The sequence below is a fragment of the Coffea arabica genome, chromosome 8e (assembly GCF_036785885.1).
Source record: "Coffea arabica cultivar ET-39 chromosome 8e, Coffea Arabica ET-39 HiFi, whole genome shotgun sequence".
NCBI classification, from domain to species: Eukaryota; Viridiplantae; Streptophyta; class Magnoliopsida; order Gentianales; family Rubiaceae; genus Coffea; species Coffea arabica.
In genome coordinates, this window is record NC_092324.1 from 37,810,930 (window position 1) to 37,883,018 (window position 72,089).

Sequence of the window (72,089 nt, forward strand, 5' to 3'; positions counted from 1 at the left end):
TTTGAACTTCCTGAATCATTCAATGACTGATTTGGTGGCTGTTGTTTGTTGATGTTGCTTGGTGATAGTTTATGTAATTTTTTATGTTGTAATCTGATCTGGTTTGGATATTTTAGGTTGGACAAGTTGTAATCTGATCTGGTTTGGACATTTTGGTGTGGACATGTGGTAATCTGATCTGGTTTGGATTACTGGTGGCTGTTGATGTTGTAATGTGGCTGTTTATATAATTTTTCATGTTGTAATGTGGACATTTTGGTGTGGACGTGGTAATCTGACCTGGTTTGCTGAAGTTTTAACTTCTTGTATTGTTATTTGGTGTAGTTTTGACTTCTCGCTGCAGTTTTAACTTCTTGTAATTTGATGTGGTTTGGACATTGTAATCCCGCTTTGGACATTTTGTTTCTCCATTTGATGGTTTTTGTTGTAGTTTTAACTTTAGACTCTGCCTTGTATTGTCATTTGGCATGGTTTGTTGAATTGAATCAGGGAAATACGAGTATTGTCATTTGGCATGGCTTGTATTGTCATTCTGGCTTCAGATGATAAATCAGAGAAAGTGTATCTTCTTGTGATATGGGCTCTCCCGTAAATGAGCTCGAGCTCGAAAAGCTCGGCTCGAGTTTTTCGCGAGCTCGAGTTCGAGCTTCGAGCTCGGCGGCTTGATTTCAAAACTCGAGCTCGAGCCCGAGCTCGAGTTTTCTACCAGCACATCGAATTGAGTTCGAGCGCCTTGTAGAGCTCGAATTACTAATCGAGCGAGATCGAGCTAGCTCGATTAGAGGTTCGAGTCGAGCTCGATTGTCCTATGCTCGAGCTCGACTCGGCTCGTTTAACAGCTCTATTTGGGACTACCTGGACCGGGCTAACCCAAGAGCTATTTGATATTGCAAAGATGATCCCCACATCTAGCAACTTCAAAATTTCTTTCTTCACCACTTCCATCATGAGGGGATTGAGTCTTCTTTGAGCTTGTCGTACAGGTTTGGCATCCTCTTCTAGCCTGATTCGGTGCCTACAAATGGACGGGCTTATCCCCTTGATGTCTGTGATGGTCCAACCTATCGCCTCTTTATGCTCTCTAAGGACTCGGATCAACTTCTCCTCTTGAGTTTCTGAGAGTGCAGCTGAGATAATCACTGGAAGTGCCTTGTTGTCGCCCAAATACGCATATTTTAGGTGTTTTGGCAAGGGTTTCAACTCCAACACAGGTGCCTGCACCACAGATGGTAGTACCCTTTGGTGAGGTTCGAGAATGAAAATATGTGAAACTTCGTACCTTTTTGTGGAGGTTGGCAATGAGTATAATGCCCCTATTGTGCATTTTAAATCTTCACTCCACTCTACTTCAGGAGTTGCCTCCAACTCGAGGTGCTTGGTTAAAGCAACCTCCAACTCATCCCTGCCAACAGTTTCAAACACTTCCTGCACCGCAGGGTCAATAGCACTCACAGAGAAAACAGAACTAAAGTTGGAGTTTGAGGGGTATTTCATAGTATCAAAGATATTAAAATGCACAATTTTCCCATCAAATTCCATGGACAAGGTACCCTTGTTAACATCAATTTTTGTCTGTGTTGTGCTCAAAAAGGGTCTAGCTAATAGCAAGGGTGAGGGATTGGGAGAGTGATCATCATCCATGTCAAGTACATAAAAGTCAGTTGGGAATACTAAATCATTAATTTTAACCAACACATCTTCAACCAATCCATCAGGATATGCATTAGTTCGGTCAGCTAATTGGATAATTATCCCAGTTTCTTTCAATGGACCTAGGTTTAGAGAAGCATAGATAGATTTAGGCATTACATTAATTGATGCCCCTAAATCCAACATGGCCTTCCTAATCACAGTGTTGCCTATCCTACAGGGGATAATAAACATACCTGGGTCCCTATATTTCGGTTGAAGTTTCCTCTGCAGGACCGCTGACACATTTTTCCCAACAATGACTCTTTCATCTCCCCTCAGCCTCCTTCGATTGACGCACAGGTCTCTCAGAAACTTTGCGTACTTCGGCACCTGTTTAATTGCGTCTAACAGGGGAATATTAATCTCTACCTTGCGGAACACCTCCAGAATCTTTTTCTCCTTATCTTGCTTCTTCGATTTTTCCAACGTGCTAAGAAAAGGAGGCGAGTTAGTTTTAACTGTAATGACTGGGTTTGAAAGTACCTTTGGATTTGTACCATTGCTGCCTTCCCTCTAAGCTCATTTTCGATCTTTTCCTCATCCTTGTCCTTAGGGATTACAGGCTCAGGCTCTTGAATTTTCTTCCCACTCCTTAGGGTCATCGCGCTTACGTTCTTCGGGTTCAATTCAGACTGAGACGGCAATTTACCCTGGACTTGGGACTCCAAACGGTTGATCGCGATGGCCATTTGATTTACTTGAGTTTGCAGTGATTGCACTTGTCCCAGTTGATTCCTCATGCTTTGCAAGTCTGAATCCGTCTTTTGTTAATTCACAAGTAATTGCTTCATCATCTTTTCCACGGACGGACTTGAGCTCGGTGGCGGAGGTGGTCGGGGTTGGTACTGCTGCTGGTACCCTTGTTGTCTATTCGGCACAAAGTTAGACTACCTGTTCCCTCCATAGCTGAGGTTGGGATGGTCCCTCCAACCAGGATTGTAGGTGCTTGAGTAAGGGTCGTACTGCTTTCTTGGCGAGGGCGCGTGGTTAGCCATGTTCACCTGCTCTGCAGTTTCTTCCTGAACCAGTGGACACACCTCCGTAGAATGACCCACGACAGCACATACCCCACACACTTTGGCTTGTGATGCACTTCCTACAGCTAATTGTTGCACGAAGGATGTCAATTCAGAGATTTACTGCTGGATGGAGGATGTTTCTACCTCATTCACTCTACGCGTTGGGGCATCCTCCCTCGTACCAAACTGCTGCGAATTCTCAGCCATTCCTTCAATTAGCTCCCATGCTGCTCGAGGAGTCTTGTTCATTAACGCCCCTCCACTTGCAGCATCAATTATACTCCTGTTCCTGAAGAGTAGGCCCTCATAGAAGTATTGAATGAGCAGTTGCTCACTTATTTGGTGCCGGGAGCACTTGATGTACAGCTTCTTGAATCTCTCCCAATACTCATAGAGGGACTCGCCTGGGTGTTGCTTGATACCGCAGATCTCCTTCCTTAGACTTGCAGCTCGAGACGCCAGAAAATATTTGTCCAAGAATTTTTTCTTCAGTTGGTCCCACGTGGTAATACTACCTGGTGGTAGGTAGTACAGCCAGCCTTTTACAGAGTCCTTCAAGGAGGAGGGGAATGCCCTCATTTTTATCTGCTCTTCTGTAATACCTGAGGGCTTCATGTTGTTGCAAACTATATCAAACTCTTGCAAGTGTTTATACGGCTCCTCACCTGGTAAACCATGGAATGATGGCAACAGATGAATTAGACCAGATTTTAATTCAAATGGAGTGTTATCATTTAAACTTGGGAAAGTAATGCATAGAGGTTGCTGATTTAAATTGGGAGCAGCCAACTCCCTTAGTGTTTGTGCATTCGCCATGGTGACTTCCTCCTGGTCTGAATCACTTGAGTTATCACCACGTAAATCCGTTGACTCAACCTCTGGATCAAGTCCTTGAGATGCAACACTGGACTACTCCTCTCTGAGCTGTCTGGTTTCCTTTCTTGTCCTACGCGCAGTCTTCTCTACCTCAGGGTCAAAAATTAATTCACCTGTACGAGAAAAATGAGGCATGCACTAGAAGAACACCAAAAAGTTAGAACAAAAATGAACTCAAAAAGAAACTAATAATAACGTCAGTCCCCGGCAACGGCGCCAAAAATTGACAGGTTGTCGAAACCTGTGTAATAATAAAAATAAACCTATTTGCCAATTAAAATAACCAAAACCCGATTCCAAGTACTAGAGCATAAACTCTAGGTGTGCAATGGGGTACTCAATTCACCCTGTTTCCGAAAAATTTGCTTGATTCGATATACAGGAATGGGATGGCTTTTTCACAAATAAATATTAATTTGTAAACAGGGCAAGTAGAGTCGTATCTTCAGGGACTGGAGATATTTGTCTCTTTTGAAATCCAAAAATAACACAGGGGGTGATTTTGTATAAACGACGACAAATAACAATTCACTAACTAAAATGATTAACTAACTAGAAGATAAATGACAATTCACTAAACTAAGAGTAACAATAATTAAAGGTCTAAAACAATTAAAACAAGAAAACAATTAAAAATAGAATAGGCAACTAAAATCAAATGGCAATTCACTAAAGGCAAGGTAATAATAATTAAAGGTCTAGTCAAGAAATAACTTCAGCAATGGTTCACATAATTAATCATCGATGTACAAGCAATTCTAATTATTTATTAATAAATAGGTTATAACTGCCAAACAAGCGATGACAGTCAACCCCTCCTTACTGTGTCGGTGATTAAGGTACGCCCGTTAATCACTTCTCTAATTGAGAAATAATCCTAAGTACGTCCATAAGATTTAATTCCCCAATTGTCTTACGTATTAGAGGAACCCTATTCTAACAAAATAGCAAATTATCAGGGTTATTTCAGATTAACCCGCGTATCCCCCTGACACAAATCCAATCGTGCCAGTTGTTACTAATTCAAGGCAATTAAACAATTACGGATTTAAATGCCCTAATTGACAATAAATTACCAAATTAACTAATTATCCGGATCCAAAACAATCAATTAATTAAATAACCATAAGCATAGCAATCAAGAAATATGCGAATACCAATAAATAAAAGAAAAAAGATTAAATTAAATCGATCTCACAATTTTTAAGCGACCCAAAGCATCCGTTGTTTCTTGATTAGAGTGAGGAAATTAGTTCATATTTGATGAACAAAATCTACAGGAAATTGAAGCAAGAGTCGCGGCCATTGTCACAGAAATTGGGAAAATGCAATTCGTCTGCGCAATGGAGGATAATGAAGCTACAGAGAAGAATTCAATGCTCCTAATCGCCCCTGACATGCGAGGGAAGCAACCCCACTAAAAAACGAAAAGCTAAAGTCTAAATCAAGATACTACAGAGCATGATTCAAATCCTCAATTGTTCTTGACATCCGTAAGAAGAAAAACTACTCAGAGACCACAAGAAAAGTCAAAGTCTCAAAGCTAAAAGCTGCTCGCCATCACACGTGAGAATTCGAGCTAATCAATTGAAAACAAGAAGAATCCAAAGCTATCTATCCAAAGTAGTGCTAATCCCCCTGCAATTCTAATTCCTATTCCTCTCTATTGCCGTCTTTCCCGTGCGGCAGCCCCCCAGAAGATGAGGAAGCCCTTCGTCCGTCCTTGCCTTTGCAGAAATTACCAAAATGAGAATAAGTTTTTCTCTTCCAAAACTGCCCCTGGGATGAGCTCTATTATTTGGATTCCTTTTCTGTCAAATTGGCACTTGTTATCATATTTTTGTTCTACTCCCTGAAATATATGCAAAATACTAAAAGTGAGTAAAATCCAGCAATTAATCCACATCGGGTCAGGTAATAAGGAAAATTAATAATAAAATTAATAATAAAATTATAACCTATCAGAACTAATAATTCATATGCTAACTAATCAACTAGTAAAAATTGAAAATTTTTAAACTCAAATTAGTTGAAGCACACAATTCATTGATATAGAACTCATTTTTACACTCTATCCAGACTATGCCAAGCACAAAATCGTAACATTTCAGATAGATTAACAAATTTTCTTTATTTTCCCTCTTGATTAATTAGTTACCGACATGGCATCATGTAAACGGGTCTTATTATTGAAGAGTACTCGCTATTTTGCTTCTTTTTTAAGATATTTAAAATTAATAAGCATGTAATCACATGTAACAGATTCTACTAATATTTGAAAAAATTCGTCAGTCATCCTAAATCTACTTCAAAACGATTAACATGGCGGACCAAAATTGTTCCTACCAATATTTTAGGGACTAAAAATTGCACATGTGCTAAATTTCCATGCTGTTCACAGACCACCTAAATCAATGTAGGCTCACATTTTGTTCCCAAGGTTTCTTTGATATTCCATCCGTTTTTATTACAAATACTAATTGGTCAGCAGAAATTAATTCCATATAGGAAAGAAGGTTATATATGTTACCAGAAGAAGCAAAAGACTTTGTAGCAGTTTTATTTCTTTGTCAATGAAATCAACAATGTCAAAGTCCAAGAAGGTCCTGATGACATGCACCCCACAGCTGTTTCTTGATCTTTTCTATATTTGATTTAGCAAACGATCAAGAGGTAGGCAGGTTAGAAGTGTGTTAATAATATCTACCAGAAAATTTTCATTAAAAGCTCCAACTAATAACTTATAAATTTTGGTGAGAGATAATACATAAACCCAATTTGTCCTCACTCTGCTTGTACAAACCCACATTAATAATGGCTTGTCTAGTAAATATAGCGAATATTGAACATACACCAAGTTCATTATATGACTGTTTTTACGTCATAGGTATCCCCCAATCTGTTCTTTCCTTCCCCAATTTGTCAATGTTTCAACTCACATTGCATATGGGATCATTCATCATTGTACAAACTCAATTGTTTCTTAAATGTTTTTCACTGAAAATCTTCATTGCATTCTCTTTTAGGAATTGTCACAAAACACAAAATTTGGATTTGATTCAATTCACTCAAAAGTTTTTTTTTCTTGTAGTATAGAAGGGCTCATGACTTTTTTTTACGGCATTTATTGTAAAATCAAAAGATGCGGATTATGCTGGCAATTAGGAACAAAAATGCAGATGATCTATGTATATGCATATGTTGGTAATCAAGAGCAACCACTGGCCTATTGGCTTGAGTAATGCAAGGGCTAACTAATGGAGTATTTAAGTTTCACCGAAATATTAAAAAAGAAATTGTAAATGGGTGTGATCGTTCTTTTACTAATGTAGATTCCCATCTGGGAGTCTTGAGCTCCACTTTAACACACATGTTTCTGAAGTTGCTCTAAAATTTTGCGTGTGTTTATGATAAGTAGTACTATTTTATCCAGAAAACCCAAAAGCGTAAATAAAAAAAATAGTACAAAGATCAAAACATGAAGTTACTTAACCCCTTGATAACTTGAAACAAGGATCAAAACTGTACCATTTGATATTGAGCTTGCCGCAGAACCATTAGCAATTCCAAACTGTACTATTTGATCTTCAGAGATGAAAAGGCCCCTATGCATCAATCTAGAAATGCAAAATCAACCAGTGTTTTCCTTAGCACTGGACAAAGTTATTGCCGACAATTACCTCAGGAGAAAATGTACAAAAAGTTATGTTAACGTTCCCCACCCACTCTTTGCACAAGTTAGCTCATTTTTTCAAGGCCTGCTTCTCCCCCTCTCTCACCATTCCTACAGTCCATAACAGGCCAAGACTAATTTTCGTCATCCTTAACTAGGTTCAGACTATGGAAAGCATCACTTGACAGGTGTCGAATCTATGTAATAATAATTACCTACTCGAGACAAATATAAGACTGTAGATAGTGATGAGCAGGATCGTCTCTATAGGGATTGGAAAAAATTATTTCTTTTCAAGTGAGAATTAATTGGGGGAGTTTGGAGATACTTGGAATTAACCAACTAAATTCATTAAGATCAAAATAACACAAATAAAATAAAATTGAATCAATAATAGCAAAACTCTAGCAAGAGGAACAACTATTAGACAAAGTTCATAAACCGATCATAGATGCAATGATAAATTTAATTATTTATTGATAAATTAGTTCTAGCATAAAAGCCAACTCTTTCTTATTTTGTCGATAGTCAAGGTACGACCGTTGATTATTTCTCTAATCAGGAAATAACTCTAAGTACGACCATAGAAGTTTATTTACCCGATTGCATGAATAATTAGAAGAGTTTAATTCTAACCAATCAACATGCTACGAGGTCTCTTTAAGTTAGATTATTTATTTTCCTAACACAAATCTAGTTATGCCAGTTACTATCAGGATTAAAGCAATCTAACAATTACAAATTAAATCGATTCAATTAGCAATCAACTATCAAGTCAATTCAAATACCGGGCCCTTTGATATTTGAATAACATAATAGTCATAATTATTAAAATCAAAGAACAAATAAGTACCAACAAATAAAGAAACAGTGTAATTGATTCGATCTCATAGTTTGTAGAACAAAGTTTTCAAGTTATCCTCAGGCTAGAAATAGAATTTAGCTACGCATTCTCGAGGGAAGTCCACAAGACTCCATTGATAACAATTGCTTATGGTTTTTCTCTAAAAAACTAACGAAAGTCAAGAGGGAAAGAAAAGAAACAAGTGACGGCCGTATATCCTACTTCCAAGAGTCACACTCTGAAATTGTTGCTGGCCAACTCCTCATCAAGCTGGTCCGTCCTTTGCTTTTGTTTTTTGTTTCCCATTCGGTCTCAACTACCAATAACATAACATGTTTCCTAAATAGAAAAAGTAATTACTAAAGATAATATTCCAAGTTCCCTAATCCAATACTAGAATTAATAATAAAAATTAAAGTTTTCAAAATCTTCCTTCAAAAATTAACCTGAGTTCGACTCGGACTTGGAAATCGGCCCCGAACGTACTACCATCAAATTAACTCTTGGAATGCTGGAAAATTGCTCCTTTTGATCGCGTCTATAATTAACACAGTTAACCAAATATCAGTAGAATCCAACAATTAAAACAATATTTGGCAAGAGTAAAGGGAAAAATTAATCATAAAAATTAATTACAAATTTCAACATATCGTCACCCATTATGCAATCGCATGTTCATCTAAGAACCATCTGAGTCTCGAGATTGTTCGAGAAACTTCACAAGGGAACTACAAGAATGTTGAATGTCATTATTGTCACAAGAAAGGCCACATCTAGAAGAATTGTTTCAAGTAGAAGAATGAAAATAAGAGCAATGGTATATGAAAGTTTGACGATGGTAGTGCTGATCGTGTTACCACCGCCACAGATGGAGATCTTATTATTATTTTTTATGACAGTGTTATTAATCTAGTTTCTTCTGATACTAGTTGGGTGGCTGACACTAATGCTGCAATCCATGTCACTTTTAAGAGAGATCTCTTTGCTACCTACATTGCGGGTGAGTTTGGTTCACTGAGAATAGGTAATAATGATGTATCTAAGGTAGTTGGCATGGGTGATATTTATTTGAAGACGAGCAGTGGCTCTACACTACTACTCAAAGATGTCAGACATGCTCCAGATATTCGTTTGGACCTGAGTTCCATAGAAAAACTTGATGATGATGATTTTGCAATAACTTTGGTGATGATAAACGGAAACTCAGTAAAGGGTCCCTGGTTATAGCTCGAGATATGAAATTGAAGATAAATTTGTATTTGTTGCAAACTTCAATTTTCAAAGACGCTGTGAATTTGGTGGAGAAGCAAAATTCACCTGAGTTGTGGCACAAGAGGTTGACTCACATTAGTGCAAAGGGACTTGAGATTTTGGTGAGAAAGAATGTTGTTTCGGGTGTGAAGAATGCAAGTTTGGAGAAGTGTCCTCATTGTCTTGCAGGAAAACAACATTGATTATCCTTCAAGACTAATCCTCTTCATCGAATGTGCAATTTGCTAGATTTGGTGCATTCAGATGTTTTTTGTCCTTTGAAGGTACAAACTTTTGGGGATGCATCTTACTTTGTTACTTTTATTGATGATCATTCGAGGAAACTATGGGTTTATACCTTGAAAACAAAAGATCAAGTGCTTGGTAAGTTTAAAGAGTTTCAAACTTTGGTCGAAAGGCAAACTGGAAGAAAGTTGAAATGCATCCGGACAGATAATGTGGGTGAGTATCGAGGACCATTTGAAAATTATTGTAAACAACAAGGAATTAGACAGCAGAAGACGCCTCAACTGAGTGGTTTGGCCGAGAGAATGAACATAACATTGATGAAGACAGTTAGATGCTTACTTAAAGAGTCGAAACTGTCAAAATCCTTTTGGGGTGAGACTTTGTATACTATTGCTCATGTTATTAATCTAACTCCTACTGTTGCTTTGCAGGGTGATGTTCCGGAAAATGTTTGGACTGGTAAAAACACCTCATATGATCATTTGAGAGTTTTTGATTGCAACGCTTATGTTCATATTCCAAAAGATGAGAGGTCAAAGTTAGATGCAAGAAGTAGACCATGCATTTTTGTTGGCTATGGTCAAGATGAGTTTGGTTATAGACTGTATGATCCAGTTACAAAGAAACTTGTGAGAAGCTGTGATATTGTGTTTCTTGAAAATCAAACCCTCGATGATATTGAGAAGACAGACTCTCATATCCATGATGGCTTCATAGATTTTGAGCCAGTTCCTATATCACAGTTACCTACAAGAGCTGATAGAGGAGTTGATATGTAGCATGATAATGTTGCTGATGACCAGCATGATGGTGATACACATAATCCTCTATATGTTGATGATGATCAACTCACTTATTCTATGGTAGATCCACAAGAAGCTCTACTCAGAAGATCTACAAGAGTTAGACAACAATCTACTAGATATTCTCCAAATAAATATGTACTTCTGACTGATGGGGGAGAGCCTGAATACTTTAAAAAACTATGGAGAATGCAGACAAGCAGCAGTGGTTGCATGCTATAGAGGATGAGATGAAATTCTTGTTTGATAATCAAACATTTGAGTTGGTAATATTACCAAAGGGTAAAAGGGCTTTGAAGAATAGATTGATTTACAGACTGAAACAGGAAGAGGGTTCCTCAACATCAAGATATAAAGCAAGATTGGTTGTTAAAGGTTTCAGTTAAAAGAAACGAGTTGATTTTGAAGAAATTTTTTTGCCCGTAGTTATAATGTCTTTAATTCAAAGTGTGTTAAGGATAGCAGCAAACCTTGACTTAGAGATTGAGCAAATGGATGTGAAGACGACTTTTCTTCATGGTGATTTGAATGAAGAAATTTATATGGAGCAATCAAAGGGATTTCGAGTGAAAGGAAAAGAGGATTATGTGTGGAAGTTGAAAAAGAGATTGTATGGATTGAAACAAGTTCCAAAACATTGGTACAAAAAATTTGAGTTTGTTATGCAACAGCAAGGCTACAAGAAAACCACTTTTGATCATTGTGTGTTTGTACAAAGGTTCTCACATAATGATTTTATTATTTTGCTATTCTATGTTGATGATATGCTCATCATTGGTCAAAGCGCTTCTAGAATTGCTAAATTGAAACAGAAGTTGAGCAAGTCTTTTGTTGTAAAAGACTTGGGACCAACAAAATTCTTGGACAGAATTCTTATGCCAAGAATTTTGTGAGACAGGAAAGTAAGGAAACTTTGACTATCACAGAAAAAGTACATTGAAAAGGTACTTCAAAGGTTTCGAATGGAGAAAACTAAACCTATTAGCACTCCTCTTGCAACGCATTTGAATTTGCGTATGTCACAATGTCCTTCTACTGAAAAAGATTAGGAATATATGAGGAAGGTTCCTTATTGATCTGCGGTTGGTAATCTCATGTATGCAATGGTGTGTACGAGACCTGATATAGCTCATGCAGTCAGTACCGTGAGCCGATTTCTCTCATAACCTGGGAGAGAACATTGGAATGCCGTGAAGTAGATTTTGAGATATCTCCATGGTACTTCAGATTTGAAACTTTGTTTTGGAAGTGAAAAGTTAGTCCTCACTAGTTATACTGATATTGATATAGTTGGAGATGTTGATACAAGGAAGTTTACTTTGGATTACTTGATTACTTTTATAGGGGAAGTAGTTTCTTGACAATTTAGGTTGCAAAAATGTGTTGCATTGTTAACCGCTGAAACCAAATTTATTGTAGCTACTAAAGCATGCAAGTAGGTGTTGTGGTTGAAAAAGTTTCTAAGGGAATTTGGTTGCTCTCAAGAGACGTATAGGTTACTTTGTGACAATCAAAGTGCAATTCATCTTGAAAAACATCCAACTTTTCATTCTAAATCTAAATATATTGATGTGAGATATTATTGGTTACGTGACGTGTTGAATGAGAAGTTGATTGAACTTGAAAAGATACATGCGGATGACAATGGTACTGATATGATGACTAAGTCATTCCCAAGATGAAAGTTTGAAGTATGTTGCTCACTTGCCGAAATGGCAAGTTCCTCCACATAGTCGGGAAGAGGGAGATTTGTTGGGTTTTTGGGCTCCCAACTTATGTGGGAAAGTCCAAAATTAATGGGTAATTGTCTAGACTTATTAAGGAGTTGCCCTACCTATTTATAGGTCAAATTAGGTTTATTCTAGAAGCAGAAAAGTGGGAAAAACGTAGAAAAATTTTGAAGAGAAATTTCAGCAAGTTTCTGGTTTGAGCAGTTGCGGTAAATTGCCCAATTGACATAGCAAACGACATCTGATCGGCCTGAAATTTTAACTGAAGGTAGAGGACATCGAGTTCTATGTTCAGAGATCGGATTTCAATGGTTCAATCTTTAATTATAAATTTTGAACTACTACTGTTTCTCGGTAAAGTTTTTCACAGCTTTTGTTCTTTATTTGGGATTTGGTGACTTTGTTGATTGTTTAAAGCCATATCTCAATTGTGTACTTGCTGAAAGTTGTACTCTACTTTTAATTGGTGATAGTGGAGTAATTTATGGTGGGTTCAAGAGTCTTGTGATTTTTTCTCTTTACATTGGAAAGGTTTTTCACGTGTCTTCTTGTGGTTGTTTCTTTTGTATTTGTGGGTTAATTTATCTTCTGTTAGTTGCTGATTTTTTGTTTCGCTTAACACTCCTAATTTGTTCTAACAAATTGGGGAGGTTTTTGCTGCGTATTGTGGTTTTTTGAAACTTGGTACCTCTCAACGTAATGGTATAAGAACTTCAGATTGCGAGATTGAGCTACTCATGGACAAGTAAATTTTTCCCAGAGTTGGACCGGTGAAAATTCTCTTCTTGACGATGGAATGAAGTGCTAAAGAGTTTGGTTGGTGTTGGACCAGGTGCGCCATGAAAATTCTCTTCACAAAGTACTTTTGATCGAAAAATCAATCTGATTTATTTCGTACCCCTTGTTCAATGAGAAATGGGTCAAATTCTATAGGATCAAACCTATGGGACTTAATGAATGATATAAAAAAAAGAGAGGAAAAAAAATAGTTTAAGAGTTTGGCAAGGTTTAAACACCTAATGGTTTAAGTTTTTGGGTAAGAGTTAAGTTCTTGATTTACATATTAGACTCTTTGGTGGGTTCTATCAAAATGTTTCTCCCTAACACAAGATAACCCCCACATGAGTAGAAGAAAGTCAAAAAAGCAACTGAATTCCAAACTTCCTTCTAGGGATGGCACCCGCGCTCGGGCGGGAGTTGTAACCTGTGTAGGGGATGTAGTTTGTAAGTGAAAAATACAATCAATAGTGATGTAATTGTAACAATTGCTATTGCATACTTCGCCTACTCAATTAAGTCAATCTTGTAGAAAAATACAGACCATTTATAGACTACAGGTTCACAACCATATAGGTGATTATGCAATGAAAATTGTGGACTTATTCTTTCACAGCAAATCGATCATCATATAGATGAAAAGAAAGGAAGAAAGAAAGAAAGAGAGAAAGGAAACATTTATGGACCTAACTAACAAAAGACAAACTTTAACAAATAGACAACAAAGTAAGAATCTTCATTCTCCTACATGTATAGGAATTTAGCCGTTAGAATAATATTCTAGAAATATTTGGTGTTACAATTTGAAAGTTAGCATTTGCTGCTACATTTTACCATATTTAAAGAAGTGGAACTATGAGTCAGTTTCAAGGAAAGCTACAGTCACAGGAGACTGTTTGCAATCTAATCTTGCAAGATTTGAGTAGTTTCATTGCTAGGTGGAAGAATGTTGTTGAGACTGAAAGCAATAGAGATCTTTGTTCTGAACTTGCTCTGCCAGGGACCTTTTTTTCTACATAGTAGATAAGACTAATTCCCAAGTCCAAATTGCAGTAGTTAGAGGCAATTTCCCATGGTAATTAGCACACAAAACAGAACAACACACAAATGAAATGGCAGTTAAAATAACAGCAATGCATGCACACCAAAATAATGAGTTAATTGGAACAATTATTTGACTTAGTACATCAAGGTCAGAGGTGCTGCTGGAAAGTACCTTGATGAGAAAGCTTCTGCAATATAGTTCTCTTGCTTCTAAATCTGCAAAACGTGAAAATTGCATAATAGAATGACAAATATAATTTGCCCTTCTAAATTGAACAATGAATTCACTGGTTCATTTAGAAATTTGATATACAAACAGATAGTAAGTACCTGAAAAAACACAGAGCAAAAAACCTTACATGTTCAGCAACCACCTTAGTAATATGAAGATTAAGCACCTCATGCAACCAGACTTTGTGTTAACGACCCATTATTCTAGGTTCTCGAAAAGAAATTGCTCGGCAAATGCTTCAGAAAATCAAGAGAATTTCCATTTTAGTTCAGACATGATTTCCAATAGGTCCCTCATCTTCCATCCATTACTCTTACATTAAAGAACCCATAATTGGTCATTCTAATCTCATCCAACTCTTTACAGCAACTCAATTGCTTTTGTGAATCTTCAGAAGAGAGAAAGCCTGTAGTTACATTTCCACTATCAAGCAAAGAATTAATCTTGTTGTAAATGCATTCATGTTAGGCTAATTGTGTTTCAGTTACTCAACGTAACCCCTCCAACTCTTTGCACAAGCTCAATGACTTGCACAACCTCGATCGAAGGCACTTGCTGTCTCAACTGCATCACTAACGGTTATTTTGAAGAGAAAAGCCGAAACACCAACCCACTAAGGTTAGATAGGCAACGTACGCATCAATCCGCATACCATGGTGGTACTGGACCCTTACTCAATTGTAACCTCTTAATGCATTGACTAACTTGCCCCTCAAAATGTCAGATGAAAATCACCCAACAGTCAGACACCAACTCCTTTTTATATGTATAGAGGATACATTTCACAGCTACTCACTTCTAGAATATGCCTTTCAATCTCTGCCCTGACATGCAATAGACCCTATGCTCCTACAAATAGGTTGCAATGTTAAGGTGAGTTAAGATTGCTGAACCAAGTCAAGTGTTATAATCATATAAAATACTCAAGACTTGTACCCTTATATTAATTATAATGCAACAATGGCTCAACCAAATGTTGCTTAGTAACTCAAGTAGACTCCACTATTGTAAAGCGGCTAAACACATGATAAATTAGATAGACCCTGCCATGTTTTCAAGTGAATTCTAAAGATTCATTCTCGAAAGATTTGGATGGGATGAAGATAAGAATTCAAAATCACAATAGTAATTGTTTGTGATAAGTCAATTGCAATCAAGACAATTCAAAAATCAATTTCAAGATGGTTTTGTTAACTTTTGTATCTTGAGTAACGAAACTGATGCACCATTAAGATTCTGTTACATAAACTTGTGATAAGTCTTAAGAAAATAACTACATATCTTATTGTTACTCTCTCTCTCTCTTTGGATTTTTGCGAATGAAACTAAAACGAACCATGGGCATTGAACTAAATAAAAAGGAATACAGAAATAGTAAATAAAAGGTAAAAATTAAAAGGGCAGTAGCTTTGATACTAGTTTTTTTTGGTTGCCCAAAGAAAAACAAAATGATAAGAAATTCCACCATGGACGAAGGGCCTACTATTTAAATTTGGGGGGTGCAAAATAGAATTAACCACACTTTCAGGGGGTTTAAGTTAGGGATGGCAACGAGGGCGGGAGGGGGGGGGAATTTTTTTCCCTCGTTTAGAAACGGGGCGGGGGGCGGGGGTATACTCCCCCGCCCCGCCACCCGTTTGAAAAAATATATATATATATATGTACATAATTATATATATATAATGATATTATCAATTATACTACTAATTATACATGTCTATTAATAAAAATTATTAATTATTTATACTAAATTTATTAATACATTTATGTTAAATTCCTAACTACACTTAATACAATAACACTTTTTTCTAAAAAAAATACAATAATAATTTAGTGATTGTATTTGTATCAAAAGTGAAAATTTGATTATTTTAGTTATATTTGTTTTATCATATTAGATTGTATTCAAATAACATTTGTTTAATTATTTTTATGAGTTTCAATTGTGAAGTTATAATGAATAATAATTTGGTGATGTATTAATATTTTAATACTTAATTATTTGCTCAAATTTAATTATAATAAAATTATATAATAAAATTTTTTTAATTCTACAGATGCCCCCGCGGGAGAGGTGAGGCGGGGCAGGGACGGGGCGGGGGTGGGGGAAATTAAAATGCAACGGGCTAGGGATGAGGGAGGTGTCCCCCGCCCCATTGCCACCCCTAGTTTAAGTGTTTGCAGATTAAATGGTTAAGCGTGCTTAGCGCCCGAAAAAACCCTAATAAATCACAAAAATAACAAAAAAAAAACAGAACAGAAGAAGAACATCCCTTTTATTATTCAATCTCTAATTGTCGTAAAGAAAAAAACCCTAGTTGTGCATTTCCGATATGACTATTTCGGCTTAAGGTTTGTTTTTTCTTTTGTTTTATTTTTTCAGTCAGCCGAGGGCGCAAGTCTGGAGCTCTAGGGAGGAAAACGATTGGGTTCTTAAGATTTTTTTTTTGGGGGGTTCTGAAGAGGTTGCAGAGGGCGTCGACGTCTGGGAAAGCATTTGGAACAAAGTTTTTTTTTTTTTGTTGAAGTAAACTTTTTTATGCTTAATTGGTTTCAATGCATGTCAGTTTTTGTTCATTTGCGATTTTTTTAATGTAGGTTTATGATACGGAGAATGAGAATCAGAAGAAGAAATTTGAGGCGGATTTGAAGAAGGAAATCGAAAAAATATAAAGACACAGAGATCAAATTAAGATATGGATTCAATCCATTGAAATTCAGATTAAAAAAGGTGAATTTCTTGTCACTGTTGCCACTCTTTTGCTCCTTTCTTCTATTTCTTTTACTTATAGTTTCAAAGCTGTAAATGCTCCAGGACAGAAATAAGTATGTGCTTGCAATTAGAATTGGTTCTGGAAAATCTGACCCTTATGATCTTGGGTTTTGCTGTTTAAAAATTTTAGGAAGTTGAACGAGTATTGGCTTTGTTCTTCTTTTTTTTAATAAAATAATTTTGCTTATTTTGGTCTTGGGATTGTAGGAGAGGGGCTGTGGTTTGATTAACTTTATTGCGCTGTTTTTTAAATAAGTTCAACAAGTTGGTTCTTTGAAGTACTGTGTAATTTAATGGGACTCATGAAACCAAGGACCTTTTATGGTGAAGAGTAATGGGTTGTAGCAATTTGGGGTTCTGTATAGCATTAGTTTTGTATAAGAGTAGAAATTACACCATTAATTCATGCAGGAGGTGATATCTCACCTATTTAGGACTTGAATCTCTATAAACACTTTTTATGTTGATGCTATGTTTTTTTTAGGTAACTTTGACTTATTTGGATTTTTTTCTCCAGTTATACGTATGTATGGTTTACTATGGGCAAATTTTAGGAAACATTTAACCATTTTGTTCTCTGTTTTTTGTAAGGCCTTGCCAACTCCCGTCCTTGCTGCTACTTTTTAATTGTCTGTGATTGTAATGGGGCAAAAACAAGGAGAATCCTCCTCCTCCTCAAATCTTATTACCAATGCTAATTCTAGAGCAAGTAGCCGGAGAACAAAAGCTGTTGATTGTCTTAAATGCCCTCATTGTGCTGGTCCTCTCTCTAAAGAGATGGTCTGTCCATTTCTTTAACGTACATTTCTTTTTTATTGTTATAAGTGTTGCTAATTAGTATATCTGATTTCTTTATTGATTCGTTGTTTTATGACTGAATGGCCAGGAGACTAGCCAATGGACTGTGCCACCACTCATCAGAGACAGTTTTTCTATGGTACAATTTTTCAATTGAGTGGTAATAGGTCTGTTTAAGGATTTGCTCTTTTTTTCAATTTTTTTTACCCATTTTTTGGTGATTTAGATTGGTTCTGCTGTTGGTGGCACGGCCAGTGCATTTTATGGGTTTAATTACGGTATGATTTTGACCATTTCTTTGGTTTTGTTTATTTACTCGTGTTTTTTATTTCTGGTTCACTGTTGGTATTTTTTAGTATCACTTTATATTGCTTAAATTTAAGAATATTAAAAGAATTATCACCAAGTAGGATTGTTATAAAATTTCTGATATTTGTGTTTGCTATATTATTTTGGATCATGAATGTTAGTTATAACTAATATAAATGATGACTGTGATAATTTATTTTTTCTTGTATGCTTGTGAAAGTGGAGTAATTATGTATTAGCAGGAGTAGCTTGGACAAGGTCCTTGCTGGATGATGCATTAGGATTTGCTTTTCATTGATATTGCTTTGAGTTATGGTACAATCACACCATCTCAGTGTTGTTATGTATCTGGAACTGCTTAGATAATCATATGGGGATGTGCTATACTGCTGCCTGATTCTTGGCTGATTGTTACACCATTTACCTTTCTAGTTTGTTATGTGTGGTTTTTGTAGGCCGCCAGGTTTAATAGGCCGTTTTGACTTTATAGCCATGTGAATTAGTGTCGTGAACTTGTTGCATTTCTCATATGTATGCCTCTATATTTTCTCCAAGTATTAATACCATATAGCCAACAATCTTTTTTTTTTTTTTTAAATTATTTTTTGGGTTGTATAGGATGATTGTTTCTCTCTGATATTGTGTTTTGTATTTAACATCTTAGCATTGTTGTCTCTCTCTCTCTCTCCCTCTCCCCCAGTAATGCCTATTGTTCAGAGGAGGATTAAAGGACCCATGTTGCTCCATTTTCTTGTTGGTGTAAGTCCTCTCATCATTGATTTTTTTTTTTCTCTTTCTTTCCGGCTAAGATCTTGTACTGTTATACTTCGTCCTCTGTTTGCAGAAGATTTTTTCAAATTAAGACGTGCCTTTTGGACATGTGAACATTCATGAAAAATTTCAGAATTTAGTTTGGAATACAAAATTTTATTGGTGTATGGAAGACGGGCATTAATGAGTTATTGAACAACTTAGGGGTGTAGTTTGGCATGTGTATTTTACACCTCTAGCAAGAGTCTCTCCATGTTGTGAATCCACATAAAGAAAGTTTACATATAGAATAAGCTTCAAAAATCCTGCACGAGGTTCGTTCTACATGGCCATATTTTGTAGCTTTGATCTTCTGGTTTTATAGCATAGATGGTACTAGAGTAGACTGATAGTATGAGCTCAATCTAGTTTTAAAAGGTCCAGTTATTTTAGGTTGCAATGAATTATAATTATGTCAAAGGTATTTCAAAAGATAAAAGAGTAACACTGTTATAGTTAGTTTGCACATGCTTTCATGCATCTTTGTCCCTTATAAAACAATGTTGAGGTTACTGGTTATTTGTTGGATCCTCCTTTTTTACCAATTCATAAGTTTTTCCTTGGATGCTTTCTTTTCAAGAGAGTGTTTCTCGTCCATCAAAAATTGCCTTTAATCTGTTTTGCTTTACAACGCTTTTCTCAGAAATCAGATTGCTATAGGATTTTAAAAACTTCAAATTTCTATCTCAAGGTAGCCTACTCTCAATAATCATACGTGGAACATGTCTGTGCCCAATTGTCTCTTTCAAGCCATTGTTATATTAAATGGTCTGTACTTATGTGACATCAACGAAGTAATGTGGATGATTTAATGAGAGATTGTTTAAGTATTCAAGTTACTGTTGTGAGATAATTGAATCTTGAATCATGATGTTCTCTTTTATGACAAGTAACAAGTCATGCTGTTTCGTTTCGGTTTGCAATTTGCTTGGCCTCACTTCATGTTTTCTCCCTTGTTGCCTGAGTTTCATCCTCTCGATGCTAAATTGCAAGAGTTGATGCAGATTAGGCATATCAGGTTATCCTCCTTGGATAAAATTCCTTATTTACAGATAATGCTTATCTTTCTATGTGCAAGAAAAAGAAGTATTTTGGCCTTTCTTAACTAAACTGAATGTTAAGCGTGCATATAATGAAATTTACTCTGATTTTGGTGTTGCAAATTTGATGATGATGAGAAAATTCCATGTCAAAGTGTATTGGAGCCATGCTATGAGGCACCTGCTCTATCTGATTCTTCAATGGACTTGATGACTTAAATTTGCCGCATTAAAAATAATAGATATGTACATTTTACATGCACATTTCACAGTAGGATGCAAGAATCTTCTCCATAGTGAAGTAGAAAAATGAATGTGCATGAAGCCTTATATGCAATTTGTTCTATGTTTGTGTCCGCTTTAAATGCGTTTGTATGTCTAGCTCTGTTTTCTTGATTAAAGATTATTGCTCACATTTTCTTCTTTTTTCCTCCCTTTTATCCTCCTCTTTCTGCCTAAATAAGTTCTCTAACATATAGTTCCTATCCTTTTTTCAGGCCCCACCTGTTATTGTCTTCTCATCAGCCTGTGCTGGTTTGGCAGGTTAGCATTTATCTCCTGAGAGTTGTAAAATTATTTTTGGGTTTAAAATGGTACTTCAAAATAGAAAAGATTTACTGGAGCATGTTGCTTTTTGACCTTTGTATTACGAAAGGTTATGTTAGTTTTTACAAAGTAAATACATTGCAAATTATATCTCTGATTTTAGGCTTTTGTGTGTCTGTGTGTGGAGAATCAGACAAGACGCTCGATAATGAAGTTTAATTCATTTCCTTTGTTGGGTGTTCCAGTTGATCAATGAGATAATACTTCTTCAAAATTTGTTAATATGTTTATTCAATTAAATTGGAGTCCAAATCATGTAGGGCTTAATTTCTTTTAGTGGGAATTTCCACAATTGTTGTGAATCTTTAGATTGGTTTTTGTGTATCAAGAAGTTTATTCAGATTGAAGTGGTTGTGTTTGACATCTATTCTCTAGGACTTAACAAAGAAACTCACCAACTTATAACCCTTTTCCACTCAAGTTTGCCAGTATGTCTGTATTGCATTTTTGCTTTCAGTTTCATTACATATTTTCTTAAACTGGTCTGATTCTAGAGTTGGGACTGTTATGTGTTAATGTGTGGCTTAGATGGTTGAATGGTTCTAAATTAACTTATGTAGTCCTTTAGAAGTTTTGTTGTTGCAAGGCCATAAAATACATGGGTAAGCTTATTGTCCTTGTTAGATATATGTCAGAGGCTAACACTTCAAACACGATAAGAGACATTAATTTTAACCATATAACCATAACCACAATAAGAACATGACATTCCTTGCTCTGGCGATATTTTTAACGAGGAAAACTCATGCATTCGTGACACTGGACATTATGGCAAAATAAATGGAACATGCACTTTGTCATTTGACAAGTTACAATATTGTTGGATAACTTCTTGATCAGTGAACACTATACCAGTGATTTACACAGAAAAAGGCAGTACCATACCATGTTAAATTCTTTTCATCCATTTGTCTGTACCTCTCTTTGTAGGAGACAATGTTATAAAGGGTCTGAATCAAGATGCAACTTGTCCTATTCCATTATTGAACTTGCATCTCTCCACCTAATGTCGATGTGAATTTCAAGATTATTTTGTATACTTAGCTAAAGCAGTATAGATCTGGTAGGGCATTGGTGCCTAATAATTCAGTCAAAGAAGATAAAAGGAGAGGTCAGTTGATGGCATGAAAGAACTGTTGCACCTGATATGTCAGATTTTGTTGTTAATTCCAATATTTTTGTTTTGAATTGTTTAGATTTTGCATATTTAATGGCATTGAAATTGACATAAACATCTATGTCTAATATCTAACGTGCTTTTGATCAAAGAAGAAGATCAGAAATCTGGAAGATTATAAGATCTTTTACTCATAGGGTTCAACTTATATGTTCTCATTGCAAGCAATAAATTGGTATAGCAATGAATTTAGATGATCAAAAGTATTATCTCAGCAGCTATAAGTACTTGAGATTTCTGTATTGAGAATTCAGCTTTTGTAAGGTGCACGATGAAAGTATTAGGGTTGAGCTTATGCTAGTTACATGTAATGGGAGATACACTCACTTTAGTACTTCTGCCATCCCCAGGAATAAGTCCAAAATAGATAAATCAACAACCATAGAAATTGCATGAAAGTAGTCATTCCTAACCTTAAGAACCGAGCATATTCTCAAGAATTAAACTATAGGCAAGTCATGGCTGCTTATGTATATTTTAGATATGATGTTTTTAGACTAGCTCAGCTGCACCATATGCAACTTCTTTAAAGTTTCCAGAAGCATAGTACATGCATCCTGAGATCTTTCCTTTTCTGAAGTCCTTAACAACTGTTACCAAATTTCACAATGTAAAATACCCCCTTTGGTTGGGGTGACTTTCCTTTTCTCAGAGCTGTCGGAATCACATGCACAGGTTGCTCTAGTTCTTGGAATTCATGCATGATCTGTCACTTATGGTTTGAAGGCTATGAAGAAAAGAATCCAGCTGAGTCTCTTGTTAAGTAGTCGGCACTTTGATAAATTTCTTAATGAGTGGGGTATCTTCTTTATATGTATCCATTTTATACATGTTGGAGCATAAGTTATAAACCCCACCCTCACCCCACCCACGACCCATATAAGGAAAAAGAAAATGATTTTCTGATGATCTTATTGGGTGTTTATCTCTTAAAAGCTCATTATGTACTAGTCCAGTAAAGCAATGTTTTTCATATGCAGTGCTAAGACTACCACCGAGGAGTCCTTGGTCTAGTGGCTAGGCTGAGGGCCTAAGAATTAGTTGTCTTGGGTTCAAATCCCCCTTCCCAGTTTCCCCTTCCTGCTTCTTAAATCCCACCCTTTACCCTGCTAAAAAAAAAAAAATTAATTTTAAATAGCGCTAAAGACTACCAAGGTCTACAGGAGGGAAAGATGTCTTTATGGTTTAAATGTATTTCTGTTCTGACTTTCTTGTTTTGTTGGGATAATATAATTTATATAGTTTGAAGTTGAGTATCAATCTGCAATTTACTTTTTTTTTGTGGTTTTTTTTTTTAAATTTATATTTTAACATGGATATACAGTTCAAGTCCCTCTGGTGCAATGAGAAGAGAAAAGAATATGGTTTTGTGGTACATTTGGTTCTTTAGGATCATAAAAATATTGTCCTTTTATTGCAGTGATTGATTGATTGTTGTTTTGAACCGACTGATATGTTTCGGATGGGACTTTAAATGATACAGGTGGTGCTGTGCCAGCGCTTGCTCAGCTTGCTTCTTCATCTTATCATGCAGCGTTCTCTTCATCATCCTTGAGTCCTTCATCCTCACAGGATGAGAATATGAGCAAATCCAGGACTTCATCAACTCTGTGAAACTCTTAATCGGAAGGTGATATGATGATTACTTTCACATGAAAGGATTAAGCTTCACATTGCCGGAGTCATGCCACTCAAGAATGTGCACCTGATATGCATGTGCATGAGTTGTACTTGCCACCGAGTGAAGTGTGCTGCTGACAGCAATAATATGTTCAGGCGGACAGGAATTAGGAAGGGATATCTATGTGATGCATAAAAGTTCTCATCAATTACGTTCTTCTCCCTGTAGAAAGGTAGAGAGTTGTAGTCTGTCAAGCAGTTTTAAAGGTCTTCCTCTCTAGTGAGCACCTAATCCATTACTACTGTGCGGATGTCCCTTAGAAAGAAAGCGCTTTCTTGGAAATTGCTGAGGTTATTTTGCAAGATCCTGTCATTATGTGTTATCTTGAGATTTCTTAATTGCATAAATGTTGTTAGCTTGCCTGGTGCATTCCTGTGTATTGCTTCGCATGGAATTATGATGTAAAGGCTTTCCTTTTCTGTTTGAAGTTATGCCTCCTAGGCATTTGTTGGTTCCAGAAGAAAGCAATCTATCTGTTTGGCAGAAGAAACCCATATTCAAACCTCGGACACAGAGCTTCTCCTTGTGTTATAAGTTGCAGGTAAATGCGTCCTTTCAGGGGTAGCCTAGTTTTGTGGTGATGATGCAAAAATTTTAACCTCCTCAAACGTGTACTTCACAAGTATTTTCTTGCTGTTGTTTGTGTTGGATGTCAGATCTCATTGGTGGTATTTGACATAAAAACGCAAACTTCATTCCAATGTGAAACTCAGCTTCAAGGAAAAAAGGAAAAAAAAAAAGAGAATAAATTAAACAAAACAAGACAAAAGATTTGCACGGCGAAATTGCGATGGATTATTGGCTCGTGTTTAGTTTTCTGCGTATTCCTCGTCTTAGCTTTTACTTCCTGTTCCTCTTAAGCTGTAGATTATTGTGCTTATAAGAAAATATGCAATTGTGCTGGAGTCAAGTAGTGCAATGTGCATGAGTTTTATGCAAGTTCTACCCTGTACTAATTTCTGCCGGCAACTAACAGAAGGAAACTTTATTGTCTTCCTATTGTAATTGTACTTTATAACATCTTGTATAGTGCCTAGTCTTCTCTTCATAGGCAAAAATTTTGAATGTAGTGGTTTTTATCCCACTTAATGTTACTTCAACTTCTTGAGGAAAGTGTGTAATTCGTGTGCATCTCCTTCATTGTGTATAAGATTATCTTACAAGTACAAAAAGACACCACAATCATTCTACAATAATGCGGAAACGTAATACTGCATTATAAACCACCAATGGTATTATGTACCAAATTTTTTGAGTCGTCAAATTTCATTTTAAGCCTAGTTACCTAAGTTGTGCTCCATTTTGAGTCTTCAAATAAGTTGTGCTCCCCAACCCCCCTCCCCCTCCCTCTCCCTCTCATTGTTCGTATAGTTCTTCAAGCTACCTATCTGTGAAAATTTCAAAGCCAATATCGTTCAACATAGTCTTTAGCTACAAAATAATGACACAAATGAATAATGATTAGAGTTATGAGTAGTTACTTCGTAAGAGGTTGACTTTAAAACTATTTTAAAATAATTTAAAATAATGGGCAAATGGATTAAATAGGTTGTTCACAGATTTCAACTAACGCATTCACTATAATGGATAACTGAAAATTTTAACGACATTGATAGGTTTACAATTCACATGTACATGCTAAAAATTGCCACCCTCCTTTGGGAGCAGGGGCATGTACATTTGCTGCCCAGCCCCCGCTGGATACAAAGTACAGGAATCAAAACAAATTTAGTTGAACATAATCTGCAATCGATGGTCATGAAAAAAGACGAGTTCCTAACGCCAAAGGCAATAGCGAATAGAATCAAAGTGAGACGTTTGCCAAAGCCCCAATGGCATTGTCAGATGTGCCGAAAACAATGTCAGAGATAGGCAACGCTTCAATTTTCATTGCTTGAGCGAAACACAAGTGGGCTAGCCGGAGCTCTACTAGTGGCGCAGTTGTAGTTGATATTTATGCTGTGGATGTGAAGCATAAAGAAAGAGAAATGAAAGACAAAGAAAAGTTTATCCAAACGTACTAGGATCGTGTCCCACAAGAAAGATCTCTCTCTTTTTTTTTTTAATCCAAGAGAAGATTTCAAACCTTAAAAAGAAAAAGGAAAAAAATAAAGTACTTGATAGTCAAATGAGGGACCTCACAGCCGCTTAACTAATGTTCCTACTAGTTAAGCTAGATCTTGGAGATATTAAGCATCCACGATAAGAAAAATTAACCTAGCCCATTATGGTTCTAGTAGTAAACTTACCAAAACAAATTTAGACAAAAGCCATTCACCTTGTGTACACGGTAAATTATTTAGCTAATTACTAAATCAACCTTTTCTGATGAGAGATCCTATAGAGCAATGATAACCAATCAAACCAAACTCAAAACTCAAAAGCTTAAACCCCCTCCAACAGTCCGAATCAACTGTTTTTCCCCCGTAATTGCACAGACAAAATACATGGCTCCTACAAGAAAAGAAAATAGGTAAATGTGTTGTATACGCGAACAGCCCAAAATGCCGGCTCAGTGAAGAATTTTAATTGTGCTACTCCTAATTGTACACTTTGAAACAGACAGAGAACTGCAAAAATTTTAAACTGGCGTGGGACTCCAACCTCATCTGTGAGACAAGAACTTGGTCATGCTTCATCTCCACTACTCTCTATGATAACAGGTGTCTTCGTGGATTTCATTTTCTTAGAAGCTCTACTTATTTGACTCTCTAAAATGTTGTTAGATTGGTTATTGGATTCAAAATTTTCAATTTCTTCGAGAATCCGGACACCATATTTCTGTGTCTTTAGCTTTCCAATCACCTTCTCCAACTGCAATAAGCACAAAATCATTTCATCACTAGATCCTCCATTACTCTCATAGCAAAAGAGCAGATATAAGTTAGAACCATAAAGTTTGCAAAGAAATGAGATGTTAACTATGATGAAGCAACAAAACAATAAATTCTGAATCCCATAAGAGGCTTTATGTGAGGCTTGTCGATTTTCTTGACAGTGACTGGAGTAAATATGTAATGCATCTAGGCCACACCAAAAACCATTGGATATATCCATAGTCCATGCAAGAAAACCAACACCAGAGAACCTATTAGACTGTTTTGTTCTTACCTCGCTGATTTAGCTTGACAATGTTCTAACACACACGACTCTTGTGGTATGCCTTTCACCAACAGATGGACATAATTAAGCATTAGTATAGGACCCACTCACCTGTTCAACTGATTTTGGCTGCTGGACACTCAGCATGCTAATTTGTTGGGTAGACAACACAGAGTGGGGGAATATCCCCCCATTAATGGAAGCCAGTTCTTTTCGTAGCTTGTCAAGCTTGAACTCCAAATCGCCTGATTTAGTGCGTTTTGATTGTTTCAAAATGCTTGAGCTACCTTTCTGTCCACTGGAAACTAGTCCACTGGAAACTTCAAGCTTAATAATTTTTTTCCCTGCCAGTGGCCCCAAAAGCATAATAATTAATAGCACAAAATGCAGGGAATGTTAGAACACCATGTCTTTCTTAACTGCAAATTAGATCACTACAGCAAACCCCTCTAGAAATTCAATAGGTACTAGCAATCTCCAGATTAAGCCCTGTGGGCCAGAAATAGAAGTGTTACACATCTTAATAATACTAGTCACCATAGTTATCTACCTCTACAAAAGAAAGATGCTATGAATGTGATCTGCAAGAACCACGCTGAAAAAATTCCAGGTATATGACCACTATTAACAAAATGAAAAAGGAAGACAAACTTTTGAACATGCCATAACTACCTATAAATAAAATATAGGACCCATAAGATACATGTTTAAGCCCGCTAATAAAAGGTATCAATGATTTTTTCCAAGTGCAATTTTAGCGTGAAGTTAAGAAAGCTAAACTAAGTCGCCCATTTCACTCCCATTTACTCCCCACTTTCCCTTGTGCTCGTGTACCTCTTAACAAAGCTACCACAAGAAACTACTATTATTAATCGACCCTTCCTTCCTCCCCTTAACCCCCATATCGCTTTCTAAACACTTGGTCCCCTTAGTGACATTCATGTCATATTTTTCTGCAGCAATCCTATGGTCTGCTACTAGTGACTCGGCATGAAATACTCTGAGTGACTTGCACAACCTTAAATATTCATAGGCAGAAAAGCTTCTATATTGATTCAAAGCTTTTAAATACTAGATACTTAGAGAATGCAAAGAAGAACTTTCCACACAGGATGTGAAGAAAAATTAGAAAAGACTTCCTTTTGCCCTGTCTCACTCCATAATGATTAGCCATTACAACTAGAACATTAAAGTATTAGAATTTAAAAATTTGAAGCTCTAAAAATTCCATAAATTTAAAAAATCAAGCATCTTACCATGTAACACATACTTTGATAAGGGTCCAATAGTGACATAAGCATTTGTAGCATAAGCAGTATGCTGGAATTCCTCTTTCTGAAATAAATGGGATAAGCACAAATATGGAAACAATAAACCTCAAGAAAATGATGGGCAACCAGGAAAAGGAATATAATAAGGCAATAAACTTCATTTAATTGTTTATTGCTGAAAACAAGAAGTAAAATTTTTGTGGCTGTGCTTGAGAGAGAGAGAGAGAGAGGAACTTATAAAAAACTCATAGCCAGTTTCAAACCCAATTACTTTTAGGTTTATCAGATCAAAACAACATGAAATATGCACTCTAGCATGACAGAAAAATAAAAAATAAATAACTGGCAACCAGAACTACAAAATGACAAGAGAACATAGAAAATTCACTATTCAATTTATGGAAATTGACAATGATCCAATATTGGCCATTCAGATTACTGCTAAATTGCTTTATTCTATTGTCATGGAGTATATGGAAGGATATACAAGAAAAAAATTTGCATGTTATATTAGGTCCAGATATCACTTAGGAGGCCACTCAATCAAAGGCATCTTGCTGTTTAATTTGGAAATCTGCTAATCTAAGGCATCTTAAACTACATTTTAACGATCCTTTTCCAAAATATTTTGTATCCTTAATCAAATGTTTTTAATTGTTGTAATAACCGTTTCTATAGTAAATCTTTGAATTTTTGTAACTTTGAAAGGACGTCGTGTTCTGTACTTCAGTTCTGCTTCCAATGGATTTCCTAAAAGTTAAAGTCTCAACAAATCTGGAGATATAACAGACTCTTTTATCCATATCAGTTCCATTAAATATCTGAGAGAGAGAGAGAGAGAGATTTATGTACTGCTCAGTTGCGCGTTCTTGTTACCATGAACTTATCAGAAAAGGCAATTGATTTTGCTTCATGTATTCTTACATTCCCCACAAAAATCCTATGCATCCCAAAGTGTAACTTCTAAAAGAAAATATTCTTCTCAAGAGGCTTATTGTGAGACTTCTAAAAGAGAACTAATAACAGAAAAATGAAAAAGAAAAAAAAAGAAAAGAAAAGACCTATTATTCAGCATGTTCACACATACTTCCTTTCACAGCTAAATCAAGAAGTGCCTAGCAGCAAGAATAACATTTCTCCGATTTATTCACTTCATAATTTCAAGAAACATCTTTGCAACCAGGGTTAGTGATGTAAAAAGAAATTGCTCTCAAAAGTCAAAACACATCTCAAACTTTTATATAGTTTTTGTTGAAGATATGTGATCTGATATTATGGAAAGATTTGATATTGTAAATATTAGGAAAGATTTGATTATAGTATCATATGATTATAGTATCATGTACTAATTAGGTATCATATGATTATAGTATCATATATTAATTAGGTAGTAGATTGATTTAGATTAGCATGATTTTAGAATCTTAATTAGGTTACACTTGTGTATATATATTTGTATATTGTGTAGTCCAAAGATATGAAGAAGAGTATTTTCTCTCCCTTTTTCTTAGTTTACATGGTATCAGAGTTTCAGGCTCTGTTATCAGTTTGTCTTTTGACGTGACCCTATTGAGTCACTTTTAGGTCTTTCTTGTGTGAATTATAATGGTAGATATGAAAGGTAGTAGTAGAGAAATGAAAACAATAATTTCTGATGTTATTCCTACAACATCAAAAATTACTGAACACAAATTGAGTGGAAAAATTTTTTTGGATTGGAGTAAAACTGTTCGGATATATCTACGCAGCATCGATAGAGATGATCATCTCACTGATGACCCGCCCGTTGATGGAGAAGAAAAGAAGGTTTGGCTAAGGGAAGATGCAAAACTATTTTTGCAGATCCGAAACTCTATTGATAATGAGATAGTCAGTCTCATTAATCATTGTGAATTTGTTAAAGATCTTATGGATTATTTGGCTTTCTTGTATTCTGGTAAGGGTAATTTAAATCATATATATGATGTTTGCAAGGAATTTTACCGTCCAGAAAAACAGCAGAGATCCCTTACAGAATATTTTATGGATTTTAAACGTGTGTACGAGGAATTGAATTCTCTCCTTCCTTTTAATACTGATGTAAAAACTCAACAGTCTCAACAGGAACAAATAGCTGTAATGAGTTTTCTTGCAGGATTACCAATTGAGTTTGATGCTGCTCGAACACAAATTCTCTCTAGCCCAGAGATTGTTTCCCTCCATGACACTTTCACACGAGTGTTGAAAACCGAGGGATCTTTGTCTACTTCCAATGTTACTAGTGCTCTCGTAAGTCGAAGTGGAGCTGGTCGAGGAAATAATGGTAGAAACAGTGGCAAAAATGGGACTGGTGGGATTGCTGGTCATGGACAATATAACTCAAATCAACGAGTCTGTTATCACTGTAAGAAACAAGGCCATACCATACGTACGTGTTGGGACCTTCATGGTAGACCTCAACAGCAGCCCCCGTTTGCAAATTTTGTAACCCGGGAAAATAATTATGTGCCTTCTGACAAATCCATACTCATCTTTGTTGATGAGTTTGCCCGCTTTACTGAGTTCCAAGCCTCACAAAAATCTGCTAACCCATCTTCTAGTACCAATTCTCCTTCTATTGATCACTCAGGTAAACCTACTACATGCTTTGTGTCATCTTCTAACAAATGGGTTATCGATTCCGGTGCAACAGATCATATGACCGGTAATAAAGGTATCCTCTCCTCTTTTAATCCTAACAAAGATTATCCGAATGTTACTTTGGTTGATGGGTCATGTGCTTCAGTTGTGGGTTCTGGTATAGCAATTCCTGTGTCATCTATCCCCTTATATTCAATCTTATGCTTACCTAATTTTTCGTTTAATCTACTCTCAGTCAGTAAAATTACAAAAGCTCTCAAGTGCTCTGTCTCATTTTTCCTGAATATTTTGTTTGTCAGGATCTTTTGACGGGGAAGATTATTGGTAAAGGACATGAGTCTGGCGGCCTGTATACACTTGAAACCCCTTCATCGAAAGTGCCGAAACCTGTTGCATGTTCCTCCACCTTGACTCCGCTTGAAATTCACTGTCGTTTGGGTCACCAACTCTACCCACTTTGCAAAAGTTGTCCAAATTTTCAGAATTTATCCCATTTAGATTGTGAGTCTTGCCAATTTGCCAAGCATCATCGTTTGCCTTATTTGCCTAGAGTCAATAAACGGGCTTCATCCCCCTTTGAATTAGTGCACTCTGATATATGAGACCCTTGTCCAATAGTATCTAAGTCTGGTTTTAAGTATTTTGTCACCTTTGTTGATGACTACTCTCGTGTTACTTGGTTATATTCAATGAGAAGTCGTTCAGATTTATTTAATATCTTTTGTTCCTTTTGTTCTGAAATAAAAACACAATTCAATGTGTCTGTCCGCATTTTGCGAAGTGATAATGCAAAAGAGTACTTTTCTAAACCCTTTAATTCATATATGTCAGAAAATGGAATCCTTCACCAATCTTCATGTCCTGACACACCACCACAAAATGGTGTTGCTAAAAGGAAAAATAAGCACTTATTAGAAATTGCTAGAGCCGTTCTATTTCACATGAAGGTTCCTAAGCAATTTTGGGCAGATGAGGTTTCAACAACCTGTTTCTTAATTAATCGCATGCCATCTTCTGTGCTTGCTAGTGAGATTCCTTATTCAATTTCGTTTCCAACCCAATCTTTATTCCCCATTGAGCCACGCATATTTGGGTGTACTTGTTTTGTTCGTGATACCTATCCTCAGGTGTCTAAATTAAATCCCAAATCTCTCAAGTGTGTTTTTTTGGGTTATTCACGTCTTCACAAAGGGTATAGATGTTATTTTTCAAGTTTAGATCGTTATTTAGTCTCTGCTGATGTTACATTTTTTGAGGCGCATCCATTTTTTCTTGAGTCTAATGTCTATAGTAGTCAGGGGGAGGGAGATGATATTCTAGTCTACACTGTTACAACAACTGTTCCTACAAGACCACCGATCACTCAAATGTATTCTCGTCGTCCTCAACACATAAACTCACATCCTCCACCACCTTCTCTGTCTACAGATCCGAGTCCTGATCCACCACTTCCTGAGCCTCTAGATTCTAGTCTTGATTTGCCTATTGCTTTAAGAAAAGGTAAAAGACAGTGCACTTACCCAGTTTCATCATTTGCTTCATATGACCATTTGTCTCCCTCCTTGCGTTGTTTTACTGCTTCCTTAGATTCAATATCTCTTCCTCAACGCTTATCTGAGGCTTTGGAACATCCTGGTTGGCGGGCTGCTATAGAGGAAGAAATGATGGCCCTAGATACTAATGGTACCTGGGATTTGGTTCATCTACCAACAAGTAAGAAACCTATTGGTTGTAAATGGGTGTTTGCTGTAAAAGTCAATCCTGATGGTTCTGTTGCTCGCCTCAAAGCTCGTCTTGTTGCAAAAGGGTATGCTCAGACATATGGGGTGGATTACTCAGACACGTTTTCTCCCGTAGCAAAACTCACATCTGTTCGATTATTTATTTCCCTTGCTGCTACTAATAATTGGCCTTTGTACCAGTTAGATGTTAAGAATGCATTCCTTCATGGGGATTTGCAAGAGGAAGTTTATATGGAGCAACCACCTGGATTTGTTACTCAGGGGGAGTCTGGTAAGGTTTGTAGACTCCAAAAGTCACTATATGGTTTAAAACAGAGTCCTCGTGCTTGGTTTGGAAGATTCAGTGAGGTGGTTCAAGAGTTTGGCATGAAGAAGTGTAATTCTGATCATTCTGTCTTTTATCAACAATCTGAAGTTAGTATTATCCTATTAGTGGTTTTTGTTGATGATATTGTTATTACTGATAGTAACAATGCAGGTATTGCAGCTCTTAAAAATTTTCTTCAATCACGCTTTCAGACAAAAGATTTGGGTATGTTGAAATACTTTTTAGGCATTGAGGTTACAAGATGTAAACAAGGTATCTTCTTATGCCAAAGGAAGTATGTTCTTGATCTTTTGAAAGCAACAGGAAAGCTAGGTGCTAGGCCATGCAGTGCACCAATAATCCCCAACATGCAACTTGCAGCAGATGATGGGAAGTTATTCTCAGATCCTGAAATGTACCGGAGATTAGTGGGGAAGTTGAATTATCTCACAGTGACTCGTCCAGATATTGCATATCCGATTAGTATTATGAGTCAATTTATGTCCTCACCAAGAACCACCGATTGGGCAATTTTAGAGCAAATCTTATGTTATCTTAAAGGAGCTCCAGGACGTGGTATACTATATGGTAATCATGACCATTCTCATGTTGAATGCTTCTCAGATGCGGATTGGGCAGGTTCTAAAATTGATCGAAGATCTACAACTAGATATTGTGTCTTCGTTAGAGGTAATTTGGTATCATGAAAAAGTAAGAAACAAAGAGTAGTATCTCGCTCTAGTGCAGAGTCTGAATACCGGTCTATGGCACAATCCACTTGTGAGCTTATACGGATACATCAATTATTGTGTGAGGTGGGAATCAATAATTCACTTCCAATGAAGTTATGGTGTGACAATCAAGCTGCCCTTCATATAGCATCAAATCCAGTTTTTCATGAGAGAACAAAGCATATCGAAGTTGATTGCCACTTTGTTCGTGAAAAAATTCAGCAAAACTTGATCTCAACTAATGTGAGAACTGGAGAACAGTTAGCTGATATTTTCACTAAGCCTCTAAATGGTCCGAGAATTGATTACATTTGTGGCAAGATGGGCATGATTAACATCTATGCTCCATCTTGAGGGGGAGTGTTGAAGATATGTGATCTGATATTATGGAAAGATTTGATATTGTAAATATTAAGAAAGATTTTATTATAGTATCATATGATTATAGTATCATGTACTAATTAGGTATCATATGATTATAGTATCATATATTAATTAGGTAGTAGATTGATTTAGATTAGCATGATTTTAGGATCTAAATTATGTTACACTTGTGTATATATATTTGTATATTGCGTAGTCCAAAGATATGAAGAAGAGTATTTTCTCTCCCTTTTTCTTAGTTTACAGTTTTATACTTTTTGAAGATTGAGAGAGTAGCTTTCTAAAATTTTGTTTTATCAGAAAAAATTACTAAACAGAAGACAGAACCTCCTTGAAACTGATCCCTTCTTGAAGTGGTCGAGTTCTAGTCTAGGCATAGTGTTTCAGGAAAATATCTTATAGCCATAAGGATGCCATCATGCATTTCACCCTTCCAAGATTTCTTTTTTCTTTTCGACCACAACTGATAAGAGTGCCAAACACCGACTTAAATATAGCTGGATCAAAACTAGAGTTTCATTCGAATATTAACCCACATCCTACAAGGGTAACCAAGTTAATTGTAGTACTTCTATAGAAGACTTCTGAGGGTAACCAAAGTTGGACCTAAGTTCTCTCCTGTCCTCTCCACTCTTCTCTTCCACTTCTCTTCTTCCCTATTTTTGCATTCTTATCCAACCAGTATGATACCAATACCAATACTTCTCAATTCTATTCCATGCTCACTTATTAGAGATCAAAGAGATATATTCTGCATATAAATATTCATTGACTACTGTTTTGTTGCTGAAACCTACAAGATCCTAATGATTTTCAGTTTTTTGACAGATATAATCAACAGTTAGCAACTACTATGTGACTTGTTTAGCAGGTTGAAAGAAAGGATCATAAGAAGCACAATTAAAAGAAGAAAAAAGACACGATTTCATACCAAAACGCGTTCCAGTATAAGCTGAATGACAAGTTGCTCCAATTCATCTCTCTTTAGCTCAGGATCTGTGCAAAAAAAACCATGAAGATTTTATTTTTCATCCCCAATGTTTGGACATTATTGAAAGAAAGTAAGAGAAACTAAGAAGATAACAAATATTTAGTGCTCCACTAATAATGACACAACTGAGAAAGGAAACAAAAGTCATTTAACGTAAAAAAAAAAAAAAAGGAAATAACCAAAGCAACATTGAATTCAATGAAAGTCACCCATCTATAGCAATCCAAATAGATCACTTAGTTTAATATCCAAAGATTATGCTAAATTTGTCATTCCCTTGTATTGTATATATCCCCCAAAAAGGTTATATATCTATCAACAAATCATTGAGAACAGACCCTCCTTTTTGCATTATAATCATATAATTTTGCCCCCATTGCAGAACAGGCTGATGAAAGGCAGACAACACCTCTAAGATTTCAAGCAATGACAGAATTTCATGTGTCACGTTGGAGAATTATGAGAAAATGTTAATCTGTTAATCCTGTGAGAAAAGAAAAAGAACTGAAAATAACATATAAATCTCATACATACTATATACAAAGCCTATGGGAAAAGGAAAATTAAAGGAGAAGTCTGTGCGAAACAGTTTTTTATCAAAGTTAAAGCTTATGACATTGTCATCCCAAAACAACCAAAAAAAAGGGTTAAAGAAAATGATGAGAAAAAGAGAGAAGTTCAAGTCATCAAACCTTAAACATGGGTAACTAGATGATTTATATCCACATCAGTTCAGCTACATAAGTAACCAGGATACGATATGTAGAGTGGAGACTTCAATTAGTATAAAAGGTAATTCAGGACAAAAGACAAACCTACTCCTTTCTGCTTAACCTTCAGTTTGTCCGCCAGTTGCAGCATCGTAACTCTTTGATCATTCTCTTGTAAATCTTGCAGTAGTGATACTATCATTTTTGCATGAGCTGCAGATATAACCGTGTTAAGCATAAATTACATATATATAAACCAAGTTATCAAGGAAAAAGAGAAAACAAAAAAAAAAGTAAAAACCCATTTGTCAAAAGGAACTCTTAACAGGTCTCTAACTTCTCTCCCCCTTCCCATCTGATATCATTCCTTCCTACCCTAGAATGCTGTGTAAATTTTAGGCAAAGTAGATCATTTCCATTTTGTGAAAATGCTTTGAACTGTTTGTTACTACATAGTAATACAAACAAGTATACCAGATACATCCAATTCCTTCACATCACTTGCAAAAGCACAGTTGTCACACATCCCTGACAAAAATACAATTTCAGCATGTAAGTGCTCACATTAAAAGGCAGAGTAAAAACTTAACCTCTTAATGGCATGAGCACCAGCAAATTTACCATTACAATCTCGTAGAGGCTCGGCAAAATGTCTGAAAAAAGCACCTCGGCGGCATTCTCTTTTCGACTGCAATTGGAAGAAATACACCCAAGTTTTATTGGATTGCACAATCAGCTCAGGATCTACAATTTCCCTCAAGTTGGTAACCAAATAAATAGTAATAGAATATCCAACTACCAAGTTATCAACCACGACCAAGTATACCACAGTCAAAAGAAAGCTTTTAGACTTCACTTTAATATCCAAAACTTAGACTGAAGAAAGTTTATAGCCCCAGTGTTTATAGCCAATTGCATCTCTTCTAGAAAATCATCCATCAACATCCTATAACATGACAGGAGAACATTCTATTAGTATGAACTATAAAGAGAAAAGTTGTACCAAACCACCACCATGGAAGTTCCTAGATACATTCTTCATGATGCCAGTCAGCTCACTGCCTAGGGGCAAAGATAAGATACTAAACAAGTCTATCAGATGCACTTTCAAAGTTTGGTTGCTGAGCTTGGAATCCCTTGATTGCCCCAAAAATAGGCTAGCTATTCATCTGTATGATGTTACATCGCAACTTAACCTGTAGCTAGCAATGAGCTATGAAAACTTTCAGTCAGGAGAGGTAGGCCAATAACTTATAGAATACATTTTATTAACTTAGAATACATCTTTCAACATTTAGGTATAGAAGATCCCATATTCCAGCACGACCTCTGAGGTTGACAAATAAGGGCATCCTCAAATATTCTTCTATTTTTGGACTAGCTTAGACTACAAATAATAAAAGAGGCCTCATACTATTTCATACAAACTGCAATAACTGACTATTTCCTGTCATAATTCTAGCAAAAGGACCAAAGAGTATTGTGTTCGATACAAGTTTTAGGTATTCAAGTACTCGTAAGGCACAGGAATATGCTCAGGTAATAAAGTAGAAATAGCTTTTTCATCACAAATAAGCAAATTAGGAATAAAAACAGTATATAGGAAAATTCCTGTCCAAAGGCCTTATAAAGGTACTTCACAGACCATAAAACTGACATACAGCTCAAAAGAAAATGTTTGCTGATGTTGTCAATATTCACCAGGGCAGCAAAATCCACCAGGACACCACTTCGCATGTATGAACCAAAAATTTTTCCAGGCTATCAGAATCAAGATTACATACAAGTTGACCTTAACGGTGAACAAAGAAATACCAAAAACAATTTAACCCGTTCATAGTACAGTCAACTAAGGAGGATCCATTGCAAGTGTATAAATTGTCTTACAAGTTATATATAAATTATAGTCTTCAAATACAGAATTCAAGTTGCTCAAAAAAGTCCTTTTTGGAGGCAAGGTAAAAGAATAAGAGGATGCAGAGTTTAGGAAGAGGGAGACAGAGATGAAGAAATGGACCTCTTGTTGATATTGGTAGGAGTTTTTTTTGAGGGAACAAAAGATAAGGATGAAGGCATTGGGCCTTTTTGACCATATTAATGATTATTATCTAGTGCCCCTCACCACATTTATTTGTTGAAAGGTAAAAAATTATATAAAATGAAATCCAACAGTCAAAAAGGCAAACAGAAATGTATGTAAAAAAACCCAACAAACTAAAAAGCACGCTTTCTGCTTTTGCACTTTTACTGCACTTCATTTTGCTCACACACTTCAGACATAAAAAACCTACGGCCATGTGCTTATCTTGCTGCGCACTTAAAAGAGCACTTTGCTCGCTTTTAAATACCATGATTTGACTAATTATTTGTTTAAGTTTGCATTCCTTCAAAAGAGGAAATGGAGGGAAAGGAGACCCATTTTGAATGAAATTACTTTTACTACTTACACTATTTTAAGATCATTTCTTTTCCTTTCCTTTCATCTCCCTCTCAAAGCAATATATAATTCTTTCCTTTATTTTCCTTCTATTTCTAATCTAGAATGACAAGGATGGAAACCACTTTGCTCTAATGTCCTTTCCCTTCCTTCAATCCAAATGGTGCATAAGGGGAGTCATCAGCAATTCTATAGTGAAACTCAAAGTTGGTCTCTGTAATTCACCATTCAGTAAGGAACGTTGCAGCTTTTCTGAGATTGGAAAGAAAAGTAAGGAGAAAAGAGACATTAAATGTTTTGAGTTTTGGTTTGATATTTGAGCAGAGACTGGATAAGATAAGCTTTGAAAATATAGTTTCATTTCCATCCAATTGAGCAGAGATGGAGGGAAAAGTAGACCACTTTTAACGAAGTTATACTCATTACCCAACATACCATGAAAATTGAACAGATACTTAAAACCTGTTTCATTTCCTTACAATCCATCCCTGACTAAACAATATGTCTACTCTTACATTTCCTCTACTTCCATATTTATCCAAACAATATAAATGAATACTACCTACTTCTACACCTTTTTTATCAGCATATTTGCCTTTTCTTTCCTTTCCTTCAATCCAAACAGTGCCACAAAAAATTCTATAGATTCAGCCTTGGAAATCTTCATGCTCAAAAAGTGATAGAGATTTCAAGCTGTTTCACTTGCCTACAACTTTGATTTCTCACTGAATACATACCTCATGGTTGAGGATATCTGCTCTTAGCTTCACACTGCTATAAATCACTTAATATTCAACTCGAGGAATTTGATCTCTCTCAAATATCCTCTCACCAATGATCACATAAAGTAGAACGGTTTCTGCTGTCAAACAGTTGAAAAATCTTCAAAAGCCAAGAAAAAATGCTCATTAGAATCCTCAACACCCTTGTTCTACATAGACATATTAAAGTTCGAAAGGAACTTGGTCAATATTTGGTGCTCTAATATGGTTCTAGATTTTATGCCATGGTACAGAGCAATGTATTGTATTGTTGGTAAAATCTATGATCTCGAATGAAAAGTCCATGCAAGTCCCAAGGCACCTATCTTGACGCTTTTAAGACAATTAGGTAGTGTTTTATCTTTTGGTCCCTACTCAGTGACTCAGTTTGCCGCCAGGCTCAGGTCTCATCAAGTTATGACGGGCTCTCAGTTTTTCTTTTAGGTGATTTTGTGCTTTTCATTCTTCATCATTTCGATAGGAAAGCCATCGTTTTATACTCATGCTAAACAACTGTACGTACACATCTACAAAGATTTAGCAGCAGAACAATGAACCAGTCAATGCAAAGTCAAGGAGCTTAAACGGGGTACTGTGGTTTGAGATGAATTAAGTTTAAGTCATGGTACTTGAACAGGACTATATCCATTATGTTCAAGACATCAAAACAAGTAAATATCCGATATAGCAAGCTTGCTCCTTAAAGGACTATAAAATTTTGTCTTTTTTAAAACATGACAAATAACAAAAGATCAAAAACAATCAATGGATGTTCAAGAAGTTATAGATACATTTTATCATTACAAACAATTTCAATTAGTGTATCATCCAAGAAAACTGGGGTTTCTTGTAAATGAGAGTAATTACCAGACAGTATCGCACTATGTCGTAGAGATTTTGCAATCCAGCATTCTCATAGAAGACCATTGAGCTCTGGCAAACAGCAGCAAAGAGTTATATGGCACTATGAACATTAAACTTATTGATTATTAATTTTTAAATTATTCCATTACCTGCCTAGGAACATCACCAGGTCTAAAGTACAGAACACATTCTGAAGGAAGGCCATCTCTTCCAGCCCGCCCGCTTTCCTGCAGTAAGAGAAGTTAGATGAAATGAAGTAGAATAAAATGAAGGTTCCAGGAAGGAGCAAAACCTGATAGTATGTCTCCATTGATTTGCTTAAACTGTGATGAATGACAAACCTGACTACAAACAAGTCAATTGTATCAACATGACTAACCAGAAACAATTTGAAGTGACTAACCATAAAATGCACTGAAAATGACACAAACAAACCCTTGACTAGATTTGTGAACCCACTTGTCAGATTTAGGAATCATTGGAAAATTGACCAACGATGCCAAAGGTCACAAATTTTTATTATTCTTATAAACTGTAAAATAAAATTCTTTTGGATGTTCATGATGCCTTTAACATGGCCAAAACAGTTAGAAAATGGTAGCTCTAGGACTGGTAGGCATGACGCAGTCCAAATTTTCCAGTGAGATAGTTTTTAAGTTGCTTCTTAACAATTTATCTAAAGGCAATCCTGGTTTGGCTGGTCAATTATTCACTCCAAAGAGGTGAATTTCTTAAAATAATCCAAGAAAATAGAATTGTCTCAAAAGTGGGGGTATTTGGCAAGGGTTTCTAATATTAATGTCGCCGAAATAAACCTACACAGCGACCTTTTTTTTTGGATTTTTTTTCAAGTGTCAGACTTGCACTTTTTTTAAAAAAAAAACAATGTGTCTGTTGCCACATAAGGGTGTGCAGTAACAGATATATCTTTTTTTAAACAGATTGTCTCAGTCATTGCATTATATATTTTTAAAATCAAGTACAACCTTCTAGCCATTAATGAATTCTTCATCAACAGCTATATTGTCGATACAATCAAGGCTGCCGTTGGATGCGCCAAAAAATTCTATAAATAGCCCCCACTTTGGACGATCACACCCGTACCATCCCCATTTCTAGGGTACCACTCTCTCCCTACATTGTCTTATACATCCTCTCACTATATTTGGCTGAGGGATAGCCGAGGGAGGGAGTATAGGGAGAGAGTGGTAACCTAGAAATGGGGATAGTATGAGTGTGATCGTCCAAAGTGAGAGCTATTTATAGAATTCTTTGACACATCCCACGGCCATAAAGCCGTTGGATCAACGGCTCTCAAAAAATATTTATTTTTTAAACACAACCTCAGTCATATCAACCACGTTTAGCTGTTGATGAACTCTTCATCAACAGCTAGAAGGTTGTACTTGATTTTTTTAAAAAAAATATACAGTCGCCACATTCGACGACTAAGATAATTTGTTTAAAAAAAAAAAGATGTGTTTGTCGCCGCACACGTCTATGTGGCGACAGACCCATTATTTTTTTAAAAAATAATGTATCAGACTTGCTATCCTTAAAAAAAAATCCAAAAAAAAAAAAAACACGGTTGCCGCAGAGGTGTATTTCAGCGACGTTGATATTAGAAACCATACCAAATACCCCCACTTTTGAGACATTATTTTTGGGGATTATTTTAAAAAATTCGCCCTCCAAAGAGGTAAATCTTAACCTTCTAATGCAGAAACAATTTTAATAGGTAAGCAACTGATCTCTTTCATCGATTTGAACTAAAATGTTTGTCAGCTCAGTTTAAAGTCCTAATGATTTTAGGATTAAGACTGAGAACAATTTAAAGCAAACAATAAACAAGTTAGATGAATCAATTAACAGAACTAATGCCTGGAGGTAATAACCTTTTCCAATCCAAATGCCACCAATTGCTTAATTAGGTCCGTTTGGGCCAGTTTTTCAAATACAATGCTACAGGTAATACACAATAACTCAAAAAACATCTCATCCATACAATATATCAAATATTCCAAAAAAAATTTATAGTAAAAATTTTTCATATACACTGCTACAGTAAAATTTTTCAAAAACACCCCAAAAAATTGCTAATCCAAACGGAGCAACTTAGCATTTATTCCATTGTGAAGAGTAATGGACCACTTGTATTAAGATATTCAGAATCCGAAAATGGTCAATTCTAAATACATGGTCTCATTAACAGATGATCTTAAATGATCCAATATTTGAGTATCTAAAAATTAAATAGACAAAAAATTTCATATCTATCTTCAACATTTTTTTTTTGGGTAGGTACATACCTATCTTCAACATGCTTTTCCCATTTATGGCTGTCTTTAACTTGCAGGGGGAACGGTTTGAACAGATGATCTTAAATGAACCAATATTTAGGTATCTAAAAATCAAAGAGGGAGAATAAAAAGACACTCTTATCCATCTTCAGCATACTTTTCCCATTTATGGCTGTCTAAGTTTAACTTGTAAGGGGAAGGGTTTGGTTTTTGCAAGTAGATACAATATTAGGGAGATCACATATGATGAAAACATTCACATTTGCTAAAATGCTAAAATATTTCGTTGGTTATAGTGCTATTTCACTATCCTCACTTTTCTCAAACTGTAACTATGCTGTGTTAGGCAGTTACAGTCCCAGTGCCAACAAAACTAAGAAAGCCTTCATCCCATGGTCAGAGATGGTCAGAATCCAATCATTTTCTGAAACAGCCCTAAACTGGGGAAACACTGTAGAATGTTCAGTTAAAACAGAGCATCTGACAAAGCATTCCAAGAAATACTAAAACATCAGATGTTCATGCTTTAACAACTTAACATGTGTAGGGACAACTATCAATTAGGTAAGATCTACACAATTATAATACACCAAAATGGCTAGTCCAACATCTTCTCTTCGAAGGAAAACAAGTTCATAGGGGAAAGCAACTATGAAATGCCAAACTGATGCAACTTAGCAAGATATCAGCAAAGATAACAGGTCCTGTATTATCTTAGGGTCCGTTTGTTTCGGGTGAAAATGTTTTCCAGGAAAATATTTTTCTAATTTCCCGTGTTTGGTTGCACAAAAGTTACTGAAAACATTTTCCTATGTAAAATATTTTCACTCATCTTATGGAAAACAACTTCCCTTCCAAACTTATTGAAGTTGTTTTCCGAAATACATGCATCCCGCCTGTAGCATGTTCCAAACTTACTGAAAACATCTTGTAGTATGTTCTTTTTTTTTTTTTTAATGTAAACAGGAGGATTCGAACCTAAGATCTCTTCCTTACACTCCCTCCCCCGTACCACCCAACCCAACCCAACCCTCCCCCTAGTATATTCAAAATAAAAAAAAAACCTCATCCTGCTCATTCTATGCTAGTAATTAATTATGTATAATAGGGACATTCTTTTCTAGAGAAACTTTCAGCAGTGAGAGTGCAAGATATATGTCACAATAAGCATTGCATGTGATTGATATTTGACACTAAATGGCCAGCAATTTGTTTATTGCTTAAGGAGATATTTTTTATTCATATATACATTTCTCCAAGATTTTTTAAAGTTAAACAATGAGATAAATTTTCTTATTTTGCATGGGAAGAAGTATGTAGTTATAATGTGTAGAAAGTAAAGATAGAGATAAAAGTGAAAATATTTCAAAAGTTAAACAAACACCAGAAAAATGAAGTAAAAAAATATTTTCAATAAGCTAACCAAACACCTGAAAATGATGAAAGGGAAATGATTTTCATGGAAAATTACTTCCACGGAAAATATTTTCCCAAGGAAAACATTTTACTTCCAACCAAACAGACCCTTAAACTGTTTTCCATGATGTATTTTAGGGGAATTTTAAAGTCTTAGTCAAAGTCGTTTACTTCACTTTTGTATTTTAGAAAATGCTGAAAGAAGTCACTGCTGTGCAGGGAATTTTTGCTAGACCCAATTTCCTAGTCATTTCAAAGGATCCTGGCACCAATAGTGAAGTCCAGCTTGGCTTCCTACAACTTTTGAGCTCTTAGCTTTCTTATTTGTTAAGTTTCATTCCTTTCTAAGAATTCAAAGCCTCCAAGTCATGGCTCCCACATGAACATGGGTTGTAATAGCTTTAAGGCAGATTGGAATGAACTGATTTTCTCAAGCCCATTTTCTGCACACATTATACACCAAAAAGTTCCAGTCTGCACACAATTCATGGAACCCCTGAGTTAGGCATAGTCTGTACGCTCCCGTGTTCCTAGAATCATAGTTAAGGACTAACATATTGAACATGACAAAAGCAGCTCACTAAGAGATGGTCTCTAGCCATGCTACCTTAATTGCCACAATATAGCTTTAAAACATCTGGAATCCAAGACTACTTCTTACGGTTTAATTTTATTGTTCCTTTAATATGCATTTGGTATTTTTCTCCCCCAACCAATCCGTTCACTTTGGTTTCAATCAAGATAATAGGAGGGAAGAATTATGGACAGAAAAAGACAGAATAATAGAAATCAATATCTTTTCACTTTCACCAAACATGTCTGTTGCACAATTATTACAAAGGTAATAGTTATGAAACAGCTGCTATGCCAACTTCAAATAGCAAAAGGCATTTAATTGTCATATCTTCCAAATGTAAGCATGAAGAGATCGACATTTTTAAGCATTAGCCAGCATAGAAAGCATAATAGCCAAAAAGCGGAGAGGCATGGATGATGATAACAATGGGCAAGGATCTAACTCTCCACAGTTGAACTAAAAGCAACATTTTCAGAAACACAAGGTGGAAGAAGCAATTTGCCTACACTTGGATAACTATCATGGTCCAGGTTTTTTTATTAAAAAAAGAAAGAAAAGAAAAAGAGACAGAGAGATAGAAAGATATCACAAGAATTATGGTCTCATTTACCCTCAGCACACCATTTTTCTTTGGATATCACAAGATTGGGCTAAAATTTCTTCCTTGTAAAGAAACCAACAGTACTCAATTTGAACAAAGATGCAACCAATTATTTCTCTGAAAGGAAGTCAAAATGCATTATGTCCATACTACCAGATCAATCTTATATTATATGGTTATTCCAGACTACATTCATGGCCACACAAAAGCAAAAGCAAAACTGCAAAATACCCAGAAAAGACCAATTAAACAGTAGAACCATCTAAGAAACCAAAACTAACCATCTGGTTTGTTGATTCCCATACCAAAAGCCACCTGCAAGAAAGCAAATTTCAACAAAAATATCAACTGAAGCTAATACATAGTAAGTGATAACAATTCATAATAATTTGAGCTACATAAATTAATAAATAGAGAGAACTTGTAACACATACTGTTCCAACAATAACCTGCAACTTGCCATTGCTCCACCTAAGACATCAAATATAGATTTAGAAAAGAAAGACCACAATGATATAATTAATTCAGTATCTCAAATCAGGCACATGAGACCAGCATCATTAGTTGCATTTGAAAAGACTGACACATGAATAAACATACAGCAATCTTGTATCTCAAAAAAAGTAGCATGACATATGGAACAAGAAAGAGTGTATTGGGAGATAAAATGGCTTAACCACTTCTATACAGTCCATATCTGCATGCAAAACATAGCACAAGAATCGAAAGAGAAATTAGGATAAATCTTAGCAGCACACCACTATATCTTCTCAGGACACGGACCATACCGTAAATGAACTTTCTCACGAGCATGTACATCCATATCAGCATGATAATAGTCAGCTGATATTCCCTTCTCACGCAATTCTTTTGCAACCTACATTTCTTAAGACATAGCAAGATCATAAGGTATGAGGATAATGGTGCAGTAATAATTTCATTACAAAATTTTGGTAACAATTCGAAATATAGATATAGGAGCTACATACTACATATCTGTGCCCAGCTGCACTGAACCTTAGCAAATTTCCTAACAATTATTGAATATCTCATGACAGGATAACATTTGAAACCTGATAGATGACATACATACATCATCCACAAGCGCATATACCAGATCAAGGCCTCACTGAAATTTGCATAAGTTCACAACTTTAATATACTAATTGTACTAGAAGACAAAATGTAAATGGCCATCAAAAAGAACACATCATACAAATTGAAAGATGCAAGAGTATATGTTGATTGCCTAAAGCTTTTAGCAGAGTGCCAAAACCATTGAACCTTATTATATGACATGCAAATCTTTTTATGTAAGTCAATACAAGCACTAAAAGAATTTCAAACTCATTCCAGGTCAAACAGATGGTTGACATTATAACCACTTCATAGAAGGCATGTGCTAAAGATGACAATAACTAGAAAGGTTCAGAAGTACAAAAAATCTCTAGAAATGCACTTTATTTTCATACTTGTTTCAAAAATACAGTTTTCATTCGCTTGAACACTGACCCTCTCTGGGTTGACTTGCGAAAAATCAAAAAGCTAGGCAAGGATTTATAGAAGCCTTGTAAAATTCCATCATCATCTCTCAGCTAACAAAAGAACACTTTCTAGAAGTTGAGATCAAAAGTTGAGAAAGTAATCATCATCACTAAATGACTCAAAATGCAGCTTCCTAGTGAGACAATCCAACTACACCACTTGGTCCTACTGGGTTTACACAATGCTGCCTGAGTTGAATTGGTTCTTCCAGGTTAACAACTAATGAGTCCATCATTCTACCCTGCCAATCTGTCGCTTAAAGCCAATAAACTCAGTTCGGCCAACAGTAGAGTTTGGTTCAACAAAATTATGCAAAGATCAATCAGATGTATTCTTAGTATGGATAATATTTGCATTACACTTGGACTAAAAGACACCAATTTGATTTCAATTTTGGTGTTTCTGAAGATACAAAAAGTATATGCAAAACAAGGGTAAAATATTTTGAGAAACAGATGGATGATGCAATTTTGAGATTTCATATTTCTCTTTTTCAGTTCTTACACTTGTAAGATTGCAAGTGGAAACAAGTAGCAGATGAGTATACAAGGATACATGACAAGTTTCCTCACCTTCCATAACAGTTGTCAAGTAAATAGCATTCAAACAACTTTATACCAGTAGCACACCAAAAAAAGGTATTTAAAGTAAGAGAAAGGTACTTAAACAGGAGCACAACAAGTACTCACGAAACATGGAAATGTTGAGAGTAATTTAAGCTACAAACCTGTTCACACTCCTTTCTGGAGAAGCAATAAACTATGCCAGACTCATTATTTGGATAAGATGCTTGTATATATGCAGCAATTTCATCAATGACTACCTTCCCAACAGATGATTTTTCTCTTACCTATAAAGTTTGCACTTCCGACTGTAAGATGTACCATAATATGACATAGTTCCAAATAACTTGACAATAATTATACCTTATAAAAAAGATTAGTCCTGTTCACTGTGCTGACAAACTTAACACATTTTGAAACATGTAGCATCTCCATTAGATCTTGTTGCACTTTTTTTGTTGCTGTAGCCTGAAATATAGAAGAACTGGAGCTTAGGCAGATTATATATAGACACATATTTCAAACTTTTAATCAAGAGCATGAATTTATTGTTGTAATATGCAGTAGAGCATACGGTCAGAGCAATAACAGGAACATCTGGAAACTGAGTCTTTAAGATGCCAAGATTCTTGTAGTCTGGACGAAAATCATGGCCCCATTGACTACAACAATGTGCTTCCTGCATAAGGCCTCAAATCATAAATCACAGATATCAACAACATTATCAAGGTGCTTTTTTGTAAAGATCACAGCAATCAAGCCTGGGCATGATCTATAAAGAAGCAACATAAGGCCGTATAGAAAGAAAACCACTATAAGAGTTGCACGACAAAAAATCAGTACGAGAGTTACAGATAAGAACCAATTTTATCATATCTTGCCTCAAATTCAATCATTGCTAAGCATTCGCCCAGGCAATATTGTTTTAGAAGAAACTTTTTTCATCTTTTATAAAAAATTCATTCATTATCAAGAAAACCAATGCAATTTAAAGTATAAACAAGAATATGTAGGACAAGCTACATAAGGACCACTTGCCTATCCTTCTATAACCTGTTAATGAAGAATTCGACTATCGTCAACACCAAGAGGAATACAGGATGAATAAGTTAGCATGTTTTGCCTGTTCCCCTTTTTTTTGGTTCCTTTTAATTGTTGATTATGTTTGTTGCACCTTCAAAAGAGTTAAGATTCATATTCACTTTTCCCGAAGTAGAATACCACGCAAAAATTCATATTGTCTTCCCTGTTCCTCAATTTCACCTTCCAAATAAGTTCTTGTAAATTGCTTCGATGGAAAAAAATTATAGTCCTCATCCCTCTATAATTTGATAAATTTGTTTCATTGGAAAATTACTGAAGAACAGTATCTAAAAGCTAACTAAAATTCAACATTCCTAGAAGATTTATCATCCTAATAATTTTGTTGTTTTCATATTCCTTCCCATTTGTTATCCTCTAATACGCAAATTTCATGTTACTGGGCACTACATGCGAAGTATCAAATGGTAAGAAGAAACGACACTGCCGATATGACACTGGATCAGGTAGCATAATTTCAAATTTTTTTCTTAGATGAGAAAAGCATGCAGGGAGAAAATTGTATGTATTGTCACAGCATACAAAAATATATTTTACCAAATATCGAGTAATCTGATTTCAAAAACCATTATCAAACCATTTTACCAAGCATTAGAGATTAACTATGAAGCGGATGGCTGTTATGTAGATATCCAATATCCTGTCTAGAATGGTTCAAAAGATTTTTTTGGATTTATACAAACTTTGAACACCACTATTCCTGGATTAGAGCAGACACACAGTCGTTAGCCAGTCCCAACGGTTATTGATTGCTATAAGTTCACTAAGCTCAAAATAGCGCTCTTAGATCACCAAGCTTAATCTTCCTGCACCCTCTGCCCTGAGTTGCAGAAATAAACAATAAAGATATTCCAAACATATCAATGAAGAAGTAGTTAGGACTTTGATCATGAGATTACATCAATAGAAATTAGAGACAGCCGACCAGCATGATGACACTTTTCAAGTTTTGACATGAATCTTTTGCTCTTCGATATCTTCTCTGGTGTAACATATAGTATTTTAAGCTCTCCATCACCCTTTTCAAGAGCCTTGTATATGAACTTTTCATCTTCCTTACCGGTGGTTGACGTCAACATGAATGCTGGGATGCCCAAAGCAGCCAAGCCCATTACCTAAAGCTTTGATTACTATCAGGAAGGCACCATAAACTGGTTGAAGCAACCCAAGATATGTAAAAATAGTTTAACTCCACTAGTGGCAGTAATATAAGAACCTGATCTTGAATAAGAGAAAGCAAAGGGCTGACAACCAGAGCAACCCCATTTTTAAGAACAGCAGGAAGTTGATAACAAAGACTCTTGCCTCCACCAGCCGCCATAATCACAAGAACATCTCTTCCAGTCATGACTGCATTTATTATCTGATATCAAGTAGCGGTTTAAGAGCTAAACTAAAATAAATAAAGAACCAAACAAATGAACAACTCAGTTACATTCACTTCAATTAATTAAAAGAAAACAAACCAACAGGATGCTAAAAAAGATACCACACCTGATAGCAACAAAGACAACTCAAACACCAGATGCAATACTAAGCCATCCTAACAAAACTAATGAACGATACCAATTCATGATGCATAAAGTAAAGACGAGGAACTTTTAATTCCTGATGATATGCAGCTGTATTATATTCCAATAAGAGGCTGCTGGTAAAATGTACATCAGCTGTAAAAATCTTCACAAACCAAATACTAAACAGAAATAATAATATTCTTAAGATGGCATTGCAACATGGAATAGCCAATCAGGTAAATTAACGTACAAGAAAACAGGCGACTACATCATCCAATACCTACAGCATAACAACCTATGAAACATGCAAATGAAACTTATTCATATAAAGCTATTAGGGACATTTGATAACCGTCAATGAGTGAGAAATACACAAGAACCTGAAAATCATCTTGGAATTTTTTGCAGAATAGAGCCGAATGCAAACAAAAAATATTCACATAGAAAGCAGTGATAGTGGATGAGACTAAACAAGTTCAATGCACCAAAATAATGGAACTGGGGGTTACAAGTTGAATAACCGGAAGCCGACTAAAACCAAAACATTACCAACAAAATTTGCGAAAACCAGCCTTTCATAAAACACTCGAGACATGAGATGGCCCGGAAACATACGCTCTAGAAGAAAAGTAAAAAGTGTGAAAGATCACAGCTCCAGAAACCTTTCTACTAAAAGGGTTGATTATGACAATACGCTATTGGTAAAGATGCATAATCAGGTCCTAAATTAAATTACTCTACCATCCTAGACCATGATGAAGGAGAAGATTAAGAAATTTCTCAAACTTCGAGGTTGAGTACATTTCAAATGCCAAAAGAGAAAACAAACTTGGCTAGTCTAAGTCTGTTAAGCTTCAATTCCTTCCATTTGACTTCACCTTTTATAGGAGTGACTGACAAACCAAGTTTTTTTTATTTCTTGAGTAGTCTCAGGATAAGTTTTGGCGTGCATATTTTCGATGTTTCAAACATGGCTAGCTTGATGCAGATTGTGCCAGGATGTGGAACCAAAAAAAAAGGGAATGTAAAATGCTTCTTACCATGCAACACAGTACACTAGCAATAGGCTTCTGTGAATACTTGGAACGCTCAAAATTCATTCACTGAGAAGGTAATAAGTTAGTTTGGTATCTTTTTTTGTTATTTTTATCTTATGCAATTATATAAAGGAGATCTTCAAATAAAAATGTGAAAAACGCTCTCTTGTAAAGGCGTATTTACCTACTTGAAGCTTTTTCTGGTAACTATAATGAAAAAAATACAATCATACATGCTTATGCATTAGCAATTTACTACTCCCAAGTTTTCAGAGGCTTAAAAAGCTTCCTAAAAGAATCAAAAATCAACCTTCCAGTAATTTTCTCCTCGTTATTCTCCAGGCTCCTTCTTATTCTTGTTTGAAATCTGTGCCATATCATTCAAGTTTTGAGTTTTACAGGGAAAATTGGAAAAATTCATATGACTATCACTATTGACCATTAACAGACCATTCCAAACGTCGATCCTTCAAAAAACGACAAAGCATAGACACTCCAAATTCATGCCTTTCTTATTGATTAGGCTTTAAGCGCGCTCTTTTCATCAAGGGAAATACAGAGGAAAGAAATGGCTGCGGAAATACCAACCTCTCGCTGATTTGCACGATAGGTAGGAATTCCGAAAACATTGAACCTAATATCATCAGCTTGAGAGTCCCATTCAAATGTCCCTGACCAATTCTCAGTGCAATCGGACGATCCGTCAATCTTCCCAGGGCTTCTTCTTGATGATGATTCACAGCTTTCCAACAACGCTTTCAGTTCAGATTGCCTTTGATATAACTCATCCTGTCGGTCTAGCAATTCCTTCAACTGCTCTGGATTAAAAAAAAAAAAACGAAAAATTACTACAAAACAAAATTTCAATTCAATAAATAAGAAATTGGTAGTACGAAAAATGGCGGAAATAGATGATAATCGGAGTGAAACCTTGGACATCGTGAAGTTCGACCTCGACATTGAGAAGCTCCTGTAGGATTTCTTCTGAACTTCCCATGGCGTCGGAAGCACAAATGTATCTTTTTGTCTTTCGGACAAATTTATAATTTCTGAAATTATCAAAAGAGTTTATTGCGTTATTTAGGCGCGGGGAAGTATAACGCTGTAGAGTTCAACACTTCAACGTTCATCACGTGGCGCTTGTTCTGGGTTAATTATCGGGTTGGCCCTTGGGATCTTATTCAATATCAACTTGTACTAAAACCTACGGGTCTGTTTGGATTCCTTGTTTTTGGGTCTGTTTTTGAAAAACTGTTTTTCACATTCCAAATGCTACAGTAAATGTGTATTTCAAAAACAACTCCAAAAACACCATATCCAAATAATATATAAAAAACAACTCCAAATACATATTTAATATGTTTATTTCAATTTGTATATTTCAATTATGTATAGGATATATATATTATATTAATTTAAATATATTTATTTATACAAATTATAAATGTTTTATTTTATATAAAATATATTTTTATATATTTATATACATATTATATATTATATATTATATAAATTATATATAATATAAATGTAATTATACATTTATCTAAATATTTTATATTATATACTATATATTTAATATATACATAATATATTTTATATATATATTATACATTTATACATAATATATATTTATGTATATTTATAATATACATTTATATTATGTATTATATATAATATAATACATTTATACATTTATATTAATATACAGAATATTAATTATATATTTATACATAATATTAATATATATTTATAATATATTAATTTATACATTTATATAATATTCATTTATAATTTATACATATTTATAATAATATACATTTATACATTTATAAATATATTTATATTATGTATTATATATAATATAATACATTTATAATACATTTATATATTTATTTATAAATATACAAATATATTTATTCATAAATATTTATAAATGTATATAAATATAAAAATTATAAATTATAAATTATAAATTATAATATACATTTATATAATATTTATTTATAATTTATACATTTATAATAATATACATTTATACATTTATAAATATATTTATATTATGTATTATATATTATATAATACATTTATATATTTTTATATAAATATATAAATATATTTATTTATAAATATATAAATATATTTATTTATAAATATTTATAAATGTATTATAAATGCATAACTGTATATAAATATAAAAATATAAAAATTATAATTTATACATTAATATAATATACATTTATACATTTATAAATATATTTATATTATGTATTATATATAATATAATACATTTATATATTTTTATATAAATATATAAATATAATTATTTATAAATATTTATAAATGTATTATAAATGTATAAATGTATATTGTTATAAAAATTATAAATTATAAAATAATCGAAAATATTTTTAAAAATACATCTAAAAATAATCCATAAAACATCTACAGTAAAAGTTTTTCATATATTTTTTGAAAAACAACCCAAAAACAACTAATCCAAACGGACTTGTATTTGAAAAACGAAATGCTACAGTATTGTTTTTCAAAAACAACACCCAAAACAGCTAATCCAAACGGACAAGTAAATCAAAAACCTTTCGTCAAAGCACACCAATGCATGCTCCCAATCAAAACTGGGGCTCCATTTTGGATTCAAGAATTTTTTAAAAACTAGTTTTTCAAATACTATTAAAATTTTAAAAAAGTACTCTAAAAAATAGTCTAAAATTTTTTTAATATTTAAAAAATATTTCAAAATATATTCTAAAAACTCTTCTACTCTTAAATATTTTAAAATATTTTCTAAAATATACTATAAAAACTCTGCTGCAGTAAAATTTTTCAAAAACAGTTAATTCAAACGGATGTTTTTCCTAATGTTTTTTAAGGTGTTTTTGGGATATTTTTAAAGTTTAAAATTTTTTTTGATATTTTTAAAAATTACCACCACCATCTGCCACCACCCCCTCCCTCTTCTCCCTCCTTCCCCTCCCTCTTCCTCCTCCATCTCTTTCCACTTCCCATCTTCCTCCTCCCTTTCTTCCTCCCCTCCTCTCTTCCCCTTCCTCTCCCTTCCCTACCATGCCTCACCCCTCCCCTTCCCCTCTCCAACCCAACCTTTTGATCATGACATCACAACCATATTGCAATCCTTCTAGTTGCAATCTAGCCGCAGCCAGATCACAACCTGTGGTTGAGGCCAGATTTGGGAGGCAAGAGGACATGTGGGATGTGGCGGAAAAGAGGAGGGGAAGGGAGGAGGGAGGGAGAGGAAAAGGAGAAAGGAGGGGATGGTGGCGGTGGTGGATAGGGGTGGATAGGGGTGGTGATAGTGAGTAGTGGTGACAGCTAGAAGAAAAAAAGGTGTAGATTTTATTTTTTATTTTTTTTGCATATTTAGAGTTGTTTTTTATATATTGTATAAATGTAATATTTTTGGAGTTATTTTGTATTGTCTATTACTGTATTGTGTATAAAAACTTGTTTTTCAAAAAGGGATAATTTCAGAAACCTTTCTTAAGGTTTCTCATAATATTACTCAGCTCCTTTGAGGTTTTTAAAATCTTATTTACCTCTCTTGGATTGACATTTATTATAACATTTTAGCCCCTTTGGAGGAAATGCAAGAAAGATAAAACTTTTATTCTAGTACTACGCTTATGTTATCCTCCTTATATAAAGTTTACAACAACAATAAAAAATAAAATAAGATTAACTTTTTATAAGGTGTAAATTTCTTGATTTAAACTATTTGTTTTAGTTATTTTGGAACAGATCAAAACTTACACCTTGAAGAATTCACACATATTAAGAGACTATTATTTTTAATACAACTTAAACTACATCATGTATTAAAATCTATTTCCTAAAAAAATTTCTTGACTTTATTCTAAAATAATTTATTGACTTTCGTATAATTGTCTACGAAAGTTTTCAAGGTATTAATTACTCACCAAATTCCTCCTAAATGGTTGATTTTAACTAGATTTAATTTATCCATGTTCTTTGTTATCCCACCATGATCTTGATATAGAGAAATATAGACTATTATTAGATAACAATTTATTTTTTATTTTAATCTATATTTTTGGTTTAAAATTTTTATTTTGTTTTGACATTTTGGTTAAATACTTATTAAGAGCAAGGGTAATATTGTCAATTTGTGGCATTTGATAAGAATATTTAGTCTTGTCAAGCTGATAGGAGAGATCAGTGAGATTGTAAAAATCTCAGGGGAGCTAAGTGATATTATGAGAAACCTCCGGAGGTTTCTGAAATTATCCCTTTCAAAAAATGAGGAATTCCCCTATTATGTAACCTTCTATTTTGGCAAGACATCCTTACACTATATCAAAAAGAATTTTAGTTGAACTCATCTTTAAATTTCGACTGTCTATTTTAGAAACATTTTGAATATTCCAGGCATCTTATGTTGGATGAGTTAGAACTTTGGATATAGCTTATTGGAGCAGGTTTGCTATTGGATTTACATTATTGCCCTTCTGTTGGATTTACGTTGGAGATTTTCATGTGAGAGTGTTTAAATGGTTATTATTTCGTGGAATTATGCAGCTAACAATTACTATTGTTTTCCCCATATTTTCAATTGCATGAGAATATTTGCTCTTTCTTCTTCTTAACTTTCATTTCATCCATTTTGTATCTTGCAAAAAACAATTAAGTTTGTGCTTCTAAACTTTTGGGTTTGGTTTTCCTTAGGTGGGGTTATTGCTTTTTCTCCCTATGTGCCCTTTGTTGTTCTTTTTTCAGGTGTTTTAACTACTAGTATTTATTTGTTAATATTATTTTCAAATTGGTTCACATATTCTTTTGTTATATTTATGTGACTAAGTTGTAATTGCAATTATTGTATGAGTTGTCTAAAAGTTGATACTTATAATTTTGTTTGTGATATAATATCGTATAGGTTAAAGAAGGTTTTAAAAGGGATTTTAAAGCAAGGGACCATGAAAAAAGATATACCATCTTCTAGTGCTTTTAGTTTTCCTCTATTTTGCTACTTGATAGATTGACTAAAAATAACATTCTCTGTTTACTTATATAATTAGTAAGCTATTAAGTGATCTTACTTGTAGCAACCACTGCATCTACATAAACTTGTTAGCCATGAGTATATTTTTACGGTAAAGGTTTGAGTCTTGTTCCTTTATTCCTCTTTTGAGTTTTTCCTTAGACTTCAGCCTTGATGAGTTCTAAAAATATTGCAGCTATCAATTAATATTCTGCTACTAAAGGAAAGTTCAAGGAACATGAACTTAATTTTCTACCTATCTTTGCCACATATAGTTAGGACTCGTAGTATACATACCATAGAAAAGTTAAGCAATAAAATAAGATTTTGTATGCTGAAATGAGGCCATTGGTTCAAATCTCCTTTTCTCCTCCTAACTTCTTATTAAATTTCATCTTTCCCATATTAGAAAAAATTTTGGTTAGAAAAAAGGTCATTATAAGTTAGATGTTATATAATATTTATGTTTAGTTGCATAGCATTATATGCTCTTTTGTTACAGGTAAACACGCAACAAATAGAACAAAGACACTAAATGATACTCCCTCTGTCTTGAAATAAGAGACGCTTTTCAAAATTTCAACCTTTTATCCATTGTACTCCATCATTGCTTTTGATGAAGATTCTTCCACATTTGCCCTCACATGCAACAAGTAGTCAATTTAGTAAGAAGACTAGCAAGAATTGACTATGTAGTGCCTAGCAATTTTTTATTCAAATTTTGTGTAGGAATGGAGGGTCCAAACTTGTGTAAGTCACAATAACAATCAAAATAAGCCAAAGTCAAGTCATTCAATTTGACTCATGATTGCTTTTCAGTACTAGATATTTCTAGATAAAAGAGTCATAAATAGATATTTTTCCATCCGAACTTATTTGCATGTTTTATGATCCCATTACATTGGATTGTCAACATAATGGATCACAATATTCTTTTACAAGGGCTCTGTTTGGATCTCCTATTTTTGGAGTGTTTTTCAAAAACTAGTTTTCAAATACAATAAAAGTTACAATAAAGTACTCTAAAAGATAATCTAAAAATTAGTTTAAATTTTTTTAAAATTTTACCAAATATCTCATAATAAAGTGCCAATAAAAAATATTTCAAAATATTTTCTAAAAATATTTCAAAATATACTCTAAAAACTCTGCTACAGCAAAGTTTTTCAAAAATACCCCCAAAAACAGCTAATCCAAATACCAAAATACAATGACAAAGAACTATCTGTAGTTTGTGCATAACCTCAAAAAGTTTGACAATTTAAAATAATTTGATTGATATGCAGATCAGGTTTGACTTTTTTAGCTAGACTGGCATGTGGTTTCTACTTCTGTGCAAAAATCTATGGAGTCTGGGCTTTAGATAACTTGCCATTAGATGTGTATTCTTTTAATATGAATTGTGGGAGCAAGTTCAATTGAATTTTCTTGGATTTCACCAATGAAGATACTTGAAACTTAGGTTGTGGCAGTAGTGGCACTTGCTATTTCTTCAAACTCCAGTTTTATTATTGGTGTGAAAAATTGATCTTTTATTATTTTCTTGTGGCTTGATAGTCTAGATGTGCTAGTTTGCTCAAGTAGTTACTGTGTCTAAGAATACATCAAAATAGGCAATGATTGCACTAATTCTTCGATTTGTATGCCTTGGTAACACAGTTCCTTCTTTGTTTTTGGGTTTAGTAGTCCATATCATAATTCCAAATGAAACAGATGACTGTAATTGCTAACTTTTTCTTCATTTTGGTAAAGTAGTACCTATTAAGAACTATACTATAAAAAGCAAATCAAGTAAAGAATAGCTACAAAATCCTATCACATAAGAGTGATGTAGCCGAATATACAAAATATAAAAACATAAATAATATATTGGTTTTAAGTAAAAGAGTATGGCAAGCAATGCATACAATTATTAAACGAAATACCTACCATGACCTCGTGAAGTCATGTTAATTTTTACGGTGAATTATAACTAAGTATGTACATGCAGTAATAAAACACTCATGCATGTCATAGAAAGATTATCTAACAAAAAGTGAACATTGATAATGCTACCAAAAAACAGTTGACCGTGTGAATCAATTCTTAGAGTGAGCTCCAAGGCTGACCTTAAAAATTGAGTTTGAAAGTATTTCTCTAAATTTTGATCTTTATAAGCATGAAAAAGTATGGAAAAGAACATAAACTATTTAGTGTTAATTGAAATCTTGCAAAAACCAAAGAGAGAAAAAATGGGTTTTTATTTGCCTATATTCTCACCAAATTTCTTTAGCAAGCTAAAGGATTTTCTCGCTTAGTGAAGCTCTTGGAAATTTCTGTCTATAAAGTCCTCTCTATAGCCTTTTTTTTTTCTTTTTCTTTTGTAATAAGCACATGAGTAGAGAATAAAATATGAATGTTATCTTCTTCTTTTTTTTAATCATCTAATCTAAGGGTACAAATTTTATTTAAATTAAGAATTCTAAAATCTAAAGATCAGGAAATTAGTCAAGGAATTCATGATTGTATTGTGGAAAAAATGAACACGAAATTTGCAATTTCAGCAGAGGGTTGCAAATTGTAAAGATAGAAAGTGTACAAGATGACGAGAGAGAGAGAGAGAGAGAGAGATTTTAGAAGCCGAAACAAGTAGAATGACAACATCAACTGTAATGAAAGAGAATATTTTGTTGTGAATTCATTAATCTTTCTTTTTAGTAATTGGAAATGATCTTATGGTTACACTTATAAAAGATAAACTAAAATAGATCAAATGGTGCACAATAAATCAAATGATCTCTCTTTACCATTATAATAACCAATAAATAATTATCAAGTAAGGTAGTCTATTTATGTGACAATCAAATATACACACACATACACGTACACATATATATAGGCACACATACACATGTTATTATCTGTATGTTTTCATAACTATTGTCCTTACATAAATAATATTTATAATTATCCAATTAATAACTGCCAACTAAGTTGATCAGTCCACATGGCAAGGAAGGGTGAAGGGTTATTTAAGTTTTTATATAAGTAGTAGAATGAGTACTGAGCGGTATCATTTCTCATGTTGGTAGAATGAAATATTAACATTCTTTTTGGAGTTATAGTCATGGACAACATATGTCGCATGAAGGTGCTAAAATTTGATACGCTTAGCCTTTACTAAGCTAAAAACATTTTGTTTGGACCTCACATAAATGATTCCTCTTGCATTTGCAAGACTCATGTAAGGGCAAGTTGGTAAGTATGGAAGAAAAAAATAAGTAGGATCTTTTTAGATAGTATAATTTGTGAATAGAATTTGTAAATATTATCCTATTGGCATTATAAATATAATTTTCAACCACTTTTTTATTTCATATAGCACATATCAAAAAGTACTACAGTATTGTTCTCAATTATTTTTTTAAAATAATCTCATATCCAAATACACTCATAGCTTGACTCTAATTTTGTAACGCTAAAAAGGTGAACTATGGCATGATAATGGAATGGAAGGAGCATCGATTAGAAGTTGATAGGTTACCTACAATAGTAGATTGTTAGTATTGTAGAGTTAAAAAGTTCCAAGTAACTAAAATAAAAACATATAATATGGAAATTGAATTTAATTCCTTAATCTTTGAGCATGTACTTTTATAGTGCCCTTTTTATTTGCAATAAGAATATATATTATTACTGTATGAAAGTTTTCTAAACCATATGCCCTTTTGAGGTAGCAATGGAGGGTTTAATAGAATTGTATTCACATTTTTCTAATATATTTAACTTTATATTAGAAATTTCAAGTTATGATTCAACTTGGGGAACTAGGTAAACCAATGTCTTACTATCTTATAGTGTAAATCCATCAAAGTTGGCAAATAATGATTGCATCACTTGAAGTACAAATCTACGATATTATGTGTGACGCCCCCGCTTCTCCCAAGGGCGAACCCTAGGGTATCAGCGGGACGCCTGCCTAGCTCGCGCCAGGACTCAAAATCTCAAAGCTAAAAAAAAAAAAAAAAAAAACTATATAAACCAAAAGAGTACTATTCCATATATATACAACCGCCAAAAGTATCGAGTCAAACCACTCTAATACATTAGAATAACAACCAGCAGAAAGTAGACCCTAAGGAGGGTCCTTATACAAACCATCAAAACAAAAACAAACATCCTAACTGTCCGACTATTACAATCAAACCTAATACTAGTGAAGGTGCCAAGAAGTTCCCCGCGTCGTCCCCTGCTAAGGAAAATAAAGGAAATGGGGTAAGCTATATGCTTAGTAAGTACACGGGGTAAAAGCGTAAATTTCACATTTAGATAAACAACAATATCACAAAAGTGTCAAGTCAAGTGCAAAAGTAACAATACAAAGGAAGGATACAGGTTGGCTTCAAAGTCAAGTCGTTTGCCATGCGTGACCTCCTGCCGACACTCCGTCGACCACAAATAAGGTCTGTAGAACTCCACTTGTACACCCACCGAACACCTTATCACCCTCACTGGCCAGTCACCTCACAAACTTGCTCGGGCGAACGAAATCACAAACTTGAGCTTGAGTCACAAGCTCGGGTCACAAACTTGGTTCACATTCTCGGTGAACCGGATTCACAAACTTGGTGACCTCAGACTAAGTTGGACTGGCTTCGACCAAGCCCTGACCGGCTCGAATAATCCATCTAGGTCGGAAGATCAACCCCAACTTACAAACGTCACTCCGAGCTACAAGCTCAAGGGGTTCAAACCCAAAATAACTCATTTAAACATGTCATGTATAAATGTGCATGTAAAATAGGGTTTAGGTCGAGTGCGATAAAGTACACCCTCGCCTAAGTACCCTTTCATTCACCTCAAAACACATAAGCAAGTTATATACAAAACGGCCCGAATACTTACCCAAAATACAAAAGTAGTACAAGAGCAAAATCACTTAATGCGTGTTCGCTAGTAGTGGGCTCCACCGGCTCCGCCTAGCTCACCACTGTCTGAAATAGAAGATTGTATCACATATTATCACAAACGGACACTAACATGCCCAAAACAAGCAAAACGGCAAAATCGGCACATGCAAGTGCGGAAACGGCAAAATGGCATCGCAAACCGTTTTGATCAAAAGTTAGGCTAGGAATGTCGGATCAAGGTGAGCGAGACACCGTTTCGAAGCTATGAGAAAGGGCTACAACTTTTATTTAGACATCTCAACCCAGATTTCAATAGGTATTGGTCAAAAATGCACAAAATAGTTCCAACTATTTCATTTCGGGTTACCAAACAGGCCCTGTTTGAAAGACCGTAACTCATGGCTCAGAAATCGAAATCAAGAAATTCCTGAGGCGTTAGAAAGCTAAGACATAAGGCTGTAACTTTCATGTTTGGACCAAAAGCTGAATCAATACAGAGCATGGAGGAAAACGGGTCCAAACATTCTTGTCAGAACTGTCCAATGCGCTGGCAGTTCTGACAATTGATCTTGTTTTGGTCATAACTGAAGCTACGGGACTCGGATTTGGATGCACTTTATACCGTTTCGAAGCTGAGACCAAGATCTACATTTCTTATGAAGGGATCAACACCCAGTTCGCACGTTATCAAAATGGATAAAACATGGGCAGAAGCAAAAGTCAAAACGTAACACAATCCAGGGTACAAAACAGGTGCTGGTGTTTTGTCTATAACTCGGGCTACACTGATCCGTTTGACTTGAAATTTTGCAGGAATATTCAGGACATAAGAGGATACAACTTTCATGTTTTGAAAAACTTCTGAATCAATATGTAGTATCAAGAAAAATGAAACCAAAGTTCAGATGCTGAACTACCCTGGTTACCCGTTTTGCCGGTTTCCAATGTCGCAAACGCATGGTTCATTTCTATGGTTCTTATGCAAGGTTTCCAACCAAATTCATACCAACTAAGCACACATATACTAACTTCTAAATGACCTACAATTGGTCCGAAGTTTCCCTCTAAGCCACTACAAAATTGCCAAAACTAACCATGATCCTTAAACTAACTCCATTTGCATCACCTTAGCCAAACCCTAACTAGCCAAACCTTAGCCAAGCTAAACCAACCTAAGGAAGCCTAGGGTTTCTTACCCCAAAATCAGTTTTTTTACCACTCACTCACCAAACCAATGAAACCAATCATCAAACACAACCACTACAAGTGTAATAACACAAGATTAGGGCTAACTAGAATGCTTAGCAAGAAACCCTAATCTTCCATAACCTTAACCGAAATTTTCACAGCAATAAACCACTAAAATAAACCATCAATCAACACAATAATCATTACATGAACCATAAAAGTGCATAATCACAACAAAACTACCACAACTTAATCACTAGACTTTAACTTCAAAGAAAGATGTTTTACCTTCAAGAGAGCTTTGTAGATGAAGAAAGCTACCACAACAAGACCCTAAGTTGTTTCCCTTAAGCTCCAACAACAAGATGGAAGCTATAAATTGCAGAATTTTGAAGGAAATCTCCTCTCTTTTCTTTCCTCCTTGGTCGGCACTCTCTCTCTCTCTTTCTTTCTTATTTGTTTTGTTTTTCTTATGCTAATCTTGCAAGTCTAAGGGAATATATAAGCTAGTCAAAGACAAGAGAAGATATTTCTCTCTCCACCAATCACATAAAAGCTCCCAATTTACTCTCAAGCCCTTCCACCTTCAACTTTACATTTGATCAACTCTTGCCCTTAAACATTTGGAAAACTTTCAATTAACTCCATAGGTTATAACTTAATCTAATCTAAAACACTTAACCACACTTAATTACTTCACTAATCACCCTCCTATTTTAATCACCTATACTTAATCATACTTAATTCCACATAAAAGCAATTAAACAACAACCTTTTGTCATGGGTAGTATTAAGGGTTTTAAACCCAACTTAAAAGTCTAACAACTCATAACACTAGAAACTTTTCTAGTTTAGGGTTTTCCTAACTTTTAAACTCACTTTAAGCACCATTCGAACTTATAATTAATACAAAACTAGGGTTTCAAACCTACCCAGGGTTTTCGAAGTATTCCCAAAACCAAATGTTACCGCACAAATAATGAAAATAACCTAATATCAACCTAAGAACGGACTGGGGCCTCACATTATGTATGTTATTGTATTAGATTGATATTTGACTACTCTTATCAAAGCTAGAAAGGTAGAGGTGCCGCACAAACTTATGATGTCTACAAATCGTTAAACTTTCTCTGAAATGCTAAGTGCACAAAAAACCACATACTTGAATTTGTTTGAGATTGTACTTTTTCAAGTTTTTTAGTCAAAACTCATTCATCTTCTCCAATGGTAACACTAATTGTCTAGCAATCCAATAGATAATGCATTGGGAGTGAATGAATTTGTTTCTTGACAAATATCATCAACATATATTTATAAAGAATCCTCACAAATTGAAACTTGTGATACGAGTACTTACCTTTTTGTAGTACACTATCCAAAGGATAGGAGAGAATGACTAGAAAGGAGATGAGCAAAAGGTTGTTATAGTTAATTGAGCAAAATTTGATTAGAGAAAAAGACAAATTTTCAGTTAGAAGAAACATAAGTTGCATCCTGGAAGACGAATCTCTCAATAAGAGACTTAAAATCTTTAAAGGTGCAATTCAGTTCTTCAAGATAGATTCTTGCTGGGTCGAGTTCACATCAAGATGATTATGCCTTTTTAGGAAAATGCTATACTTGATGCTTTGTTTATATAATTTAGAGTCACGAAATTATTATGGGACACTTGAAATTTTAGTGTAACTATATAGCATGGTTTAACCCTTGAATTGGCTTTGTCATTCTATGTTGATAACATCTTAATTTATAGTTGTGAAATTACTATGTCTAGTTTTTGTGCATCAGCATATGGTTTCAAGACTAAAATCAATGAAAAAGAGACATCTAACTACATAAAACTGCATATGGTGTCATAAGAAATGATTGCTAGCTTTGATGCGATAATTTAAATTCTTCATATGGAAAATGCTATGTACTCATATTCTATTATTTCTATCTTTGATTTATTGGTAATAGAGGAAATCGTTATTTTCTTAAAATCAAATATGATTTTTTAAAGACCTTAACATCTTCTGCAAATTGTGTATGTATAAAATCTCCATTAGTAATATATTCATAACCTCAATTACATACAATGCACCAATGAACATTCTTTATTTCAATGAAATAGGACTCTAATATGTATTATTAAATTATAATTTCAAAAATATTTGTACATAATTATATGTTAGTCAGATTTCTTTTGTTCTCCAAATTTAGTAGTAGTTAAGAATAAAATAAAATTCTATCAAAGTATGATAACTATTAGGGTTTTATACTATTTATGGCAAATACAAAGTACAAATTTTTGATATTATATGCTAATATAAAGTTTAAACATGCCGCGATATTATGCGCTATTAAATTGGTGTAGCATATGTTTTCTTAAGCATGATGCCATGTTTTAAAATCACCAAATTTCAAATTTTGATGAGCAATGGGGGTCTTAGCTTGGGTACTTTTCATGTTGACAAGTAAAGATTATTTCTAACAAAGAATTATATATGTATTCACAATTGTATGAAGTTATGAAATTTATTGTTTAGGAATATAATTCTTAGGTAATTCAATTCTATTTTTTGACTTGTGATAGTTCAACTTGTTACTTCAAGATTTTGATTTTGACATAGTATTATATACATGTCAATAAATAAACTCAACAACTTTCATCCAATCATGCAACTAGAGATTCAATTAGAGTTATTAATCCTTTTATAATTAGAAAGTTGATCCTTTTCAATGAAAATTGTATATAAGAAATAAGAAAAGATGAGGATATAGGTTGGTATGTCAAACTCATTTTCTAGTAATGACCATCACTAACAATACTTCCAAATTAATATTTGTACTTTATAATATAATCTATAAGACAAAATGCATAAGTGATTCCTTATTTTTCTACTCATTACTGACACGTGTTGATGAAACAATTAACTGTAATTTTGGAGATACTATGGAGTGATAGTCTCATACCAATTGTTGTTTCACTAAATTAATAACACTTCTGTCATTTAGACACCGTATTATTCCACAGATGAAGGCGAATTTGACTTTTTCTGGTCATTATGGATAGAGTATCATTAATATATTACTTTGAAATTACAATATTGATTTTCTTAATTTTTGTTTCAGTTGTATAGATTTATACTCACTAAAAAAGTGATATATAACAAAAAGACAATTGAATTACTTATGAGGTATTCTTGCAAAAGAAAATTCATTGAGAAAATTATATATATGTATCCATAAAAAGTAGTAGTTCCAATAGTATAATATTAGTCATTTATATTGATGATTTGTGAGATTATTGCTAATATAGTAGATATGTTAAAAAAATATGGATATATACTTACTGTAATTTGAAATGGATGAGAAATTTGTTTGTCGAATGTTGGATTAACATAATTAACATATTGGGACATTATTCTGAACAATTTAACTTTAAGGTCAATAATATCATATCTTTGCTATTATATATCAGTGACAAAAATTTGAAATTCAAATTTGAGTTAAAGATATAATATACATTGAGGGGAGTTAAGAAATATGTCCAAATATATTAAAAGTTACCTGTGAGGATAAAACTATCTATGATTGGATATCCCAAGAACTAAGTTGGAAACAAACAAATTATGGGGTGATTTGGGTGATTATTATGTACTCATTACGTATTATACATTTTTTATGATAAAAGAACCATCATTTTTTTAAATCTGCACTAATGACAGAAATTACATCAATCATACATTGATATAAACAGATCTGAAAAACAAATGCATGATACTATAGATCTACAAAATCAATAGAATATTACACTAAAACTCCCAAAAAAAGATAAAATTCTTATAGCCCAAAATCATCTATAGATGCTTCTATCCATACTGCTTGTTTCCTTCCAAATCTGCTAATGAACTAATTTAATTCTAGATGTTAATGTGGGATCTAATAATGTAGATATAAAAAAAAGTTTAGATCTAATACAAGAAATAAACTAAATACAAAAACTTCCATTAGAATTCTCTACGAGATAAGAAACTCTCACTAGAAAATCTTAGAAAAGGAGAAATCTCTCATGGGGAAACCTTAAGAGAGAGAACTCTCATTCGATAACCTTAAGAGACTATTGTAAATACAAAAAACAAAGTAAAAAAGACATGGGACATAGGGAGACCAAAAGAGACCAATTGGCCTCCTTCCTAAAGAAAATGTTTTGTTTGCTTGAGGATGCCTTAGTTATTGGAGTATTCTTGATAGATTTATCTATAAGAGCATAGAAATGGGGTACGAGAATTTGGGCTAATTCTCTAGAACACTCATGAAAAATCAGGAAATGCACAAGGTTGAAATATACTGGCTTATGAAATCTATTTTAGAACTTCGAAATATTCATATGTGATATAATTTCACATGTCCTCGTGTATTCACCGGTTAAAGGTTAAATTTACTTTGATTCTGGTATTGAAATTGCAAAACACTAAAGGTGCGTTTGATAAAATTGAAGTCTGAAATCTGAAATCTAAATCCATTAAATTATGGGCAAAAAACTTCAACGGCTACTAAACTATTGGTTGGATTATGTTTTGGCCATCAAACCATTTTTGGTCAATAATTGACCACTAAATAACTTAATCAGTAAACCTGTAACCATTTGGTCGATAATTGCTCCTAATTTGCGAAATTAGCAACATATGTGGCAAAGCGGAGGGCAATTTTGCCACTTCATGCATATGAAATTAAATATTTTTAGTTGACTCTCTCCCCAGCATCTCCCATTTTCCCATCTCTCCAAAGGCACCAACCAGCCTGCCACCACCAGATGGAGATGGACAGTCCACTAGACTCTCAATCAGTAGTATTCCTCACAAAGTGCCTCAACTTTTTTGCTCTACACCTCCTCCACTATCCAATGGCGACGTCGACAAAGATGGATTCACAACCACAGCTGTCTGATTAGTCTTTTCTCACATGCTCCCTCCTAATTTTAAACCCCAAATTCCTCATTAGAAAATTCTCCAAGGACATTAAAATCATTCAATAGATCCTTATAGTCATAGTCTTGTTTCCCATAAAAATCGTCGCCGGCGACTACCAAATCACTTATTCCTCTTGGATGGTGGTCATTTCCATCTCCTTTGAACTAGCGGCCGCCACTTCATTCTTCATCTCCTCCCGTGTCTTCTTTGCTTCTCACACAAATGCATACCTATGATCCGTCTTTCCGCATCTTGTTCGAAGAAAGCGAATAGATAAAATTCAAGAGCTCATTGGGCATGACTTGGGTTTGTTTTGATGAAACGACAAACAAAATTAGCAAATTACCCATGCCAACGATGGAACGTGGTAGGAATAAGCCTATTTTTAGGCTGGGAATTTTGGACGGATGCGCTTGCATGTCTTGATAGACTATTGGAATTGATACATTCAAGTGCGAGCTTTTTGTTATGGGAGAATATGGTGTGAAGGAATCTTGGGCTAGTTTGTGCACTATTTCTGGTAGAGCGAATTTGAGAAGTGTGAGGGGGTGGGAGCCTCTCTTCTTCACCAAGTTCGGCGAGGAGTTTTTGATCTTAGACTCTGATCATATATTTGCTTGCAAAGTAAAAATCAAATCACTCAAGGAAATTCACACATATTCCGGCCAGGAATCCTATGCTGGTCCTCTTAGGATTTTGTCTTATTCAGCAATACTTGCTGAAGTGCTGTGGAAGGTATGATGCATTCGGAGAAGGAAATGATTATGAGTAGGTCTTAAAGAAATCTACCAATAAACTTCTACATACAGTTTGAACTCAATTTTCTGCATATTATCTTGTCTTATCTTGTTAATCAGCTCTAAGATTTGCCTGTTTTAACTATTGAACTAAATCATATTAGTTCCAGCTCTGATTTTGCTATTTCATCAAAATACACCAAAAAACTGACATTCTTTTATGACATCTTCATTAAAGTTGAGAACAAAAAAAAAGGTATAGAATTTATGTTGATATTCGTAGCAATACCAATGAACCCCTAGAGATAGAGGTTGGGTGCTCTTTTTTTTTGTCATATTTATACCTGAGAAAAGAATAAAATCCAACAAATATTTAAAATTTATCAAAAATTTTAAGAAACACTACTATAGGACTTAACATATATATTGCAAATGAAAAATAAAAAATTGGGAATAAAAGCAAACAAGAATCTAGATGCTACATGATTGCCATTATTCACAAGAATTCATAATAAAAAGTAAATAAATAAAAGCCCAAACAACAAGCCACAACATATAATATAAAATGAAAAAAAAAACATAACGAACCTTTCTAACTTCTGAAGATAAAAGATAGACTTCCTATAACATTTTCACAAAAAAGATGTAAAAAATATTACAAATTACAAATAAAAAATAAAAAAACAATAAAAGAAAAAGAAAAAAATCCATGCATTACATGTTTTGTCATATATTAAAATAAGTACAAAAAAACCTGATTTTCACGATCGAACAAAAATTCAATGGCAAAATATATAGATATGTGTGTGTGTATGTGTGTGTAGTTGGCGAGATAAATTTCAACTTCCTAAAGCACAAAATACAAAGGACAAACTATAGAGTTTCTAAAATGCTGACAAAAAATGTCCAAAAATGCAAAAAATAAAAATCAAGAAATATAGTGAAAAATAACTAATTAAAAGACAATAAAATAAATCATCCACGAAAACTGATAATTGCCATATAACTTAACAAATTACTAATTAAACTAAATTTGGGAAGAAACTCATACCGATTGCATGAAATAAGGATTATGCAAGCTACTTGGCTTTTTCCTACTTCTCTCTCTGAATTTTTATTAGATCAGAAGAAATATATGTAATGACTGATGAGTGGAATGTATCTAACGAGTGTTAGTCCCTCCCATTATATAGAGACATTAGGGAAATGCATTATTAGAACATTGTATACGAGTCAAAGTACAAATCTGAGAAAGGTTTTTGTGTTACTTTGGTAGTGTAGATTGAAATTAAATAACAATGAGATAAAGATGGGCTATCATATCTTAGAGATGGCATGCTAAGACCTTCTACATTGGAGGATATTCCGTAGGGATATGAATCGTTTGAAATAGGGCAAGCTAATCTACGTCTCAACCCATCCTAAGCAAACTTTAAGGATACAATTTTTTTTTTTTGCATTTTTCATGACATATTGAAATAAGGTGAATTTTGTAAATTTTCTTATTTAACTTAGTTGGTGATATCATTCTATCTAATGTGATTATTTTAGCCCAGTGTCAATAAAACTCATCACCCAAACTCTTATAATGGAGTCTTTAGAGACCTGAGAAAATCATAAAAAAAGAAAGTAGAGACTGAAGATGGGATCATAGAAATAGGCTTGAATGAAAAGAAACCCAATTGAATAATCCTGATGGGGTTAAAATTCCATTCGCCAAAAGAAGAATAATTAGTAGGCTTATTAAAAGAATATTGAGAGTTATCTCATTTTACCTATTGTTAAGATATTATCTATACTATATTAAAAGTTCCGATATGATTTGGTGATTTAGTTTTTACTTTCTAACTATACCCTCCCTAGAGATTCTAATGACTTTGTTGTACTTGTAATTTTAAATGTCTTATTTTTACTGATATGGTTTGGTGACTTAGTTTTTACCTTTCAATTATGACCTCACTAGAGATTTTGAGTTTTTGCTTTTCAATTACAACCTCTCTAGAGATTCTAATGACTTTGTTGTACTTGTAATTCAAAATGTTTTATTTTTACTGTGTTGATGCTATGGTTGTACTTTATGAATACGCATTGATTTAGAAAATGTTTAGGTTTTACTTTAGAAATAAAATCAAATTCTATTTGGAATTCATTTGACGATGAATTTTCTAAATTAAATAGAAATATAAAAAAGAGTTTCTTTTAACTAGGAAATCTCTACATCATGTTTCCTTCGATTCCTTCTTCCATTCTTCCATCACTTTTTGTACTTTTTGAGTTTTTGTTTCATACAAAATAGAAGACAAAATTGTGTACGTTCTTTATGTTAGAAATAGATTAAACACTGAAAGTGAAAGAAAAGGAATTTGGAGATTTTATTCCTGCCATCCACATATAAGGATAATCTAAAATACTAATAAATAGTATGACAAATAATGTTATACATTCACTTGGGTATTAGCATTTGTCTATATTTATTAAGTTGTAATTCTTGCTCTAATACTATATATATGTTTTTTGGTTTTTTTTTATATTTAGAATCACCATAATCGAACTATAAGAACCCTTTAGAAGACACAATATGTCCTTTTCATTTTCTTTGTTTTTCTTTCATTTTAAGGGCACAAAGAAAGGATATTACATCAAATTTAGTGAATATTAACCATACGAGTTATTGGATGGTACTAGGTTTGACATCTTAGTGACAAGTTGCTACAGAGGAAGCTCTTAGGGTTTAGCTCTCAACGTCTTTTCTAGGGTTCGCTCTAGCCTTCATGGCAGCCTCTTGGCCGCTGATACCCTCGTCGGATGGCCATAACAGGCTACCGGGGAAGACCTTCGTAGATATAGTTGCAGGGGGTGCATTAGCCTCTACTCTTCCTGACCTTGGATCACTTAGGGTTCATTGAGGAAAGCCGACTCTGGTGATGTTGAAGCAGGAACTAATGACCCTCGTGGAACCATATAGGAATACCCTCATAGGAAGGTTTGCTTATTACAGACCTACCATGGAAATTATTAGGAAATTTTTTGTCACTCTGGGCTTGAAGGGCTCATGCTTGATAGGCTTGTTGGATGCTAAACATGTACTCATACGGCCTACTGCTCAGGATTACACAAGAATCTTCCTCCGTCGCACGTGGTATATTTAGGGATCGCCGATGACGGTATCGAAATGGACACTTCATTTCAATGTTAACCAAGAATCCTCCAACGTTTTGGTATGGGTGCTGTTAAACTTGGCTCGTTGATTGGGAGACCACAACAAGTGGATTCAACAACCTTGAATTTGAAGCGGCTTGTTGAAGTGGACGTTGCAAAATGCCCTGTTCCTTGCATTTGGATAGGAGATAACGACGGTGGCCACTGGCAAAAGGTGTAGTACGAAGAGTGGCCAAATTTTTGTAGTTTCTGTGAGAAGGTTGGACATTCGGATAATAAGTGTTATAGGAAACACCTAAACCTGAAAACTGTTCGATAGAATGTTGAAGGGAAAAAGTTGTCCACGCATGTATACAAACCAAAATTCCACATGGTCAGGGGGAAAAGAGCTGCAACAACTAACACAAGGGCAGTACAGGTAACCTCAGCAGGAGAGGGGACTCACCAGGATGCCTTAGGTATGATGACCATGGAGAGCGGCAAGCCGTCCTCATCGTCAGCTCTAAAAGGAGCAACTGCGGAACTGATGGGTGCGACTCTGTAGTACGAGCAAAGGGCTGGAAAATTCCCAGCAGCTATAATGTCTGCCACAGAGGTAGTAAAGGTAACCCCAACAGTTGAGGGGATTTGCCAGGACGCCTTACGAACTATGACCATTGAGAGTGGAGACCCTTCCTCTTCGTCAGCTCTAAAAAGAGCATCTGCGGGTCTGGCAGGTGCGACTCTGCAGCACGAGAAGGGGGCTAGAAAATTCCTATCAATTGCAACTATTGATCCAAGGGGCTGCCCAGACTCCAGGGAGAGGGAGAAGAGGCTACGAGCAACATAGAGATCGAGCATACCACTCAGGAGGTTGATTTGGAACCAGTTGTAACGTCCAATAGATTTGTGACATTGAAATTGATAGAGATGGAGACACTGGAAGATGCGCCACTACTGGGTCGCTGCTGCTCCGTAGATGGTCGATATTTCTCACCGTCTCCGTGAACCTTGCATGGACTCCGAAGGAAGTCATTGGAAGGAACCTAAGGTGTTGGCATTCCCCTTCAAGAACTAAAGGCATTTCAATGGTCCATAAACCAGCAGCTGCAATGAACTCAGTTGATTGATGATCAGTTGCCGAGTGGAGCAATTATTGATTCCAGGGATGTGGAACTCCTTAATACCTTATCCAAAAAACCAGGCCGTTCTCTTAGTTACAACAAAAAATTGCAGCAATTCCTGTCTCAAGCTAGAGCCTCTATATGTATTTTTTATTAGGCCGCTTAACATGCTAGTGTGGAACACACGAGGTGTGTCTAGGCAAGACTCTCAACGTCTGCTCTGAAAATTGTGTCAACAAAATCAGGTTCATATGACTGTATTATTAGAACCAATGACGTGTCAAGAGCACTTATAGGCTACAATTCCTGCATTACACGAGAGCTCAATCCTTTTTGGAAGGAAAGATTTGGGTGTTTTGGAATGAGGACTTTCCCATTAGCTTTCAGGAAATAGGAGACCAGCTTATCCATATGTCAATGAACTGGGCTAGTTCTCCTTTTTCTTTTTCGGCTATATGTAAAGTGCACGAGGGTCAGTAGATGTGTGTTATGGGGAGCGATGCGGGAGGTTAGTAATCAATCGTTGGAACCATAGATGGTGGCAGGTGACTTCAATGTCATTTCCAAATATAGTGAACAGTCTGGGAGGACCTTTTCTAATGAACACAACATAGAGGAGTTTAATGACACCATGTTTAACTGTGGGTTGGTTGAAGTTGACTTCGATGGTTCACCTTTTACTTGGACGAACGGCACTATGTGGCAGCGCCTGGACAGGGCACTAGTCAAGGAAACTTGGTCGAATATGTTTGGAGTAACTAAAGTATCCCACTTGGTCCGTGGTAGGTCAGATCATGTCCCGTTACTGATTAGGTGTGGACAAAGGCCTATGCAGGGTTCCTCATTCCGTTTTCTCAATATCTGGGAAAAACACCTGACCTTTTTGGAAACGATACAAGAAGCTTGGCAAGAACCAATACAGCTAGGGGAATGCATGGTTTCTTCAGAAAATTGGTCCATACCAAAACAAAATTTCGGCAGTGGAATGCCCAATGTTTTGGTAATATCGCACAAGCGGTAAAGCTGGCCGAGGAGAAGTTACATCAATGCGAGTCTGAGTTTCAGC

At 34.8% G+C, this 72,089-nt stretch overlaps 5 protein-coding genes across 14 annotated transcripts in view; 3 read left to right on the forward strand and 2 right to left on the reverse strand.

The window, feature by feature from the left end:
* LOC113704739 (zinc finger BED domain-containing protein RICESLEEPER 2-like) overlaps positions 1-30 on the forward strand; it is a 2,284-nt gene extending 2,254 nt beyond the window's left edge. The window contains exon 3 of the mRNA XM_027226612.1: positions 1-30. This exon is cut by the window's left edge and continues 39 nt beyond it. Within this exon, the coding sequence (XP_027082413.1) occupies positions 1-30 (30 nt within the window).
* A 2,549-nt stretch (positions 31-2,579) lies between these two features.
* On the reverse strand, positions 2,580-3,527 carry LOC113704740 (uncharacterized). The gene is made up of 2 exons (XM_027226613.1): positions 2,894-3,527; positions 2,580-2,794 (listed from the first exon to the last, which is right to left on the reverse strand). Exons 1-2 carry the CDS (start codon positions 3,525-3,527, stop codon positions 2,580-2,582), a joined length of 849 nt encoding a protein of 282 aa, XP_027082414.1.
* A 12,745-nt stretch (positions 3,528-16,272) lies between these two features.
* Positions 16,273-23,753, forward strand: LOC113704262 (uncharacterized). Of its 3 annotated transcripts, none has more exons than XM_027226052.2 (8): positions 16,273-16,542; positions 16,789-16,921; positions 17,555-17,743; positions 17,850-17,900; positions 17,988-18,039; positions 18,771-18,829; positions 20,418-20,463; positions 23,187-23,753. In XM_027226052.2, the coding sequence occupies exons 3-8, from the start codon at positions 17,606-17,608 to the stop codon at positions 23,315-23,317; spliced, it is 477 nt and encodes a 158-aa protein (XP_027081853.1). In that variant the 5' UTR covers positions 16,273-16,542; positions 16,789-16,921; positions 17,555-17,605; the 3' UTR covers positions 23,318-23,753. The 3 variants fall into 3 exon arrangements, with proteins under 3 accessions (XP_027081853.1, XP_071917709.1, XP_071917708.1); XM_072061608.1 differs by lacking the exon at positions 16,273-16,542 and adding an exon at positions 22,356-22,449 and having other exon boundaries at positions 16,782-16,921; positions 23,187-23,275; XM_072061607.1 differs by lacking the exon at positions 16,273-16,542 and having other exon boundaries at positions 16,782-16,921.
* A 2,016-nt stretch (positions 23,754-25,769) lies between these two features.
* LOC113703944 (ATP-dependent DNA helicase Q-like 2) lies at positions 25,770-51,158 on the reverse strand. 8 transcript variants are annotated; one of them, XM_027225477.2, is made up of 21 exons: positions 50,888-51,158; positions 50,546-50,775; positions 48,623-48,769; positions 48,306-48,521; positions 46,880-46,984; positions 46,669-46,773; positions 46,470-46,592; positions 44,986-45,074; positions 44,632-44,668; positions 44,479-44,512; positions 39,596-39,648; positions 39,453-39,530; positions 39,307-39,372; positions 35,863-35,929; positions 35,716-35,769; positions 35,347-35,454; positions 34,472-34,536; positions 27,743-27,821; positions 26,598-26,830; positions 25,989-26,198; positions 25,770-25,838 (listed from the first exon to the last, which is right to left on the reverse strand). In XM_027225477.2, exons 1-20 carry the CDS (start codon positions 50,952-50,954, stop codon positions 26,013-26,015), a joined length of 2,142 nt encoding a protein of 713 aa, XP_027081278.1. In that variant the 5' UTR covers positions 50,955-51,158; the 3' UTR covers positions 25,770-25,838; positions 25,989-26,012. The 8 variants fall into 8 exon arrangements, with proteins under 8 accessions (XP_027081278.1, XP_027081280.1, XP_027081277.1 ...); XM_027225479.2 differs by having other exon boundaries at positions 25,770-26,198; positions 50,546-50,770; XM_027225476.2 differs by having other exon boundaries at positions 25,770-26,198.
* A 20,400-nt stretch (positions 51,159-71,558) lies between these two features.
* LOC113704741 (uncharacterized) overlaps positions 71,559-72,089 on the forward strand; it is a 773-nt gene continuing 242 nt past the window's right edge. The window contains exons 1-2 of the mRNA XM_027226614.1: positions 71,559-71,805; positions 71,859-72,089. The exon at positions 71,859-72,089 is cut by the window's right edge and continues 242 nt beyond it. Coding sequence (XP_027082415.1) covers positions 71,559-71,805; positions 71,859-72,089 — 478 coding nt within the window. The remainder of the gene's footprint in view (positions 71,806-71,858) is intronic.

Coding starts and splice junctions, on each gene's coding strand:
- LOC113704740 (XM_027226613.1), bottom strand. CDS start 3,527: ATGGCGAATGCACAAACACTAAGGGAGTTGGCTGCTCCCAATTTAAAT. Junction 2,795..2,893: donor TGAGAATTCGCAGCAGTTTG/GTACGAGGGAGG, acceptor TGCAACAATTAG/CTGTAGGAAGTGCATCACAA.
- LOC113704262 (XM_027226052.2), top strand. CDS start 17,606: ATGGGGCAAAAACAAGGAGAATCCTCCTCCTCCTCAAATCTTATTACC. Junction 17,744..17,849: donor GTCCTCTCTCTAAAGAGATG/GTCTGTCCATTT, acceptor CTGAATGGCCAG/GAGACTAGCCAATGGACTGT. Junction 17,901..17,987: donor TCAGAGACAGTTTTTCTATG/GTACAATTTTTC, acceptor TTGGTGATTTAG/ATTGGTTCTGCTGTTGGTGG.
- LOC113703944 (XM_027225477.2), bottom strand. CDS start 50,954: ATGGGAAGTTCAGAAGAAATCCTACAGGAGCTTCTCAATGTCGAGGTC. Junction 46,774..46,879: donor TTCCTGTTATTGCTCTGACC/GTATGCTCTACT, acceptor TCTATATTTCAG/GCTACAGCAACAAAAAAAGT. Junction 39,649..44,478: donor GGGAATCAACAAACCAGATG/GTTAGTTTTGGT, acceptor ACTTGTTTGTAG/TCAGGTTTGTCATTCATCAC.